The sequence below is a fragment of the Lygodium microphyllum genome, unplaced genomic scaffold, assembly GCF_053477565.2.
Source record: "Lygodium microphyllum isolate KBCC unplaced genomic scaffold, Lygodium_microphyllum_v1.1.10 scaffold_73, whole genome shotgun sequence".
NCBI lineage: Eukaryota > Viridiplantae > Streptophyta > Polypodiopsida > Schizaeales > Lygodiaceae > Lygodium > Lygodium microphyllum.
The window spans coordinates 153,650-225,738 of NW_028229556.1; the positions used below are offsets into that span (position 1 = coordinate 153,650).

The following is a 72,089-nucleotide window of genomic DNA, read 5'->3' on the forward strand; positions in this document are numbered from 1 at the left end:
GGCTTCTGAGATACATTCTATGTATGCACAGTGCTGGCTTTTGGATTCGGGTGCGTCATTTCATGTGACACCCTGTAGAGATTGGTTTCATACCTATCGTACCATCTCTGGTTTTGTGCGTCTTGGTGATGACAGGTCTCTTGACATTGTGGGCATTGGAGATGTTAGGCTATAGTTTCCTTCTAGCAGTTCTTTTGTTTTGCATGATGTACGCCATGTACTTGCGTTGACTCGCAACCTTATGTCAGTTGGATAGCTTGATGATGCAAGGTATTTTGTGTCTTTTGGAGACTTTGCATGGAAGATTACTCATGGCAGGCTTGTGCTTGCAAGAGGTGCCAAGTCTGGAAGCCTCTATCCCTTACTTGTATCTGGAGCTACCTTGGATCATGTTTTGTCTATGGGTTCTATCCCCCATGTATCCCTCTGGCATGCTTGTTTGGGGCATATGTCCCTTAAAGGAATGAAAATGCTCTGTGCTTTGCATTATCTTCCCCCTTTTGACTCTTCACATTTTGATTCTTGTGATCATTGTTTGTATGGCAGGCAGACTAGAAATACACATAAAAAGTCAGGTAAGAAACGCATAGGCGAGCCCTTGGCTCTTGTGCACTCAGATGTATGTGGGCCCATGCCCTATCAGTCACTCGGCAGGGCAAAATACTTTGTTACTTTCATAGATGATTACTCATGTAAGGTTTGGGCTTATCCCATAAAGAGAAAATCAGATGTCTTAGACACATTTCAGCGTTGACTTGCATTAGCAGAGAAACAGTTTGGGAAAAGGCTAAAATGCCTAAGGTTAGATAATGGGGATGAGTATGTATCACGTGCTTTTGAGCAGTTTTGTGATGAGCGTAGTATTAAGCATCAGTTGACCACCCCTTACACCCCACCCCAGAATGGTATGGTTGAACGCATGAATAGGACCATTCAGGAAAGGGTCAGTAGCATGCTTAGCCAGACTGGCTTATCGTAGCACTTTCGGGCTGAGGCAGTTACTATTGTAGTGCATCTCATTAACAGGTCGCCTAGCAGTGGCATTGACTTTCATGTTGCAGAGGAGCTATGGGTAGGCAAGCCCCCCTCTTATGATCATTTGCGTGTCTTTGGATGTGAGGTGTTCTGCCATGTGCCCAAGGACAAACGCAATAAGCTAGATCCTAAAAGTGTTAAATGCATTTTCATTGGCTATGGAGATGCAGGAGAGATGGGTTACCGTCTATGGGATCCGCAAGCGTGGAAAGTGATCCACAGCCATGATGTCATCTTTCATGAGGGCAAAATGCATATGCATCTTGAGAAAGTGGTTGAGGTACGCAGAGTTATCTTTCAGGAGGAGCCACTTGCTCCCGTTCAGCTCGCTCCATGGCTAGCTAGACATCGCACAGTATCACCTGATGCTCATTGCCCAGATGTTAGACATGCTGATGTTAGATAGGATGTCAGTCAGGCAACCAAGCCTGGGTTGAGGCGTTCTACTAGAGATAGACGATCTCCTAACCGTTTTGCACTCTCTATGGATTATGTATTGGTTACAAATGTAGGAGAGCTTATGATGAGGCTATGCACAGGGGTGATTGTCACTCTTGGGAGAGGGCTATGTAGTCTGAGTTTGACTCATTGCATAAGAATCAGACATGGGATTTGGTTTCCTTGTCTCAGGGTAAGAAGGCTTTGCCATGCAAGTGGGTGTACAGTGAAGGTTTCACAGGCCGATTGTCCGCAGACAGATGAGCATAGGGCCGAGATGGCCAAGATTCCCTATGCATCAGCCGTGGGCAGTCTTATGTGTGCCATGATAGCCACCCATCCAGATATTACTTTTACAGTTGGGGTTGTGGCACGTTATATGGCTACACATGGCAAGAAACATTGGGATGCCGTGAAGGGTATCATGAGGTACTTGAAGGGCACATCAGATATGTCTCTTTGCTATGGCAACTAGTATACATGAGTCATGCGGTACACTGACTCTGATTATGCAGGACATGCAGATAGTAGGAAGTCCACTTCTGGCTATGTGTTCACTTATGCTAGAGGGGCTATCTCTTGGATGTCCAGGGCACAGAAGTGTACGGCCCTTTCTACTATAGAGGCCGAGTATATTACAACCACAAAGGCTTGCAAGGAGGCTATCTAGTTAGGCCGTTTGATTGTAGACCTTGGTATGACAGATGCTATGCCTACACTGCATTCGGATTCTATGAGTGCCATTTAGTTGGCCAAGAATTCGGTCTTCCATGCGAAGATGAAACATATTGAGGTGAGGTATCACTTCATTTGCGAGATCGTTGAGGACAGGATTGTTGACCTTGTCAAGAATCTGATCGAGTAGAATCCAGTAGACTTGCTCATGAAGAGCCTCACTACAGAGTCTTTACCTTCCTTAGGAGATTGATGGGCGTTGGATGAGATGACATCTTTTTCCTCATCCTGTTGTACATGTGTACATGTTGTAATGTCTTTTCTTTTTTGTCTCTCACTGGGGAAGATTCGCCTTTAACTGGGAGGTTGTTGGGGGTAACGACGCCTCCGCCTAGCCGTCTGTGTGTTACTACACTTTACTACACTGACAGTACTCGCACTGCACACTGCAGGTAGCGGGCGCCCATCACAGTCACTTATTCTTTATTCTTTTAGTGACAGTTTGAATAAAGGAAGGCCCGGTCACACATTGTGGTTGTTGGAGTTCTCACCTCGAGTTTCACTCTCTCTCTTGCTCTTGCTCTCCATCCGCCATAGCTCTCACTGCCAAGCTTCTTCCTCCTGGGTTCCACTTCCCTTCCACTTGCTTATTTTGTGAAGCAGCCCCTGTGCTCTGAATCAAGCTATCTGTATGCTTATTTTCCACAAGCAGCCCCCTTGGTTAAGGAGGCCTTGAACTTAAGCAGCCCTAATCTTTCGGTATCCAATATATAGCTCAATTTGAGATCAAAATCGACCAAACCATTTTTGTAAACACTACCTTCAATGGGTTCCCAAATGCATCAAATATGGCAATAATGCCCCAAAATTTGAGCTTCCATAGCTCTACCAATTTGTAATGATGTTTTGAGTAGATTGGTTGAAACTTGATTTAATGGCGGATAGCAAGCTTGGAATCTAATGCAAACCTCGATTTGTTGCACTCCCCAATTCAATTCTTCACTTCTACACTGCCACTCTGATACCAATTAAAAGGAATTGATTTAGATGCACAATGAAAGGGAGATAATACAAGATATGGAGGCTTGATCCATCTTCTTCATCTTCATCTTTATTCTCTTCATATACACAATGAGGATCTCCTGAAGTGGATAGATACTTTGACTCTATGACACTTTATATACAGCCCCTTTTTCATTTCATCTATGTGAGAGAGAGAGAGAGAGAGAGAGAGAGAGAGAGAGAGAGAGAGAGAGAGAGAGAGAGAGAGCTTGCAATATTGGTTGATGAGTTGGATGCCAAAGTATTGATGTCGACATATTCATGTATCACATCGTAGAAGGAGGGAGAGAGAGGACGATGTAGATATCCACAATCAACATGTTCATGAATCACCTAAGAGAGAGGCACCTCTCATTAACTAATTTAATGAGAAGTGGCTAATTTGAAACGACTAACTGCAGAGGCAACTCAGGTTCAGAAATCTCTTAAGTTTTGTGGAGGCTTGGAAAAGCATCGCGGAGCTCGAAAATTTCCAAATGTGTAGCTAAAATTATCTACTATGGATGGATGGATATGAGTGACCTAATCGATTTACTATTGAGCAAGTTGTTAGGTTGGGAGAAGGTTTTCCAATCTTATAAACTAGGGTGTTTTTAGTTATCAAATGACTAAAAAACTTACAAAATCTAAGGAGAAACCTACAAATCATCAATGTTCAAGGTTTTGTATTGGCATCAAAAAACTCTTTTTATTAGTACTACCATAAGATGACTATTTTATAAGTGTATCCTGACTTTGACTTGTTTGGAAAAAGGTTTTTTGTGATCATCTCAATGTGTAATTGGCATAACAATGCGGGTTTGATTACTATGCATCTTGGTGTGGGTTAATACCAAAAGGGTAAATAGGAGGCTTCAAATTTGAAGGGTTTTCTAATAAATCGTTATTTGGAAAGCCTTAGAGGAGAGCTCCCCTCCCCTTTTCTTTTCTAAGGGATTTGAGACACATCAGCTATTTTTCTAAAATTTCTACCATTCATCCGAAGGGCAATGTGTTCAAATATTGGGCTTGGCATTGTTGAACTAAACAGGAAGTGGACACAATATTAAGGCTACACGTGGACAATTTGTACAGAAAAGTAAACGTCCAACAGCATCTGTATATAAACGCAGAGAAGAATTTCGGAAAAGCTGCTGATAGGTCCCTCTCTCTACACTCCTCCAAGCTCGAACATCCCATCTGGGGTTGCTGAAAGCAACGCAAGGCAAGTGATTGATCGAACAAGGCAAGTGATTGATCGAGCCCGGCAAGGTCTCTCCTGGAGGGAGCGCGCTCCACGAGGCCCCTGGTTTTAGGGTTTTCTCTTATCCTCTCAGGTCGGATCCGCCTGCTTCTGCCTTAGGTATGATGATTTCTGCTTTACCACACCAGCTGATCATCAGTAACAAGAGGATATCATCTGGTCTGGTTTTTCCTTTTGTTGACAACATCATCACGCTAGCGTGCACAGCGCCTTTGTATCCACGTTGCTGTATAGCTGGATCAGCTTTTATTGCCCTCGGCGTTTTTCTTTTTGATCTGACTAGAATCGATTTTTTCCCAGTTTCCTTTATTGAGTGATTCGATTTCATTTATTCTTACGAACATAGACTTTTCTATCTATTTCCTCCTCTAATCTGTTGTTTGTGAAACAGTCTAGTGCATCCGATTGCATTTCAAGTAGGTGTATGTCAACTCATCCTCTTGGCAATGGACAACTTCTATTGCACTCAGCTTTCAAATTAGTTTTAATATGTCGAGTTGATGGAGACTTTAGTGATTGCTTTTGGGCCTTGTCATTACTGGTACAGGTTCAGATCATCATGTATAACAGATGTGTTGAGAGAATCAACTTGCGGCTCATTGTAAGTGAGTGTCGGGTCTGATATGATTTTGGTTGGCTGTGAGAGATCATTGAGAGATATCTCTTTCATGTAATGTTGGTGCAAATGCCCCACAATTATTGAGTGAAGTGTGAATGCCTCTTTGGTAATCTAACATAAAACAAACAGGATGTTGATTAGTACACAAACAAATATCAATGCAGTTGATGACCATGTCATGTTCATGCCTAGGAAAATAGCCAGGGATGGGCTAAATTATGGGTTACACTTGTGAGATAGATAACTTCTTGTTTATATGTTTGCTTTTGGTGGATGGGCATGAGAGCAAGCAAGAGATGGAGTGCTAAGCTTGAGTAGTAAGGATTGCCATTAGCGTGCTGTCAATTGGTGGTATGGAACATCAATAGGATATTGGCTGAGGCACACTTCAAAGTTTGATGCTCTAGCTCATGTCCTAGTGGGGATGGTTAAGTCCATCTCATCATGATTGGGTAGTGAGTTTGCTTGCATACATAATATATTCCTCTAATTTACATTGAGGAGGACTATACTTTCATATACAACATGGAAATTAGTGGTCGACGTGTTGTACATGGATACATGAATAGTCCATGCCATCTTGATCACACTGTGATTCTTCCACTCCAATATGTGATTCTCTTGAGGGGTATTTGTGTTGGCAAACTCCTGATGAATTCTGCAATCTACACAAAAACGAGTTAGCTTTTGGGAGATAAGCTTCTCTCCCTTGTCAAGACTCAAAATGCATCGTACGACAAAGTACAGACCGATAAAAGAACACTGTTAGGGTTAGGGTAACTCAGAGACAATGAACACAGAAAATAACTGAAGTGATATAACTGTTGAATATACAATGCTCATGCAGCAAACACAAGCTTCAAGGGCTCCTTCGCTCGTTGTGAAGCCTTGTTTAATAGCATCCCTATGCCTTGCCATGAATGCAAGATACACATGGCAGGTGACTTGTCAAAAATAATCGGTATGCTTTGAGACCATGTCAAAATAGGCGATTGTAGAGAGACACTAGGATCTGCAGGGAGTAACATACTGTGTACGGCAAACACTGAGAGAGAAGAGAAACTCAGAGACACAAGAACACAGTGATGATGCATTGAATCATGTTATGAGAAGAAGCGCTGATATAGCGGAGCCAAAGCTCAAAAGATAACTGCACTGTCTTATTTGAATCAGGCAGCAGGAAATCTGCACAGTGAAGGGAGCAAAATATAGTCCTCAAGGCAGTGGGCTATCAAAGTAATCACTGGAAGGTGAAGGACAACTATCGAGGGAGCGGGACCACATTCTTTTGATGCTGTTGAAGATGTGGAAGATGATCACTGGTTATCGAGGGAGCGGACCACAGTCCTTGGATGCTAGGGAGTGACTTGGGCAGCAAAACGTAAATCCCAAAGTGTTGGAGTTGTCAAACGTAGGGAGAGCAGTCTAGATGCTGACGCTAGGTGGATAATGATGACACCAGATGATGGAGGATGAACTGGGTTGCAAAAGCGCAGGTCCTATCCTGCGTTTTTAGTCTTTCTCTCTCCTCACTGCCATTTACATCAAATCCAGCTTCTCACTGCTGCGTTTGCTGGTGTTCGACATCCTAATCTCGTTTTTGCTGATTTCAGGTATTTCAGCTTGCTGCCCACACCTTGGATGCAGAGGACATCCCGGTCCAAGCTGGCTATTGCTGTCTGCAACAGTCTGGCGCTTGTTTCCAGCCTACCACACACTGTTCGGAGCTGATTTCAACAATTCCATGCTAGCCCAAGGCCTGCAGATTAGTCTCCATACAGGAGAGGTGTAGATTTATGCGTATTAGTATAAAGACCAAATGCCAAAGCAAAAAGATTTCACGCCAACATTGCCCGATTAACATTAGTGTGATCAGTCTTAAGGAACATAAAAGAATCATTTGCTAAAGATTGATCTGCAAGTTGAGTACCGCTGGGAAGAGTCAAGCCAACTATCTCGCCTTGATCAGCCAACTTATCTAACAATGAGAGCATCAGGTGAGTGACCAAAGCAAACAACAAAGGGCTGAGAGGGCAGCCTTGCCTAAGAGATCAAGATAAGGCAATTTTTTCCGTGATCCCTCCATTAAGAGCAATACGAGCCACAACTCCCTAACCAATAGTGTCAATAAGAGAAACCATGCGAGGGCCAAATCCCATTGTAGACAATAATTGCCACAAAAAAGGCCAGCTAACATGATCAAGTGCCTTCTCAATATCGAGTTGAAGCATAACTACTTACTGTCCTGAAGCTTTAGCATAGTCAATTTCCAGTTGAACATTCAAGATGTTATGCATTATGTTTCGAACTTTAATGAAACCATATTGACGTGGATAAACCAGGTGCGGAAAAACTTTCTACAATGTGTTGGCAATGATTTTGGAGAAAATTTTATATAAAGAGCCCATAACGGAAATAGGTCTCCATTGTTTCAAAGAGGTTGGGGAGGGAAACTTGGGCAACAACCGAATGACAACAATCTTCCAATCAAATGGCATGATACCAAAGTTCCACACTTGCTGACAGAGGCAAGTCAATGGGTCTTTAAGTTGCTAGCAGCTGCACATTAGCTGAAAACATCTCATTAGGAAGCCCATCCCAGCCAAGGCTTTTCCTTCGGGGTAGATGGAATAGCACTTCTTTCACTTCATCTTCTGAAATATCTGCCTCCATTAAGTCTACCCATTCTGGTAAGACCTGGTTGCTTACCAAGTCGTAAATATATGGGCGAGCAGAGAGGACAGTATTGTTTATCCATTAAGCGCACAATATTCTCCTGGACATATTTCTAGTGCAAGCGAGCAAAGAATTGATGGGATTGACTATTATGATTGTATAAAGCTTCAGCTCTGGCCAACAGTTTGTATCTTGCATATTCTTGTTCTTGAAGAGAATGAACCCTGCCTTTCAACCATTCAATGCATGTGAGCAAGTTATCATTAGAATCCCTTGATTGACTTAGAGACAAGGAGTGGGCGAATAAAGATTGGGCATTCTGCAATTCAGCTCATAAAGAGGAAGCATGCTGAATACCATACTAACAGGATAACTCTCGGGCATTATCTCTAAAAACAACCCATTCGTTCCTTCCTCCAGATAGGACCTTCAAGCTAAAAGAAGCGATCGGTTGCTGAACATATTCCAAAAACTGATTCTGTTGTAGAAAAGATTGATTAAAACGAGGTGGCAATGCTTGCCGACTTCGATCTGCTTCCCACCCCCCTCGGAGTATATGTGTCTTCGGATGAATCCTCAGAATTAAATGTTCATACTCAAAAGGATTCATATTCTAGAAAGTCTCGCAATAGTATCTCGACAAGTAACCTTGAAAATCCAGCTGCGCACAAATATAAATATTTTGATGAACGTATAAAGATCTGTGGAGAATGGTGGGGGCTTACCAAATCATTTAAAAAATTAACTAGAAATGCACCAAGCACTCCTTGTGCCACCTCTCCTTTTTGGGCCACAGAGATCGTTCTGCATCGGCTATCAGAGTACTATGCTCAAGGCAATAAGACGCATCTGATGCGCACTAAGTCCTTTCGAGCACATGGAGGATCAATTGGCGCTACAACCTCCTGGAGATCGTCGTAATGCCAACGACAGACTTCTCCCACCTATTTTCGGGTACAATGGCTATCACGGTCCGTGGTTCTGCAGTCCGCTCCATTGAGAGACAGTGATTGTTTGATACTGTCTCCTCATCAGTCCGCTCCTTTGAGAGACACTGGCTGCTCGACTCCTTCCTCTTCTTCGGCTTCTCGGTTTGCTACATTGAGAAGTAGCGGCTGTTGCCCACTCATTGCTCAGTTTGAGCCCCACCCTTTACCCTCACCTACTCAGGTTCGAGAGGCCACCTCTGGGAGTTCTTCACCACCCGATATACCTTCGTCGGCACAATCGGTGGCACTTCCTTCGTCATCGACATTTCGGAGTCCGTGATCCATGAGTTTTTGGATTCCCTATCTACTTCAGAGGGGGATTCAGAGGGGGATGTTATTGCTTTGCCCTCAGAGGGGGCATCTACTTCTTTTTCGACTTCAGTGGGGGCCCCTCCACCTCCCACCTCAAAGGGGGAACCTACTCCACATGAAGTTCTTCACCCATCCTCTACTTTCTTGGGGTGGCTGTCTTCGACCAGTCATCTCTTCTACTGATATCTAGGATCTTCAGGTACCACCTAGATCGGGACCTTGGAGGTTACTTGGTGACGAGGCCTTCGTATTCCTTCTAGCATGGATGCACGGAGCTAGTGGCTTCTCTCGCGAGGTTAAGTTTCGGGTTTTCAAGTTCACTCTGTCTATTGTTCTTTACTGTAGGTTCCTTTTTCGGTGGAAATCTTGGATCTTAGGGATCCTCTGCATCTTCTTCCTCCTCTTCTCCTCTTGCCTTGGTCGCTTGGTGAGCATGGAGCCACCTCCCAAGATTGAGTACGGGCATATCCTTATGGTTCTCGACACCACACAAAGTCCGACATTCCTCCTATGCATTGCATGTTTTCATCATCTTTGTACTAGGGCGCTTGGGCAAGTGAATAATTTTTCCAGGAGGGACCTGTCCAAGTGGCACTTGTTGCATGAGCATTCTTTAGTATGTAGCATTGCATCTCCACCTCACTCTTCTCTTGTTCCTCTTTTTGGGCTTGAGAGGGGGTGTTGAGAAACCATTCACCCTTCACCCGCAGTTTACGTTTTGCATTTTTGCCTTTTGCGTTTAGGGTTTGCAGCCCCAAAAAGGGGTGCCATCCTAGAATGACTGTGCCTATTTATAGGCCACTCTCTCATTCATTCCTTGCGGTTGATTCATTCAGTCTGTCATCTCCTCTCTCCAGCCTCTCCACTACCCTCACACCCCTTTAGGAGGACATTGCGGTTCGTGGTTGGTGGTTGTCATCATCATCTTCCTTGTGCTACGGTACCCTTGTTCCCTTGTATCACATTCACTCTATGATTTAGAACTTCATCATTCCATTCATCAGAGTTTCTTCTCTCTTCTCTTCTCTTCTCCATGTTTGCCAAGTTCACTTCATGTTCCTCCCTGCAAACCCTACTGTCTCGCTGGTACGTCATCTTTTGACAGACGGTATCCAACAACCACCGTCTCTCGGTGGAGCGGATTGCAGAATTGCGGGTTGTCAAGGTGGTATTCTTGAAACCCTAGAAGAAGTAGGAGCAATCTCAGTAGCGCATTGTGGCGGTTGCAAGGAGGCCATGGTACTAGTCGATTCTCTTGTGGCTCGAAGGGGCTTAGTACGCTTGGGATGCGTCTTATTGCCTTGAGCATAAAAATCTGAAAGCCGGTGTAGAATAAGCTTTGTGGCCCAGAAGGGAGAGGTGGCACATCGAGTGCCTGGGGATACACACACATACTCTGACGAGGTAGGGAGTAAAGGTCCATTGTGGCAAGCATCAGTGGGGGTTCTAGTGATGCTTGAAGAAGAGCACCCAGTGATCTATCCATTTTCCTGTGGAGAAGTCATAGCACTAGAGTGTCAATATATAAAAGCATAGTTACCTGGAACGGGGAACGGGAGCGAGACCCCCTGGAACGGGGGGAACGCCCAAGGTGGGGGAACGGGAATGGGGGGGAACGGCAAATATCTTAAGTGCCCCAAATATGCCCTGCATGATCAAGTTGCCCCAAAGAATGTCCCTCTAATTGCCCCAATATCCCTCAATGCTCCAAATTGACCCAAATGTCCCAAAATTGACTCGATTACCCCCGCAGCTTCAAATTGCTCATGAATTGCCCCAATTATTCTAGTTTCCCTTGAAATTAGACAATATAAATGGATGATTACCTTGGAATTGAGAATAGGCTGAAATTTGATTGTGATTTGCAAGAGTTCATATGCATCAAATTTGAGCTTTGCATGGACTCCTAATTGGCTTGTGGGTTGTCTTGACACTTTGAATATTCAAGAGAGAGAGAGAGAGAGAGAGAGAGAGAGAGAGGCTGTCAATGCGAAACCCTTAATGAAGTGTGTGAATTGAAGAAGCTCTTTCTCAACATCACTCACCCCAATCTTTGGCAACCCACGTATCAGCCGATCACGAGCTACCTTTTGAAGGTACTCATAGTTGAGGTGGCCAAACCGAGCATGCCAAAGCTTGGTTTGAGTCTGTGAAGAAAGAAAAATAGAAGAAAATGCAGAAGAAGATTGCATCTTGTAGACTCCATTCTCCTTATGTCGTGCACAAAGAACTTGTCGAGATACACCATCAAGAACTTGGAAGTAGTCCTCATCAAACTTGACTGTCAAACGAAGAGCATAGATCTTACTCACTGAAAGGAGATAATACCCTAGATCCGGCACATAGAACATCTATGATGCATGGGCATTGCCTTGCCCATCCAGAATCAATTGCATATCACCCTTGCCTTTGATGGGCACCAGAGAACTGTTACCTATAAGGATTTTCCCATGCATTGGATGTATATGGGCAATCCCATTTGAAGGAGTTATGTGGCGGGAAGTGTCACTGTCCACAATACACGTAAGATTGTGGGGTCATCATTGTTGCATCAATGGCCGTCGGAGGAACATCCTCTTATCACCTCCAGATGGAGGAAGGTAGAGCCACCACCGCTCTGGAGTCCTTTGCAGTCTTCTTTGTCTTGGTGTCCTTCTTGTCCTTGTTGGGGCAATCTTTCTTCCATGACTTGTCTTGCCACATATGTGACAAGTAGACTCCTTGGCTTTGTTATGTTTGGACTTCTCGTCCTTGTTGTTGTTCTTCTTCCTTTTTTGTTGGGAAGACTCACCTGTCAAAGCCTTCGACTTGGGAGAGTTTTGACCTTTGAGTTGTTCCTCTTGGTCCAAGACCATAGGAACCAACTCCTTCCACTTAAGGGTCTTTGTTCACCTTGAAGCAATCAAGGCGGAGTAGAATGCATCGAATTGGGGCTGTAACTGAGAAAGAAGAGTTATTGCCATGTCCTCCAAGGTAATTGCTTTCCCCGCATTTTGGACTTGCATGTGCAATTGCCAAAGCTTATTGACATGCTCTTGCATAGAAGAAGACTTATGAGGATCCAAAAGTCCTCATTTGAGCCTCTAGAGACAATCGCTTCATCATGGTCATTTGATCATACATTTGATCTACCTTAAGCCATATCTTTTGAGCCACGGTCAAGCGCCTGATGTGAGCAATGACGATTGGAGTGCAAGAGAGAAAGAGGAAAGAATGGATGCGGGCATTCAATTCGTCCCAATGTGCCTCTACCTTCATCAACTCACCTCTCATTTGCAAAAAGCTAAGCTTGGAGGTGTCATGGTCTATAGGATGGTCTCTAGCCTCAATTATAAGCTTTGCCAAATCTTAAAGACTCCAATATGGCAAGCATCATCACGTGTCAAATGTGCTAATCCTCCCCATCAAGCTTTTAACCTAAAGGAGGTCTTAGGCAACACCGGGACCTGACGGTCCATAATAGCTTGAAACTCCACATAAATTTCGATCAACATTGTAAATGGAATGACCTGCACAAAAACAAGGTTAGCCCCTTTGACTCTGTGCATGGTGCCGGTGCCTGCCAGGGCTTCCTCCACTTGTCCTTGAAGAATTTCACTTGCTGGAGGTGATGAAAATTCAAATTTTGCTTCAAAAGACTGAAAACTTAGTGTTTCCTCAACAAGAACCTGCGAAAAACAGCAACTTCGCTCCTTCTCTGTGCTGTACTTGATCACCTAAGCCTCCAAAGCTTGAAAATGAAAACTTTTGTCACGAAGAATCCTCTTGATTAGGTCTGCCCACAATCAATCAGCCCTTCTACATTGCTTTGATACGATGTTGTGCAGCGAATGGAAGTGTATGGACAAGATTGAAAGGCAATGAACATGAGAGAGGAGGGAGAGAGAAAAGAGAGAGAAGAACACAGAAATTTGCAGTCAATGAATGCTGGAATGAAGAGGGTAGATGTATAAGGGCTGTTGATGTATCTCCTCAAGCTGGATCTCTCTCACCAACACCTGAAACACAAGTGACGGAGGGCAGGCTGCAAAGTGCCTATATATAGCACAAAAAGAATGCAATAAAATATGCAATTCGACCTACAAAACTGGACAACCAGCAGATGGCCATCATAATTGTAGCCGATTGGCTGCACGCAGCCCAAGAAATCAACAAACTGCTGTTAGACTGCCATGTGGCAATGCCCTTGCCTGTAATCAAGTGCCCATACACTGTGACTGCTGAAAATGTCCAAATAATTGACATGAAAATGTTAGAGTCATCACCTGGACCGGCAAGCAAAGCCACGTAGGTAGGCACCACATGGCAGGTAGTCGGTCAGCTGCCACATGGTAGCAATCGGCTGCATTAATTGCAGCCGACCTGATTATTTTCGGGCATTATTTTCAGCCCATAAATAGGTTGTGTATTCAGCAGGACAGTTGTGTCTCACAGATTTCAGGCTGCAGATTGCGGAGATTGCCCTCACGGCTGACGGAGATCGAGATCTTTGACGTGGACACATACACATATATTCTCTTTGCACCCGTGTATAATTCTGCATGCTTATACAGCATTCTTCACTGTAGATTTTCTGCGTTTCACTGTCTCTCTCTCTGTTCACTCGTTGTCATGGACATTCGCTTCCGCATTGCTTCACTTTGTCATGGTATCAGAGCATTGAAGTATTGACTTGGGGTGGACCCATTTGAAGAGGAGATTTCAGCGCGACACAAGGTTGCATTTTCAGCGTTCAAGTGCGAGTAGGTGAACTGTGCATTAGAACAAGGTTGAGGCGAGCGTGGGCGTGCGAGAAAAGAGAAGATTGCTGAAGTTGCTGTTGTTTCTTTTGCCTTGAAAGAAGGAAGAAGGCTAAGCTTCAAGTGCAGATTTTACCTTTACATCGCCTCCGGCGGGTGAAGAAGGAGTGGGATGATTGAACCATAACCCTAGCAGGCTGTATTTTCACAGTTAGAGGGGGCTACTCTTTGTGTGTTGTGCAGACATTGTAGGTGAAGATGCCTTCTGAGGCCGAGACAGATTTTTAGGCGATCATGGATCGGAAGGTGCCCGCCGTCCTACCGGCTCTTTCTTTAGATTAAAAGCTCGATGGTGAGAACTACTGCATCTGGTGGGTCATGATGCTTACCATATTGGAGTCGTATGATTTGGTGGAGCTTGTTACGGAGGCTATTAATCGTCCTTCGCGAGACGAGTCTAGACTCTCTTCTAGTTAAGAAGGTGGAGTTAGCAAAGGCTCAGGCACATTGGGATAAACTCAATGCTCTCATTCGCTCGCTTTTCTCTCTCATGTACTACAACTGTTATCTCTCATATAGAGCATTTGACGGTGGCTAGGGAGATATGGTTGGAGTTTGATCAAATGTATAATTGGATGACCGTCATGAAAGAGTCTCTTTGGAAGTGCAAATGAGGACCATGAGTGTCAACAAGTTATCATCCATGTGGGAGCATATCAACAAGCTAAGGCAGCTTCAAATGCAGGTTCAAAACGCAGGGAAGGCCATCACTTCTCAAGACATGGCGAATCGCAATAACTCTCATTTCACAGTTACCACCTCGCTTTAGTGGTTTTTATTCTACCTTGATTGCTTCATGGGCAATCTGAGACTCTTTGGTGGGAAGAGTTGGTTCCTATGGTTTTGGACCAAGAGGAGCAACTGAAAGGAACCAATGCTTCAAAATTTGAGGCTTTGGTTGGCCAATCCTCTCAGAAGAAGGGGAAGGACCCAACAAAGGAGGAGGACAAATCTAAGAGGGACAAAGACAAGGAGTCTACTTGTCACATTTGTAGCAAAACAGGTCACTGAAAGAAGGATTGCCCTGATAAGGAGAAGAAGGAGGAGAAGAAATCTTCAAAGGATTTTGGAGTGGTAGTTGCTCCCTCATCAATTGCTTTCCTTCATTTGGAGCTGGTTGAGGATTCGACCCCCTGACGGCTTTTGATGTTGCGTCGACGGCCCCATTCACTCGGGAGTGGATTGTTGATAGTGGTGTCTCTCGGCACACGACTCCTTCCACATGTGTTACTCATTTGCAGCCTTCTCATGGTCAAATTCTCATTAGAGATAGTTTGTCTATTCCTATTCAGGGACAGGGCAACATGCATCTTATTCCAGATGGGTTTGGTGGTGCCCATGCATCTGAGATACTTTATGTGCCGGCTTTGGGGTATCATCTTCTCTCGGTGCACAAGATTTGTGCCCTTGGCCTTTTGGTCGAATTTGATGGGGATTCTTGATCGAGGATCGAGACAAGTTCTTTCTTCAAGTTATGAGGAGAATGGAGTCTACAAGTTGCGGTCTTCTTCTGTCTTGACTTCTCTTCCTCTTACCTCTGAAAATTAGTCCGAAAGAACCAGTTTCAACCCATAGTAGCTAATCTTGGCAATTTCAACCCATAGTAACTATTCCAAGATTATCTACATCACAAGTCCAATCACACATCAAAACAATACCCACAATCGCATTATATTGCCCATACTATTGCTTGCATTCTTGCCCTCAACCATAAAATACAAATCATGATTGTTTGGATAGCCATCTAATTGTACCATGCAAAGAGGCGTTTACCAATACAAACACCCCTCAGGAGAATGGCATCTTGGAGCAGAAGAATCGCAGTGTGATCGAGATGGCCCGTACCATGATGGAGCATTGTTAGACACCTCAGTATTCCATGGGTTGAGGCTGTGGCTACTGCAGTTCACATCCTTAATCATTCCCCTACTTCCGCTATTGTTGGTATAACTCCTTATGAGGCGTACTTTTGGTCAGAGCCAGATGTTTCTTATTTTAGGGTTTTTGGGTGTAATGCTTATGTTCGCATCCCGAAGACACAGTGTGACAAATTTGAAGCGGCTTCCAGAAGACAGGTGTTTATGGGCTATAGCTTGCAATCTCAAAGCTACCGATTGTATGATCCTGTAAAGCGGAGTGTCTACACGAGCCGTGACGTTTGGTTTGTGGAGGTTCTAGCCCTATAGGGGGGGTGAGGACCGCCCTGTTCGTGGAGATCCCGGTGATAGCTGGGCCCTAGCGACTATTTCTCTCGAGCTTGTGTCTCTTGAGGACTCTTCTTTGGATGAGGAGCCTACTTCCCAGCCACTGGATTCACTGATTGGTCCTTTGTTGTCGTTGGACCTTTCAGAAACTTCAGCAGATGGAGAGCTTCTCTTAGGCTAGTCTCTTAGGAGTCCTAGGCCATTCTTATTAACCTTAGACTAGTTTCCATAGTCAGTGCCTCATAGCATCTCTGATTGGTTCGGTCATTACCTTCTCTTAGGCTAGTCTCATAGGAGTCCTAGGTCATCCTTATTAACCCTAGACTAGTTTCCTTTAGAGCTTAGACTTACCTTTTCAAGTCTTTTATTGCACACTTCCTTCTTTCATTTACTTCTGTTGCATGCCACTCTTGCAACATCTAAATTATCTCAATATGAAACATCTAGTATGTTGATTCCTTTATTGATATTTTCATGGTGGATTTTGTATTTTAGTTAGGACTAACATTGCAGGTCCTACATGGTCTTAAGATTTGGTTTTGGGTTCTTGCCTTGGTAAGTATTGTCTCCATCAACATGGAGATGAAGATAGTTTCTTCTCTCCCAAGATCTGGTCTTAGGTATCCTTTTTCTCTTGGCAGTCATCTTTCTTTCCTTTAAGTTGAGGCTTTTTTAATCATTTAACCATTATTTTCTATAGTTCTAGTTTGTTTCCTTTTCATGATAGGTGGATTGCTACTTTGGTGGTTGTGTCTTCGCATTCTTGGTTGGCATTGGAGCCATCTCTTGAGGTGAAGTTTAAGGCATGCCTATGACACTTGGTTAGCATTGGAGCCCCCTCTTATGATCGAGTACGGGTAAATCTTAACTACCTTGGTGGTTGACTTTTCCTTGCTCTTTAAATTGTAGAGAGTCAATCTTCCTTCTTCATCCATTAGATCCATTTGCATGGTGGACTGCTGTCCTGATGCTTCTCAACTAACATGGAGTCCTCTCCCAAGGTTGAGATTCGGGCTTGCCTACACCACTCGGTTAGCATAGGAACCCTCTCTTGAGATTAAGTGCATGTTCCACATATCAGATGACTGATTCTCCTTTGGCCATTTCGGCTAAGGGGGGTCAGGTCTATCGTCATCATTAGATTTTTTATGGTTATCGGCACCACACAAAGATTGACATCAGGTTCCTCTTCCTCCTTCCGATATTGACATCCATGGTTGAAATGGGGTTTCCACCCTTTCTTGGAAGTTGGTATTCTATAGGTTTTGACATTTTCCCTTGACATTGACCTTTCAACCTTGTTGTACCTTTCTTTTGCATTGCATGATCATCATCATCTTTGTAAAGGGGCACCTGGGCAATTGAATAATTTCTACACAAGGGATACTATCCATGTGGCACTTGTTGCATGCACATTCTCATCATGTAGCATTACTCTATGCATGTGATTGTGCAGAGCACCCTTGAGTGGATCCTAAGTAGTTTTCACTAGCGGTTCTTCTACCACCTTGCCACCACGCCTTACATATTTTTTCTTCTTTTCCTGGGCTTCAAGGATGAAGATGAGAAACTATTTAAGAAAATTTTGAAGGTTGAGAAAAGAGGTAGATCAGAAAATAGGGTTGGGAAGAGCCAAAAACAGCAAGGAAAGGAAGATTAGAGGTAAGGTTTGCAAGAGATACTTGGTGAAGTTTCAAGACTATCACTAATGGATATCAAGTGGATGGAAAAGGGTGACTTGCTAGACCACTCTTAGTTGTAGTAGCTTTACCTAGAGTCATTTCAGTCAGAGTGGACTTTAGTTTGGGCTCTTTAAGGTTCAGCAAAGCAAGAGGTCTAGAGCACTCCTCTAGTGATGGTCAGCTCATGTATATAGTGGATCTTAGATGTATTTGGCTTGCATCCAAGGTACTGTTTGCTAATAGTATGTTGCGATGAGGTCACCATTCAGTGTACTAGTCATGGTAGTTGGTATGCACATTGTTATGGTTCTCATTGCAGCTTTGAAACTGTACATTTGCATTAGATTATGATCATCGGAGATTGATTATTAGATGTTGGTTTTCAATGGATGATCATCAATAATTAGTAGTATTCAATTGGTTTTTATGGACAATAGAGTCTTATTGGATTCCATAGTTCACTTATGGTTTATGCTTAATCTATGCTTTGAAGGGCGAGCAGAAATGCATAGGTAGTGTGTGAGACAAAGGAGGTGTATTCAGCAGTAGAGTGTGTAGTGAGAGTGGAGACTCGAGATGGGTGTATACCACTGTGGTATACACAAAGAATAAAAGAATGTTTATACTTCGGGTACGGTACACTTACACCCACAAGGGTGCGGTCCCATGCACAAGTAAATTTATAAACGGGAGCGGGAGTAAAATGGCCTTTACACCCAGCAACCTCCCACTTAAAGGTCCTTAGCGAACCTTTAACTAACTCCCACTAGCCGAATGCAATGCTTATGTTGAGCCTTGCAAGACTTTTAGTGAGAACATCTGCAAGGTTATCTTGTGTTCTAATCTTAGTCAGTGTGACTAGACCATCATCTAGAATGTGTTTGATAAAGTGATACCGCACATCAATATGTTTGGCATGTGCATGAAACATGGCATTCTTAGCTCGGCATACAACACTTTGGCTATTACATCCAAGTACAGGTGTTTTGGTGGTCGGCCCAAAATCCGTGACCGAATGACCAAGCCAAACAGCTTCTTTTGAAGCTTCAATGGTTGAAATATATTCAGCCTTAGTGGTAGAAAGTGCTATTATTTTTTGAAATCTAGAGCACCAAGAAATGGCCCCATCAGTTAAGGTAAATATGTACCGGCTAGTAAACTTGCGAGTATCCAAGTCACTTGCCATGCGAGTATCACAATATCTGTACAAATCTAATATACCCTTTCCATAGCAAATACATTTTCTTTGTGTGCCTTTAAGGTACCGGAAGATACATTTCACTGCCTCCCAATGTGCTTTGCCAAGATTTGACATAAACTTGCTCACAACTCCCACTGCATGAGAAATGTTAGGTCTAGTGGCAACCATAGCATACAGGAGTGACTCACAGGCTGAAGCATAAGGAACACCCTTCACAGAGCTGGTTGTCTATACCTAGCTCCCACTTTTTCTTTAACTCACATGATAACACCTCTTTATATGTGAGAGGCTCATTCTCATCTGTGAGTAAAATGTAGTACAAAGAGGGATCAAACCTCTGTATAGGTCTCCTGACATGTGTAGACCTTCTCACCAAATGATCTATGTCATTAGGCAATGGATCCACATCCAAAGGAATGTCAATGGCCTCATTATTCGGCTGTTGAACTGCATTTTCAGGTTGCTGTAATTGATTTTCAGCATGCTGATTTTGTTGCCCAAGCTGATTTTCAGCATCCCTTTGCTGCCCATTGCCATTTGGCTCAATAATGATACACTAATTATCAAACCAGCATAAAATGAAGTTGAATTTTCAGCAGCTGATGGCAATCCAAGTGGCTGATTATGCTAAAATCTTACTTTCTTTTTGTCTAAATCACTAGATGTGGCATTTTCAGCAGCTTTGACTCATTAAATACCACATCTCGACTGCGTAGTACCTTTTTCATGCCTTGGAACCCAAACTCTGTAGCCCATTTCACTTTTATCTCCATAACCCATGAAGATGCCTATGTGGGATTTCCTGTCAAGTTTGGTTCTACTATCAATAGGTACATGTACATAGCATTCGCAGTCAAAGACCCTTAAGTGGTCATATGAAGTAGGTTTGCTAGACCAAACCTCTTCAGGGATGCCACTTTTAAGTGCAGTGGAGATCGGCTGCAAATATGCACCGCGGTTTTAAGTGCCTCCCCCCAAAATGATTGCGGGAGATAAGCTATGGACAGTATGCACCGAATCTTCTCACATAAAGTGCGATTCATTCACTCAGCCACACCATTAGATAACGGATTATAAAGAGATATAAGCTCCCGTTCAATCCCATTGTCATCACAAAACTTATTGAATTCTTTAGATACATACTCTCCCCCATTGTCTGTTCTTATGCATTTTAATTTTAAACCCTTTGGAGTACTAACAAGTGCGTAAAACCGTTTAAAGGCATCCGATGTCTCACTTTTTTGCTTAAGCAAGTAAAACCATAGCTTTATAGAATGGTCATCAATACAAAACACAAAATCCATGAGAGTGTGAACTCTTTACATGTTTTCCCAAAACACAGTCATTACAAAAGTCAAGCTTTGAGTTTTTCACATAAACTCTTCCAAGTGAAGAAAGTGCATGTAAACACGTTTGGCATGACTCACGTACGACTGCACTTCTGCAATTGTAAAAACTTTCCAAGAAGTGCCTTGCAGTGAAGATAATATAGAGTACCCTTTTTACCGCCTCTAGTGACTAGCATAGATTCTTTCTGTATCTTCCACATTCCACCACCAAAGGTAGTGAAGTAACCCCTACTATCTAATTGTCCAATAGGAAACAAGCTCTTCTTAATGCCAGGTACATACTTAACATCATGAAGAATCAATTCTTGACTATTTTCAAGAGCTAGGTGTATGGTGCCCATTTCTTCAATATCACATGCATGGTTATTCCCTAGGTAGACTTTCCCAAGGTTACCTACTGCATAAGAAGAAAAACACTCCAAAGATGGAGTTACATGAAATGAAGCACCACTGTCAACAATCCACAATTGTGACAAACCATCATGAGCAGACAACAAGGCATTTATCACATCCCTTTTAGTGATATACATGTCTTCCACTGTCATAGTATGTGGATTTGAAGATGCAACTAGCAAATCAACATCTTTATCTTCTTCTATCTCCTCAATAACAACATTAGATACCATGTTTGCTTTCTCTGTTTCTTTAGGGGTAGAGCTGCCATCCTTCTCATTCTTTTTGCCTTTTGCATTAGCTTGCTTCTTGCGTTCTTGCTTCTTTTTATAGTACTTGCAATTGGGTTTTTTGTGCCCTTTGCGTCCACACTGATAGCAAGTAACATTTTGCTGTTTTTCCTTGCTTTTGCTGCGATTCTTGTGTTTATTTACAACATTTGACCTCTTTTTAGTTCATCCTTTGACATTGTAGGCTGATCCAATGTTTTCGCCACTTGCCTTGTGTCTAATCTCCTCATTGAGAATAGAACCACAGACACCATCAAATTTCAAGTTGGGGTTGTTGCTCAATGACACAACCAATGCTTCCAATGAATCTGACAAAGTCATGAGCATGAAGATAGCCCTTAGCTTAGGATCAGAAACCGGCAAGCAAGCTTGCATCCTATTAACTGACTCAATATACCAGTGAAAGCATTAAAATGCTTTGAGGTGGGCTTAGACTCATCAAGCTTCAAGTTGACCAACTTTCACATGAGATGTACTTGATTGATAGGAGTCATATTCTCATACGTATCCTTGAGTTTCTTCCAAACTGCAGAAGTAGTGGTGAGTCCCTTGATATCAACCAAGATATCATCTATGACTGCCATTTTGATATAAGTAATGGCTTTCTTATTCATTTTAGCCTAATCCCCATTTGACAAAGCAAGAGGCTTATGTTTTGCCAAAGCATTATCACAATCATTCAAAAAAGTATACCTTGCATATGATCTTTCCAAAGATCAAAGCTATTGCCATCAAATTTACAAATCTCAAAAAATATTCTTTGTGTCAGATGTAGATGCACTGCCAGCCATTTACAGCAACAAAAAACTACAATAACGTGCTGAATACTTTCAGCCAATAACAAGGTTGCTGAATATAACAGCAAGTATTCAAACTTGCACTTCCAAAAGTGCCCAAGAAGCAGATATTTTACTGCAATTTCAGTTCCAAGGGTTGATTACAGCATATACATGAACCGAATCTGATACATATGCATAAAAGATAGCTCCCACTTCAATAATACATCACCGTAATCCCCAAATGCAATAACCCAAGTGCTGTATGTACCACTGCTTCACTGCACAATGAGCATTTAGCAAGACATGTACCAAGAGAAGCTGCCCTTTTACAACATTTAATACATCCCAAGTCCAAAATTTCTCCCACTCAGCAGTGAATCTGCTGTAATTTCACTGTCAAAGCACAAATAAGCTCAAAATGCATCACCGATGCAAAAAGCCCCAAATTCGCACAATAAATCTGCCCCAATTGCATTAATATATCATCCCGAGTGTCAAATACGGGCAAATGTTGCAGAAATTTCACAAATTTTGCAAAAACCCCAAACTTTGGGGTCCAAATGTGCACAAATTTCAGTGAAATTGGCTCAGCTGAGCAAAATTTCACTTGTACATGAAAAGCCTGAAATTTCTGAGGCAAATGCACACAATGTTTGCAATTTTTGGGTCAAATGTCATTGTTTTACATAAACAACATCAAATTTGGGAAAAGCGGCAAATTTTCTAGCACAAATCTGCACAGATCTGAACACTGTGCTTACGTGTGCGAATACCCATCAGTGAGAAAGGGGACAGACTGCAGAAAATAATAATAAAAAAATGGATGAATAAAAATGGCGAACATGCTGCCGTTGACCTGCAACCGTCGCCTGCTGGTCTCCGCCAGTCCTCGCCTGCAGTTGAAAGCGTGACGAAAACTGTCTGAAATGACATTGCTGCCTGCTCATGACCTGTGCCTGCTGCTGCTGGTGAAATTGACCGCTGACTGGTCTCACTTGCCTATCACTTGTAGATGACACTATCGCAGCTGACCTGCGCCTCATGCCAGTTGCCGTCTGCAATTGACTAACTACAGATTGGTCGAAACAAACACCTCCTGAATAGAGTGAACAATGACGAGCTGACTCCTTCGTACAAGCACTCTGGCCGCAACTCTGATACCAGTTTGAAGGGCGAGCAGAAGTGCACAGGTAGTGTGTGAGACAAAGGAGGTGCATTCAACAGTAGAGAGTGTGCAGAGAGAGCGGAGACTCGAGATGGGTGTGTACTAGTGTGGTACACACAAAGAATAAAAGAATGTATTTATACTTAGGGTATGGTACACTTACACCCACAAGGGTGCGGTTACATGTACAAGTAAATTAATACACGGGAGCGGGAGTAAAAGGGCTTGCTTTATCACAGTTGCTTGGTTGGAACACTTCCGATTTACAGTTAGTGGAAGCATCCCATGTGGTTTTAACAACAGTTATGATTCATTTTTGGTCAATTATGTCTTAGTTATGTTGGCTGGAAATTTTAGCACGTGTTTGGCAGTAGCATGGTATGAACAACAATGGCGGTTGTGATTTGACTATGATGCCTATGCTTTTTCTAGTTTAGTATTGCTTTGCTTTTGTTACATTGTAGTATAATTGGGGATGATCGCAAGGATTTCAAGGGTTGAGGTCTATCATGAGGACGTGTATGTTAGAAGTGATGTAGCAATGGAAGCATAAACAAGTGCTAAATTAAAGTGTTGAACACAAGACAGAAGAGAAAGAAAACAGAAGAACACTTTAAAAGAAGAGAGCTTAGGATGTGCTCGGAAAATGAAATCCATATATTTGGTCGTGTACAACAATGAGTAACTGGTCGCATGGGCACTGGCACCGACTTCTCTCTCTAGTAGGAAGTCCACTTGGTGAACAATGGTGATCAGTGAGAAGGAGGAGGCTCAACAAATAGGTAATAAATATGCCAAAAACAACAGCTTTAATGCTGGCCGATTGGCATAAAATGCTTAAAATGCTACAAATCAATCATTAAAAAAATGCATAAAATAAAGACAATGTGTCTAGCGCTAAATGGCATGCATAGACTCACATATGAACTGACAATCCTACCAACACACCCTCTCATTGTCAGAGATCATAGCCTGTCCAGCTGCAGCAGTCGGACCAGCAGCACTGCTGCACAGTCGGACTGTGCAGTCGGACTGCCACGTGGCAGTCCGACTGCCTGCAGCCACTTTTACCAGGCTGCGCCCCAGTTTTGAGCCCCATTCCAGGCAGTTTTTCGCCTATTTATTGCTGACGTTTTTCAGCAGTCTCCCGATCATTCTCTGTCGCAGATTACAGACCGGTGCCGTGCAGATCTCTGTCTCTGTTCGCAGATTTCAGACAGCAGACAGTGCAGACTGCAGCAGACTTCGAGGTGGACAGCAGGTCGCATCGTCGAGGTGGAGACACGCAGTCCAGCGCACTGCGCCCGTGTATATCTTTGTATTCAGCATTCTTTATACAGCAGATCTTTAGTGTACACTGTCTCTTTCTCTCCCTTTTCTCTCTGCGTTCTCTCTCTCTCAGTCCTACGCTTCCGCACCGCTGCACTCTGACATGGTATCAGAGCAGTGTTTGAGGGCTGACTGAGCGCAGAATCAACCTGAAGAGGAGTTTCCATCGCGACACAAATTTGCGTTTTTTGCGTTTAAGGGCAGACAGGAGGGCTGCGCCTTGGAACAATGCTGAAACGAGTGTGGGCGCACAGGAAAGGAGTACAGGTGGTGGATTTGCTGCTGTTTACTGCTGTTTGACGCGGAGAAAGTTTGAGTTTTCAACCTAAAAGTGCAGGTTTTGCTTTTTCATCGCCTTCGGCGGGTGAAGAAGCTTCGGGACGCAGAAGAGCCTTTGCAGGCTGAGTTTACCCAGTCAGAGGGGGCTGCTTTTGCGTTTGAGAAGGCATTGCAGGTGAAGATGTCTACAGAGATGGACTTGGAGTTCCAGGCGATTATGGACCGGAAGGTGCCTGTCCTACCGGCTCTTCCTACAGATCAGAAGCTCGACGGCGACAACTACCGCATTTGGCGCGTTATGATGTTGGCCATTCTGGAGTCCTATGATTTGGCGGAGTTGGTACAGGAAGATATTGACCGGCCTTCGGTAAGAGATGAGTCTAAACTCTCTTCCGATGCTCGTGCGGAGTTGGCCAGGGCCCAGTCTCATTGGGACAAACTGAATGCCAGGATTCGATCCTTTCTCTTTCTATCATGCACTACAGCCGTGATCGCTCACATCGAGCACTTGACGGTGGCTCGTGAGATATGGCTGGAGCTTGATCAAATGTACAATCGGATGACCCTGATGAAGAGGGTTTCTTTGGAGGTACAGATGCGGACCTTGTCCGTCAATAAGTCTTCTTCGCTAAGGGAACACATTAACAAGCTAAGGCAGCTACAGATGCAGGTTCAGAATGCGGGGAAGCCGATCTCCTCCGAAGACATGGCGATTACACTCTTGTCCCAGTTGCCGCCACGATTCGGTACATTTTACTCTGCCCTTATTGCTTCGGGGCGAGAGTCTACTCTTCAGTGGGAGGAGTTGGTTCCTATGGTCTTGGACCAAGAGGAACAGTTAAAGGGACAGAATGCTTCCAAGACGGAGGCGTTGACAGGTCAAGCCTCTCAGAAGAAGGGGAAGGACCAAAAGAAGAAGAAGGGGGATAACAAGTCCAAGAAGGACAAGGAGAAGGACAAGGACAAAGACTCCACATGCCATATTTGTGGAAAGACTGGCCATTGGAAGAAGGATTGCCCTGACAAAGACTCGAAGGACACCAAGAAGAAGGAAACCAAGGATTCTGGAGCGGTGGCTGCACCCTCATCAGCTGCATTTCTACATCTAGTTGTCATTGAGGACGCTTCACCGAATGCTTCTGATGCTGCGATGGCGGCTTCCCAATCTCGAGAGTGGATTATTGATAGTGGTGCCTCACGGCACATGACTCCTTCATCAGATGGTGTTGCCCAGCTGCGACCTTCGCGTGGGCAGGTTCTCATTGGAGACAGCTCTTCAGTTTCTATTGCAGGTCGGGGTAAGATGGAGCTTATTCCGGATGGACGAGGTGGCACCCATACTTCAGAGGTTTTGCATGTACCAGGATTGGGGTACCATCTCCTTTCAGTCCATAAGATTTGCTCTCTTGGTCTTCTGGTGGAGTTTGACAGTTCTACAGTGCGAGTCCTTGATCGTGAATCGAGGAAGGTTCTATCATTTGGATATGAGGAGAACGGCATTTACAAACTGAAGTCTTCCACTGCCCTCTCTACTCTTCTTCTTACCTCACAGTCACAGTCTGAATTATGGCATGCTAGGTTTGGTCACCTGAACTATGACTATCTTCGGAAGGCGTCACGGGGACAGCTTGTTCGAGGGTTGCCGGATATAGTGGTGAGCCAGCAGCCATGTGTCTCCTGCATACGGGGGAAGCAGCATAGAGATGCCATTCCCCACACCGCTTCTAGGCGGTCTACTTCACCGATGGAGTTAGTATCTACGGATCTATGTGGCCCTATGAGGAATGAGTCCCTGCGTGGGAGCTCGTACTTCATGCTGATCGTGGATGACTATAGCAGGATGACATGGGCCTACTTTTTGGAACTAAAATCAGAAGCTTTCTCGCACTTCAAGGATTGGCTTCTCTTTGAGGAGAACCGATCAGGCCGGAAGTTAAAGACCTTGCGATCCGACAAGGGAGGTGAATTTGTCTCTAATGAATTTGCTCGGTTTTGTGCAGATAGAGGAATTCACCAGGAGTTTGCCAATACGAATACTCCACAAGAAAATGGTATTCTCGAACGGAAGAACCGTAGTGTGATCGAGATGGCGCGCACCATAATGGAGCACCGACAGACCCCCCAGGTTCTGTGGGCCGAGGCTGTGGCTACTGCAGTCCACATTCTTAATCGATCTCCTACTTCGGCCGTGGAAGGGATGACTCCATTTGAGGCGTATTTTGGGTCGAAGCCAGATGTTTCTTATTTTCGGGTCTTTGGGTTTGATGCCTATGTTCACATTCCCAAAGCTCACCGTGACAAATTCGAAGCGGCTTCCCGCAAACAGGTATTTGTTGGCTACAGCTCCCAGTCCCAAGGCTACCGACTCTATGATCCCGTCAAGCGGGATGTATATACTAGCCTTGATGTGCGGTTTGTGGAGGTTCCGGCTTCTTCAACGGGTGAGGAGCATCCCGTTCTTGGAGATCCAGGGGAGAGTTTGGCTCCTTCTACAGTTCCACTGGAGCCTGTGCCGTTTGATTATGATTCTGTTTCTGACACAGAGTCTACTGTTCCACCGGATCCTTCTGAGGAGTTACCACCGGTGGACATTCCAGAGTCTTCTACTGATGGAGAACGACGAGGGGAGGTTCGGCCTCCTCCTCGCTGGGCCCGTGACACACTCCGTGATTCAGGGATCGAGGGGGTTCCTGAGGAGTGGGGACCGCAGGATGGTCCGCGGCGGTCACGGAGGCACCAGGCGCATTCTTCGGAGCTTGTGTGCTCCAATTATTGTGTGATGTCCCGAGTTATGCAGGATCGAGAGCCCACCTCCGTGAAGGAGGCTTTACAGTCCGCCCCATGGAAGAAAGCTATGGAAGCTGAGTTGGAGGCTATTGAGAGGAATGGCACTTGGTCACTTGTGCCACGCCCCCCGAAGAAGAAGGTGATTGGAGTCAAGTGGGTCTTCAAGACCAAATATCTCAGTGATGGTACTTTGGATAAGCACAAGGCTCGCCTTGTTGCTAAGGGTTTTGCCCAGCGCCCAGGGATTGACTGTCATGACACCTTTACCCCTACAGCTCGTATGGCAACCATTAGAGCTGTCCTTGCTTTGGCTGGCCATAGGAGATGGCCTGTTTATCAGCTGGATGTGAAGTCGGCCTTCCTCAATGGTGATTTGAAGGAGGAGATCTACGTTGAGCAGCCTCCTGGCTTTGGTTCTTCGGACGGGAAAGTCTACAGGTTGAAGAAGGCCCTGTATGGTCTCAAGCAGGCCCCGCGAGCTTGGAACGAGAAGATTGATTCGTTCCTCCAGACTCAGTTGGAATATCGGCGGTCCAAGGCCGATCCGCAGCTGTATGTTCACACTTCCGAGGATGGTTGTGTGCTGTTTGTATTATATGTTGATGATTTGATTGTCACAGGTGATGATGCACAGCAAGTCCAGGAGACAAAGTCAGCTTTACATCGGACGTTCGAGATGACGGATTTGGGGCTACTCCATTTCTTTTTAGGCCATGAGATTTATCAGTCTCAGAGGGGGATCTTTCTCTCCCAACAGAGATATGTACAGGAGCTCTTGGTGTCTTTTGAGATGGACGATTGTCGGGCCCTCTCTACTCCTATGGATCCGAACTGGAAGGCCACTTCCCACTCAGCTTCTCCTTTGGCGGATGCTTCCCGCTATCGACAGTTGATAGGGTCTTTGATTTGGCTTCTCAACACCAGGGTTGATCTATGTTTTGCTGTTGGGCTCTTGGCAGGGTTCATGAGTGAACCTAAGACGGTGCATTGGCAGGCTGCTCAGAGGATACTTCGGTATCTGAGGGGGACGTCTGATTTGGGGATTCATTACCCCGCAGGGACAGATGGGTCAGATCTTGTACTTGCAGGTTTGAGCGACTCGGATTGGGCCGGTGACGTGGACCACAGGCGGTCTACAACAGGTTACTGTTTTACTTTGGGTGCAGGTGTTATTTCTTGGAGTAGCAAGAAGCAGCCCACGGTAGCCCTTTCATCTACTGAGGCGGAGTATCGGGCCGCGTCTTCCACCACATGCGAGGTTGTGTGGCTTCGGAGACTGTTGGAGGAGCTTGGATGCCCCCAGACTCGTCCTACATTGCTGCGATGTGACAATGAGAGTTGCATTGCCTTGGCAAGGAACCCTGTTTTTCATGCCCGGACGAAGCACATTGAGATCCAGTACCAGCAGCACTGCTGCACAGTCGGACTGTGCAGTCGGACTGCCACGTGGCAGTCCGACTGCCTGCAGCCACTTTTACCAGGCTGCGCCCCAGTTTTGAGCCCCATTCCAGGCAGTTTTTCGCCTATTTATTGCTGACGTTTTTCAGCAGTCTCCCGATCATTCTCTGTCGCAGATTACAGACCGGTGCCGTGCAGATCTCTGTCTCTGTTCGCAGATTTCAGACAGCAGACAGTGCAGACTGCAGCAGACTTCGAGGTGGACAGCAGGTCGCATCGTTGAGGTGGAGACACGCAGTCCAGCGCACTGCGCCCGTGTATATCTTTGTATTCAGCATTCTTTATACAGCAGATCTTCAGTGTACACTGTCTCTTTCTCTCCCTTTTCTCTCTGCGTTCTCTCTCTCTCAGTCCTACGCTTCTGCACCGCTGCACTCTGACACTCATATCATGGGTAAGCTGATACAATGATACAAGGAGAACAATGCATCATAGTTCATACAACATAAAACCTCCAGAGTAGAACCATGGATACCCAAGTAGTGGGTGATTAAGCCACCACCAAGGTGTCTTGGAGAGAACCTGATGTCAATGTCGATTGTATTAGCTCTCGGGGAATAGAGAAGAACCATAGCATGTTTTTGTGTCCATCATCAATGTCTCGCAGCAACATACAAGATCTTCCTATAAAAAATGCCTCTGAACATACATAACCATGGATTTTCTAGCCGCCAAAGTGTCCCCTCATGTGGGCACAAGACTAGGAGCCAAGGCTGCTCTTTGTCAAATACCTACTCATCATGAATTTGGATGTCAAGCCTAACTCTAGGATTTTAACTTGCCAAACTTTGGTTGATGTGTCAAGGATGTCACTCTTTGGAACTTGTGCATTTGTATACAAGTATAGATGAGGTTCACTGACCCCATCTCACCACCCTCTTACACTCCCTCACTGGCATCAGAGAGTCGTGAGGGATGACCACATTACTTGGACTGAAAGAGGTAGAGGAAGGGGCCACCAAGCCCTTCCCTTGATCTAAAAAAGTGGATCTCGTCCGCGCCTTGGGCTTTGTCTTGGTCGGAGGATTGAAATCAAAGTGTGAGGAAGAGGATGACTTGTTGGAGGAGTCCACATTCTGCTTCTTCTTCTTCATCTTTTTCTTTCGTGAAGTTGCTAACTCCTTGTAGTCCTTTTGCAAATGGCCCTTCTTACAATAGTGATAACATTGGCCTTCGACTTCTTCTTGTCCCCCCTCTCTGAAGTGATAAAGGTCTCACTAGAACCTCCACAATAAGATGGAAGCCTTCCTTGTAAACGCAAAGATGCCTCATGCTGACGTAGCATCAAGAACATATGTGTAAAGCTCATAGGGTTAGATGACGTTTGTGCCCTCAAAGCATTCACTACTCCATCAAACTTCAGGGGGAGCTTGTAGAGTACCATTCCCATGAGATGTGCCTTTGGAAGGGCAGATTGCATGCGTCGAAGCTAGTCATGTACCTGTGTAATATGGAGAAAAAATGACTAAATAGTGTCCTAAGATTCAAACTTCATTTGCTGAAGCTGGCCAAAGGGTCATTGACGCATGGTGGAAGGTGCCTCGTACAACATCTAAAGCTTCAGCCATACTTCGGGAGATGTTGTGTAGGAGGTAACCGCGGGTAGAACTTCTTCAGAAATATATCGAAGAAGAGCAGAATAGGCACACGTATCATTTGCATCCCATGTAAGCATAGCTTTCTCATGGTGTCCTCATCAAAATCTTTACGAAGTGCAAAGGGACGCTGAGGATGGAGAATAGCTCCACAAACAATGTACCGTAGTTGCTTTTGCACAAACTAGGCTTTCATGATAGCACTCCATGTTAAATAGTCAAGTCCATGTAACTTATCAATTGTAGAAGTGCACAGAAGAGCCATATGGAGAGAATAAGAAGAGAAGATAGAGGAGTGAAGGGATGGAGAGAGAATACAGCCAAACCGATAGCAAAGACATCACAAAATGAGAGTTCACATGTAGTGTAACCAAAAATCTGATCAGAAACAAAGGGTAGTTGTTGCAAAATGAGCAGTCCAAAATTGCCCAAAATAGCAAAAACGGCTTGTAGAAACAATTGCCCAGCCATGGTTAGGGGCAGAAAACCAAAAACGTAGGCTGAGTGAGCAGTTAAGGCAGCAAACTGACGAATATAGGTTGAAACATTGTTGCAGGCTTAAAATGCAGGGTGCTGGGCTGAAAATGCAGGCAGCAACTGACCACACACAGGCTGAAAATGATCAGCAATAGGTCACTTGATGAGCAAATGGAAAAAAGACCTGTAATCGGTAGAAAAACCAGTAGAAAGAACCTAGATCCTGCAATCTGATACCATGTTAGAAGTGATGCAGCAATGGAAGCACAAACAAGTGGTGAAATAAACTATTGAACACAAGACAAAAGAGAGAAAAAGCAGAACACTGCAAAAGAAGAGAACACAAAGATGTGATTGGGAAATGGAATCCATATACCAAACATGAGACAATTGCGCAATAGTGAGTCACTGGCCAGTGGGCATTGGCACTGGCTCCTCCCTCCAACAGAAAGTCCACTTGTGAATGATGATGATCACTGAGGAGGAGGAGGAGCCTCAGGGAATAGGCAATAAATACACCAAAAATAACAGCTGCTTGGCCAACTAGCATAAAATGCCTAAAATGTTACAAATAAATCACAATAAAAGTGCCTAAAATAAAGACAATGTGCCCATCCCTAAATGGCACGCACAAACTCACATATGAGCTAACAATCGTGCTAATAGTGTATTCTTAATACTTAACTTTAGCATTATTAACTTGTGCACATGTGAGGTGTACATGTGCAAGTTAGTTAAATCATTGTGATGGGGCCTAAGTAACCCAACTGAACTGTGTGAGACATTCCCAAAAGCTGTATAAAGGTATGCCGGGCAGGTACTTGGTGTTAATTTGGTTCTAAGAGTATAATTGGGCCATTAAATGTCTAGTGGTGACATTGGGGGAGTATACATTAATTAATAAGCTAATGCTAGTCCTAGGCCAATTAATGTTGGGACAACAAAATGCCTTATGGGGGTTCATTAGTTTTCAAAAATGAAAATTTGAAAATTAATTAATAAAAGTTGGAAATTACATTTGGAAATGTGCGAAATGGCAATACAGTCTACCACTTGTCAAAATTACCCATGCAAGGCTGGGAGAGGGCTGTTGGGGCTGGTTGAGGGTCATTCTAGTTAGTTAGTTCAAATTGTTTTTTTTGGGGGGGGGGGAGGGGGAGAGAGAAAGAGAGAGAGAGAGCGAACTATTACCGCAGGCGCAAACAGTTTGAGATCATTTCCAGCCAGCCATGGAGGTTCGAGCAGCAGATGAGTGCTTCCTGAAGTTGACTAGCAGCAGATGATTGTTTACAGGGGCTGGCGACATTATCAAAAGCTTTGAGATCAATAGGTGACAGATTTTTGCTGTCCCAAATCAGGGCAGCAGCTGGTAGAGGCACTTTTTGATGACAAAATTGGGAAATTTGAGAAGATTAAAATCTGGTTGAGGAAGATGAGGAAAAATGATGGCTGGAGCAAGGTGCATAATGGAGGCAGGTGCATAGCTATGCTTATAAATTAGGGCATGAAACAGACCTGATGTTGCCAAAGGTTGGTGCCTACACAAATTGGCTGTTCATGTGAAAGAGATGCTCCCCAGGCTGCCATGTGCCTAAAATCTGAAATGCACTCCAGAAGGTGGACTTTATGCAGTGTGATTGGGCTTAAAGTGATAGTGGCTAAAATGATCAATACCTAGAAACCCTAATCTCTACTTGATGTGCTTGTAGTAGAGGAAGTTCACACCCAATATAGACTCATAGAGTATGTCATTGATAGAGCTCCCAATGACCTCTGACTCGGACTAGGGCTCCCAAGCAGGAGATGTACATAGAACAAGCACAAAGAATAACATGTCTGCTAACTTAGGCACTGTTTTTAGTGGGCATATTGGGTGGCACATTAGTGAGCTGGGTGGTTGCATTTATGGCCAACCCAATCTTCTTGGGCCTCTCCCACTGTCACCTATATATGCCTAATCCTCCACTCTTGTATTGTATCATATTGTTTGGAGAGAGGAAGATCAGGGACATTGCCGGTCACACACACTGCTGGTATCCTGGTGGTATTGTACTGTTCTTCTCATGTTTTCATTTATTGATTCCAGTGGCCATTTATGATTCATGGGTGAGTTCTTGTGTTCTCCTTCATTGTGTCAGTGTTGTGCTTTGTGTTTTCTCATTTTCTCTTCATTTGCACATTCTCACACAAACATGATGAATATGGAAGCACGATTAAGCTTAACATCATGTAAGAAAAATAAGGGGGTGTGAAACTGAACGTGTACACTATTAACTAATGCATCCTTTTGCTCTCCTGAACATTCTATTATAGTCATTCAGTGTCATCGTTACTCCTATAATGCCACTTTGACCATTGCCTACAAGTTGTACTCTCTTGGCACTTGCAAATGTTTACTCTTGTGTTATTTGCAAAGAAAAGAGTCACCAGACCAGCTTCTGCCCACCTAGAACAAGCTTTCCCTCATAAATATCTCTTATTAAGCAAAGGGCCTGTAAACAATTAAAAACTTTTGCATTTGGATGCCAAATACCAGTTCTATATATACGTTTAATGGGTTGATGGTCTTGTGAAGCATATTTCTGTTGGACAGTGAGGTCCTCTTTTTTTGTATAATTAATCTATATCTACCACTTATGAACTACAGAGGCAAATTTAACTCAATTGGGGCTGGAAGTGAAAGGCGTTTTCTTTCCATGGCATCACCTCCTGGTCAAACAGAGTTTGACCACCTTTTCAAATTACTTCTGATTGGAGATTCAGGTGTAGGGAAAAGCAGCCTACTCTTACGGTTCACATCAGACACATTTGATGACCTTTCTCCCACCATAGGTGAAGCTTGAGCTCCAGCTCCAGAATTTCTTGTGCATTGCAACATTTAGATGCAGCTTGCTGTATTTCTTCGGATGCCTCTCATTCTTGATGAAGTCACCTTGTTATATGAGATAACTTGGTTCAATTGGCGCATATTGCAGGTGTTGATTTCAAGTTGAAGTTGATGACATTGCGCGGGAAGAGGTTAAAATTAACAATTTGGGATACAGGTGTTTTCTTTTGTGTTGTAATCTGATAGTTGTAATAGTCAGATTGTGCATGTTATTAGTTTCAGCCTAGCTGAAGTAGCTTTTGTGTCTGCAGATTCACTAGTCAATAAAAGCTTCTTATTGGTGTCTTGACATGATTGTCTAACTGATCTTGTTGGCAAAGTATAATAAGTAGATTACTTTCTTATTTATGGGCTGGTTGGATGAAATGAACTGCAGCTGGACAAGAGCGGTTTCGGACACTGACAAGTTCATATTATAGAGGAGCTCAAGGAATAATTCTTGGCAAGTTTATTTCTTTTACCTCTTTTAAAGGAAATATTTCATCTTGTAAAGTAGCTAGGTTTGTGTGATGTGTTGAATGTGGTACTGGTGAACCTGCATTTTACATAATGCTCAACTGATACAGTAAATTTAGGTTTAATCCTAGATATGTTTCAGTGGCTGTTTATTGCTTGTGCTCATTATCTAAATAAAAACATATTAAGTTCAAAAGTGTTTTTAAAGGGATTTAAGCGTCAATTTGGGAGACTCACACACGCAGGGTCTTTCTCTTTATATAATGCAGCTGATAGAAATAAGGAAATCTGTATGCTGTATGTGGCCATGCACTTGAGCAGCCAGATGAGGCACACCTTTTTCCTCAAGAGGTCGACTTCAGCATGTTCGTGTGCAAAGCATGTTTCATTTCTGTCAGTTCAGAGCATGTGGATTGTGTGCCACCTAGGCAAATACATGTCATATTTAAAACTTAGTTACTTCTTACATCTCAGCAGTGATTTGCAGGAGGTCTGAATCACAATCTTTTGTGACTTATAGAACTTGTCTGATGTGTCTGACTACTGTGATAGACAGAACTATTGTTGCTACTGTGATCAACAGAACTGTGCGACTAGCAGAACTCTTGCGACAGGTGTACTTGTGTAGCATAATTCATCTGAAATCCAGACACCAATCTGAAAGCACGAAAGATGTCTCAGATTCATCTATGTATGGTCCATACATCTTGGTTTGCACTGATGTTGATGGAAAAAACTGGAATGAAAAACTGGACAGCAAAACAATGTGAGAGCACACAGGCACATGGGTGTGAAACTGTGAATGAATTGTATATATGTGCTGCCAACATACACTCTGCCACTTTAATTATACATTTCTGGCTCTTAAAACAGTTCCAAGAAGCATTAAATCAATTAAAAATGTTCAATAGAACAATTGGCTCAGAAAGTTCTTTAAAAGGGGACTTGTGTGCGCTACCACTTTCATCCCTTTATCCCAGGTTATACTCTTCCAGTGCCCGCTCTTCTCCATCATTCTGCCTATCATTATCTTGATCATCATCATCATCGTCATCTCCTTGTTGAACTAAAAAAGACGCTTTATACATTAAATCTTCATTAGCTCATTATAATAGCCCCAAAACTCAAAGATTACCAAAGTTTCTATGTCCCGTATGCAACACACAAACTTTGGGAGGATCCACATATATAAATAGGAGGCTGCTCATTCTACTCCCTTGTTTGTAGGTTTTCAGCCATCAGCTCTCTACTGCTCCTTGCTGTTGGCGATTACTCGTACAGCTCCTAGACAGCTGCATTTGCAATTTATGTAGGCTGCCCTCCTGATCAGCCTCCTTCAGAGCATTTTCCAGCTGGTGTTTTCTGCAGTGCGGAACCATTCGGGATTAGATTCACCTTCCTTTGCTATCGCCCAGCTTCCTACAGCCTCCATGGATCAGCTGCCATCACTTTTGGGTGGTTACAATCCTACATTTACCAGTTCCAGCTCAGAGACTATGGCATCTTGGTTTCCAACTTGCTGCCCTTCCACTTACAGCCTCACCTCAGCTTCAACTGGTGGTTATAGCACTTGGGATTTGTTTCTAGTGGACGTCACCATAGTTGCCAAGGGTTTTAGAAATGGGAGGTATGAAACGGGCTTCTAAGATTTCATACGAATTTCCTAAAATGTTAAAAACGGGTCTCAGTCAAGATGAAAATTATTTAAAATTTTTATACATATAAATGTACTTTAAGTCCCATGGGTCACAACAAAACACATATTGTACATGATTGAGCATTGTATAAAAAATCTAAGCAAACAATCAGTAGACCAACAATTTACATACATGGCATACCATATTTCAGGATTCATCTTCTAGATTTCATAAGTATAATGCATAGATTAAAAATTGTGTGAACATACTAATTGCAATCTATCAATAACAATCCATGTCTCTGTAGCATTTCAAATAAATCCATGGACCATGCAACATGTCGCATGAATAATAAAAGTTGCTATTAAACATGTTCAAACTTCAAATTTCTCTCTCTATAGGCTGGCTTTGATTAGGCAAACAAGGACAATTTGATTCCATGTGCAAAATTAGGCCAACTCTAATCTTCAAGGACCAAAATATCAATTCAGCCATGTCCTACGTTTCAGAAACCCTTGGATGTTTCTAACATTTCCTACTTAGTGGTTGTCCAACCCACGTGATTGTTGCCATGTCATTACCATCCTCTCCAGTACTTGGTGTCTCCATCCTTGCTGTTGCCTTATTACATGGAGATCTCATATTGTTGCATTTTCAGTTGCTAGCTGTTGCTTGCAGTTTTCTCATCATCAACACCCAGATCATCTTGCATCTATAGTTCGAGACTTGGTGACGAGCTGATCTCCTCAACCTATGTTTTTGTAGCTAGTTTGACAGTTTGCATCATCCTCTACTTCCTCTGTTGTCACCTGGGTCTTCTATTGCCTTGGTGATTAGTGTTTTGTAGTTTCACACTCCGACATTTCCAAATGGTCGTTACGTTACTCAGGATCCATCTCTGGTGGACATCACATTTCAGCACTCTTTAGCTTTTCCCTTGAGCATTCTGCACACTCTTACATTCATTTATAGCATTCATTCACTTCAAAGTTATTCTTTTCTCTCTTTCTTTATTTGTGTTTGTTTCTATGTTTGCGTTTTGTGTTTTGCACATTGTTGTTTGAGTCCTTTGTGTTTCAATTGTGGTCGTACTTTGTGTGTTTCCTTAGTGTAAACCCTAGCATATCTTCACAATAGCAACAAACACATGCTAAACAACAACTTGATTTTCAACCATTGATCAAGGCATTGCTGATGATGAAGTGCTAGATGAGAGGGCTGCTATTCCGGAAGCTAAAACAACCTCTAGATGGCTGTTGGATACATTACGAGACAGTAACAATTCGTTCTTTTTTCCAGTAGAACTAGAGCAACTACTTACCTTGCGCAAGGTAACTTGGTTGGGGGGGGCACTTGTAGCTACTACAAGCAATGAGGTGTTAACAGGTTTGTCAGCTCATGTGTGGATCCATCTGATGAGGAGTTCTCAGCGCGACACAAGGCTGTGTTTTCAGTGTTTAAGTGTGAGCAGGTGGGCTGTGCATCAGAATAAGGCTGAGGTGAGTGTGGGCATGCAAGAAAAGAGAAGATTTGCTGAAGCTGCTGCTGCTTTTTGTTGTCAGAGAAGGAAGGAGGCTAAGTATTAGGCCTTCAAGTGCAGATTTTACCTTTTCATTGCCTTCGGCGGGTAAAGAAGGAGCGGGATGAGCGAACCATAGTCCTAGCAGGCTGTATTTTCATAGTCATAGGAAACTCCTCTTTGTGTTTTGTGCAGGCGTTGTAGGTGAAGATGTCTTCTAAGGTTGAGATAGAGTTTTAGGCGATCATGGACCGGAAGATGCGCATCCTACCGGCTCTTCCTTCAGATCAAAAGCTCGATGGTGAGAACTACCGCATCTGGCGGGTCATGATGCTTGCCATACTGGAGTCCTATGATTTGGTGAAGCTTCTTACGGAGGCTATCAATCGTCCTTCTTCACGAGACGAGTCTAGCTCTCGTCCAGTTGAGAAGGTGGAGTTGGCAAAGGTTTAGACACATTGGGATAAACTCAATTCTCGCATTCGCTTCTTTTTATTTTTCTCATGTACTACAACTATTATCTACCATATTGAGCATTTGATGGTGGCTAGGGAGATATGGTCGGAGTTGGATCAGATGTATAATCAGATGACTGTCATGAAGCAAAGTCTCTTTGGAAGTGCAAATGAGGACCATGAGTGTCAACAAGTCATCATCCATGCGGCAGTATATCAACAAGCTAAGGAAGCTTCAGATGCAGGTTTAAAATGCAGGGAAGGTGATCACTTCTGAAGACATGGTTATAACTCTCATTTCACAATTATCACCTTGCTTCATTGGTTTTTATTCGGCCTTGATTACTTCAGGGCGGTTTGAGACTCTTTGGTGGAAAGAATTGGTTCTTATAGTCTTGGACCAAGAGGAGCTAAAAAGGAACCAATGCTTTGACATTTGAGGTTTTGGTTGGTTAATCCTCTCATAAGATGGGGAAGGACCCAACAAAGGAGGACAAATCTAAGGGGGACAAAGACAAGGAGTCTACTTGTCACATTTGTGGCAAAACGGTTCACTGAAAGAAGGATTGCCCCGACAAGGAGAAGAAGGAGAAGAAGAAATCTTCAAAGGATTCTAGAGCGGTGGCTACTCCCTCATCAGTTGCTTTCCTTCTTTTGGAGCTGGTTGAGGATTCGACCGTGACGGCTTTTGATGTTGCGTCGACGGCCCCATTTACTCGGGAATGGATTGTTGACAGTGGTGCCTCTCGCCACATGGCTCCTTCCATATGTGTTACTCATTGGCAGCCTTTTCATGGTCAAATTCTCATTGGAGATAGTTCGTCTATTCCTATTCAGGGATGGGGCAACATGCATCTTATTCCAAATGGGCGTGGTGGTGCCCATGCATCTGAGATACTTTATGTGCCAGCTTTGGGGTATCATCTTTTCTCGGTGCACAAGATTTGTGCCCTTGGCCTTTTGGTCGAATTTGATGTGGATACTTGATCGAGGATTGAGACAGGTTCTTTCTTTAAGTTATGAGGAGAATGGAGTCTACAAGTTGCGGTCTTCTTCTGCCTTGACTTCTCTTCCTCTTACCTCTGAAACTTAGTCTGAGCTTTGGTATGCTTGGTTTGGCCACCTCAATTATGATTACCTTCAGAAGGCGTCTAAGGACCAGTTTGTTCGAGGATATTGTGGTGAGTCAGCAACCTTGTGTATCTTGTATCCATGGGAAGCAACTCAGTCTGAGCTTTGGTATGCTTGGTTTGGCCATCTCAATTATGATTACCTTTGGAAGGCGTCTAAGGACCAGTTTGTTCGAGGTTTGCCGGATATTGTGGTGAGTCAGCAGCCTTGTGTATCTTGCATCCATGGGAAGCAGACTCGTGATGTTGTTCCCAACAAGGCTTTGAGGTGGTCTTCAGCACCCTTGGAGCTTGTTTTTATCGATCTTTGTGGACCGATGAGGACGAAATCCCTTCGAGGGAGCTTGTATTTCATGCTCATTGTAGATGATTACAATAGGATGACATGGGCCTATTTCTTGAAGTTGAAGTCGGAGGCTTTCTCCAACTTTAAGGATTGGTTGCTTTTTGAGGAGAACTGATCGGGACGGAAGTTGAAGACCTTATGTTCGGATAAGGGCGGATAATTGATTTCTAATGAGTTTACTCGGTTTTTTGCAGATCGTGGTATTCACCAAGAGTTTACAAATATAAACACCCCTTAGGAGAATGGCATCTTGGGGGGAAGAATCACAGTGTGATCGAGATGGCCCGTACCATGATGGAGCATTGTCAGACATCTCAGTGTCTATGGACTGAGGCTGTGGCTACTGCAGTTCACATCCTTAATCATTCCCTTACTTCCGCTGTTTGTTGGTATGACTCCTTATGAGACGTACTTTGGATCAAAGCCAGATGTTTCTTATTTTAGGGTTTTTGGGTGTGATGCTTATGTTCACATCGCGAAGACACAGCGTGACAAATTTGAAGTGGCTTCTAGAAGATAGGTGTTTGTGGGCTATAGCTCGCAATCTCAAGGCTATCAATTGTATGATCCTGTAAAGCAGGATGTCTATGCGAGCCGTGACGTTCGGTTATGGAGGTTCCAGCCCTAGAGGGTGGTGAGGACCACCCTGTTCTTGGAGATCCCGGTGATAGTTGGGCCCTGGCGACTGTTCCTCTCGAGCCTATGTTGCTTGAGGACTCTTCTTCGGATGAGCAGTCTACCTCCCAGCCACCAAATTCACGGATTGGTCCTCTGTTGTCGGTGGACCTTTTAGAAACTTCAGCAGATGGAGATTGTCGAGGTGAGATCCGGGCTCCTCCTCATTGGGCCCGTGACGCACTTCGAGATTCAAGGATTGAGGGGATCCCTAAGGAGTGGCAATCGCAGGATGGACGGCGGAGGTCACCGAGGCACCACGCACATACTATGGAGCTTGTTTGCTCTAACTACTGTTTGATATCCCATGTTATGCAGGATAGAGAGCCTACCTATGTGAAGGAGACTTTACAGTTTGATCATTGGCGGAAAGCGATGGAAGTCGAGTTGGAGGCTATTGAGCGGAATGGCACTTGGTACCTTGTGTCTCGTCCTTCTCATAAGAAGGTGATTGGTGTCAAATGGGTCTTCAAGACCAAGTACCATAGTGATGGCTCTTTGGACAAGCACAAGGCACGCATTGTTGCTAAAGATTTTGCTCAGCGCCTAGGAGTTGATTTCCATGATACTTTTGCCCCTATTGCTTGTATGGCGACTATCCGTGTTGTTCTTGCCTTGGATGGTCATTGGAGATGGTTGGCCTTTGAGTTGGATGTGAAGTCGGCCTTCTTGAACGGTGATTTGAAGGAGGAGATCCATATAGAGCAGCCTCCTGGCTTTGGTTCCTCAGATGGGAAGGTTTACAGGTTGAAGAAGGCCTTGTATGGCTTGAAGTAGGCTTTGCGTGCTTGGAACGAGAAGATTGACTCATTTCTCTAGGCAAAGTTGGGCTATTGGCGCTCTAGGGCCGATCCGCAGCTTTATGTGCACACTTCCGAGGGTAGTCGTGTATTGTTTGTTTTGTATGTTGATGACTTGATTGTTACAAGTGATCATGCCTAGAAGGTCAAAGAGACGAAGGTAACCCTACATTAGAAGTTCTAGATGACAGATTTTAGACTTCTCCATTTCTTTTTGGGCCATGAGATTTATCAGACTTAGAGGGGGATTTTCATCTCTTAGCAGAGATATGTATAGGAGCTCTTGGTGATGTTTGAGATGGAGGATTGTCGGTCCATTTCTACTCCTATGGATCTGAACTAGAAGGCCACTTCACACGCAGATTCTCCTTTGGCGGATGCTACCCGCTATCGTTAGCTGATTGGATCATTGATTTGGCTCCTCAACACACAGGTTGATCTATGTTTTGCGGTAGGTCTATTGGCTGGGTTCATGAGTGCACCTCAGCAGGTGCATTGGCAGGCTGCTTAGAGGGTACTACGGTTTTTGAGGGGAACCTTCAACCTAGGGATTTCCTATCCACCAGGTACAGGTGCTTCCACTCTTGTTCTTGCAGGTTGGAGTGATTCGGATTGGGCTAGCAATGTGGATGAAAGGTGGTCTACTACATGTTATTGTTTTACCTTGGATGCTGGTGCTATTTGTTGGAGTACCAAGAAGCAGCCCATAGTAGTCGTAACTTCGACTGAGGTGGAGTATTGGGCCGCGTCTTCTACCACATGTGAGACTGTGTGACTACGGCGATTGTTGGCAGAGTTTGGCTGCCACTAGACTCGTCCTACTATTTTGCGGTGTGACAATGAGAGTTGCATTGCCTTGGCACAAAATTTTGTACTCCATGCCCGGACGAAGCACATAGAGATCCAGTACCACTTCATCATGGAGAAGCTTTTGGATGCGACCATCGATGTGGAATATTGCAAGATGGAAGACAGTCTTGCTAACTTTTTTACCAAGGCGCTTCCCCAAGCTTTACTTCGACAACACTCTAGATCCCTTAATCTTGTGCTGTGTCCTTGATCCGAGAGGGGGTGTTTCAGCTGGACATTTCCTGGAGTGGCAGGGGGAATAGGAGCAGTTGTGCAGCATGCGACAGGGGTAGGATGTGTGCCAGATGGTAGTCGGAGTTGGACAGCTGGTGTCCAGTTGGCTGCATTAATTGCAGCCGACCTGCATATTTTGGCCATTATTTTCAGCCTATAAATAGGCTTTTTATTCAGGAGCCTCTGCCAGTTGTATCTCATAGATTTCGGCTTGTAGACTGCGGAGGTTGCTCTTGGTGCCATAGTTGCACTAGTACCATGCATGAAAGGTTTCATACTATACCATACTTTAGGTACTGTACCTTATGTATTAGTACCTGAAGGTACCAACTTAATGGATACATCTTTCCCATTCAAACTGCACTTTGGGACTAGCTAAATGTCCTTGTATCAATATGATTTTCCCATGAGATTAGGTTATTTGAGATTCAAACAATTTCTCTCAACCTTCTCTCTCTCAAGCCCACACTTCTCTTATTTGTATGATCATGCATGTATGATGTATCCACTCCCATCTATGTAGTTATAAGTTGTAGATAGCAGTAGCGCATGTTGCGTATGCGGCATTAGGTTTTGGCATATTACCCTCAAGTACTCATCTTATATACTCTAATAGCATTGCTATTTAGACTAAAAATATCTATCCTATTATCTTTAGTCCCAAATAATCAAGTTATTTTTTTTCCGTACTAATATCGTACCGTACCTTATAAAATCTTAAGGTATCATTTAGTACCGTATTTTATCGTACCGTACCGTATCGTACCTTTCGTACCTGACAACTATACTCGGTGCTGAAGGAGATCAAGATCCTCAAGGTGAAGACATACGTAGATATTCTCTCTGTACCTGTGTATAATTCTACATCCTTATGCATCATTCTTCACTGCAGATTTTCTGCGTTTCACTGTCTCTTTCTCTCTCTCTTCTCTCTCTGTTCACTCTTTGTCATGGTCATTCACTTCCGCATTGCTTTACTCTGACAGTTACACCTCATATGTGCAACATTTACTTAACCATATGGTTAAAAATTAATCCACATGTTAAGTGAGGTTTCAAAAATAACAACTCTCCCCCTTAAAATCCTTGCAATCGTCCTTGATTACACTGCCAAATGCATCAAAAGAAAAATAGTGGATTGGAATTTCCACAAGGCATAATAGTTAACACAACATTGCGCATTGTTGCTCAACCATTCCATATGCCCAATACATGCTGAAAATTACCAGCCAATCATAACATTTAAAAACATTGCCAGATTATCATGTAACATGTCTACTTTTCATGAGCTCAACTCATTTGGCAAAAGCAAACCATAGCATAGCATAACCAAGCATAAACCATGGCCAAAACATCAATGGCATCATAATATATGCTGTCCATGGAACCAGATGCAAACCATTGAAAATGAGCATAATCTGATCATAAACTGATCACTTGCTGATCTGAGAACTGATCACAAACTGATGCAAATGTGATTGCAAACTGCTGCAAATGTGACCCTAAACTGATCACAAAATCATTGCAAAAAATTGACCAACAATCAATGCAAAAACTGATGCAAAACTGATCCCAAAAGTGACCATAAACGGTTCTTAAGCTGATGAAAAACTGAGCTTAAACTGATCATAAATTTTATCTCAAAATTGAGACAAAATTCATACCAAATTGATCATAAGCTGATGCAAAAGTATAGTTTCAGTGCTTGGATGAAACTCATACTCATTTGTATACATCTCACAGTGACTAGTACACTAAGTAATAACCTCATAGCAAACATATTGTCAGTGTAGTACCTTGGATGCATACTAAATACATCCAAGATCCACTACATACAAGAGCTGTCCATAACTGGAGGAGTGGAAGTGCTACCTCCCCCTTGAGCATCAGGCAATACTCCGGATCCTTGCTCTGTTGAACCTGACCGAGCCCGAACTAAGGTCGCTCTAATTGAAAGGCATCTATGTAAAGTTGCAATAACTGAGGATGGTTTGCCAAGTCATCCTCTTCCATGCATTTGGCATCCATTGGTGAATAATCCTGAAATTTCTCTTGGAAACTTTACCTTTGATCTTTCTTTCTTTATGTGCCAAAATCTGCTCAGGTATCAAAATCTCATTCAGCTCCTCAATCTTAGGTTGAATTTCAGCAGATATATCCTCTGACACATCACCATGAAAAGGCCTCAATAAACTGACATGAAAGGCATTGTGTATCCGCCAATGTGGAGGTAATTTCAGCCGATATGCCACATTGCTGATCTTCTCCAACACCTGGAAGGGCCCATAGTATCTCATACTCTACTTCAGATACAATCTTTCTCTTTCTTTCATTTTTTTCAGCTTTGCCTTTTCAAAAACATAGCAAAACATAATCACCCTTTGCAAACTGCAAAGCACATCTGTGGCAATCTTTCTCTTTCTTTCATACTCTACTTCAGATACAATCTTTCTCTTTCTTTCATTTTTTTCAGCTTTGCCTTTTCAAAAACATAGCAAAACATAATCACGCTTTGCAAACTGCAAAGCACATCTGTGGCAATCAGCTGCTCTCTTTTGCTTTTCTTGTGATCTCTGAAGTGTATATTTTATGTTTGCATAGGCTACATCCAAGTTTTTCACATAACGATTAGTCTCAAAGATCTTATCATTAGTTTGTAGAATAGGTGATACCTTCTTGCCACCCTCAACCACCTCAAATGGAGCTTTGCTCATAGAACTATGCATTGTGTTGTTGTAAGCAAGGCAAATACTACTCCCACTGTGTCTTGTGGTCTGAAACATAGCATCTCAAAAGATCTAACATTGTGGAATTTGCTTTCTCAGACTGACCATTTGTCTGCGGATGGAAGGACGATGAGAATTTCAGCATGGTACCCATATTCTCAAACAACCCCTTTCAAAATAAATTGGTCATCCGAGGGTCTTGATCACTAATGATTGACTTTGGCATACCATGATGCTTAAAGATGTGCTACAAAAACAATTGTGCCATATGATGAGCTTTTATTTTCTTTCTCACCGGAATGAAATGGGATTGTTTGCCAAACCTACAAATGATAGTCCCTATCCCATCATTCCCTGTAGGTGTCTTAGGAAACTCAAAAATAAAGTCCATTGCAATGCTCTGCCAAGGTCTATCTAGAATAGGTAAGGGTTGCAACAAACCTGGCATTTGCTATGTTCGAGGTATACTGATTTTGACCATTGTGATCATTGTATTTTTGGCAAGTATGCTTAAACATCACATAAAAAGTCTTTCATTAAAATCTTTACTCTTAGAGTTGGTACATTCAGATGTACATGAGATGGTAGGGTTTTCTCTAGGGGGAAAGAATTATTTTATCACTTTTGTTGATGATGCTACACACAAAGTATGGGTTTATCAGATCCATTGTAAAGATGAGACTTTGGATAAGTTTATAAAATTCATGGCACTTGCTGAAAATATGACCAGCAAGACATTAAAGTGTCTTCACTTTGACAATGGTAGAGAATATATGTTCAAATCCTTTCAGGCCTTTTGTGATAGCAATGGGATAAAAAGGAAGCTCATTGCCTCTTATAGAGTATATGAATAGGACTATTCAAGAGAAGGTCTGTACCATGCTGTCTCATGTTGCATTATCTCATGGATTTTGGGCAAAGGTTGTTATGATAGTCGTACACTTGATAAATCGGTTACCAAATAGATCTTTGGAGGGGAGAGTCTCTCAAGAAGTATGGTCGGGCAAGCCACCCTTGTATACACACTTGAGAGTGTTTGGTTGCGAGGCATTTGTGCACACACAAGGAATAATGCAGCAAATTGGAGCCAAAGTCTTGTAAATGTATTTTCCTAGGATATGGTGACGAGGGGGAAATGGGCTATAAGTTATGGGGTCTTGAAAAAAGGAAAATTATACATAACAATGATGTAATCTTTCGGGAAGATCGAATGCGTAAATAGTCCGAAAAGACAAAGGAAGTGAGAAGGGTTGCGTTTCGAGAAGAAATACGAGTAGGACAGCAAAGAGTGTCCATTGTACAACAGCAAATACTTGCTATAAATGACCCTATAAATGTAGGGAATGATGCTGAAATTGATCAGCAAGAAGTTACCCATGGTATACCATAGTTTCAACAAGAAAATGTGCCATTGGAATAGCTGGAACAGGCAGGACAACATGCTAAACCTTTTGAACGGCAAACTGTTAATACAGATTTGCAAGTTGAACAACCAGGAAACATTGATCATTGGGTCTGGAGGTGGACCAAAAATACCAAATAGCCAGATCGGTTTGTTCCTAGTGCGAATTATGTTGCTGATCATGACATGTTGACAAATTGTGGTGAATCATCATGCTTTAAGGAAGCAATGGATAGAGAGGACAACAAAAAATGTCATAAAACTATCCTATTAGAGATGAAATCTCTAAAGAAAAATAATACTCGAGATTTAGTACATTTACCTAAGGCAGAAAATCCTACCATGTTAATGGGTTTACAAGATGAAGGTCACCTTTGGTTCCTCACCAAAGTACAAAGCACGGCTTGTTGCCAAAGGTACAAGAAAGAACATGGGATTGACGTTGATGAGATCTTTTCTCCTGTTGTCAAAATGACTGCTTTGCGAACCATATTGGGCTTGGTTGCATGTGAGGATATGAAGCTCATATAGATGGATATAAAGACTGCTTTCTTACATGGTGATCTGCATGAAGACATATATATGCAACAGCCACAAGGTTTTCTGGCTAAGGGACAAGAAAAGATGGTACGTAAACTCAACAAAAGCTTGTATGGGCTGAAATAGGCATCTCGTGAATGGTATCATAAGTTTGATACATTCATGCAATCTCATGAAGTGAAGTGGATCATTGCTTGTATATCAAGAAGGTAGCAGATGGCTGCCTTATTATACTAATTTTGTATGTGGATGGCATGTTGATTGGTGGTAGGAATGTTCATGCGTTAGACACATTGAAGAAGAATCTACATAGAAGCTTTGATATGGAGAATCTTGGTGAAGCAAATCATATTCTTGGCACGTATCTTAGGGACATATCGAAAGGTCTTTTTAATCTATCACAGTAGAAGTATGTATCCAAGATTTTGCAGTGTTTCAATATGGAGGGAGGGAAGCACTTGGTCTACCATTGCCTTCATATGTGAAACTTAGTGCAGAGGATATCCCTACATTTGATGATGAAAAGGCTGAAATGGCCAAAATCTCGTATGCTTCGGCTGTGGGTAGCTTGATGTATGCTATGGTTGCTACACATCCTGACATAGCATTTGCAGTGAGAGTGGCTAGTAGGTACATGGCGCATCCTAGTAGAAAGCATTGAGAAGCATTGAAAGGTATCATGAGATATCTTAAGGGCACAAAGGATTTGTGCATCTACTTCGGAAAGAAGAAGGCATTTGTCGTTGGTTTTATGGATGCAGACTATGTTGGTCATGCTTACTGCAGGAAATCTACTTTAGGGTATGTATTCACCTTCATAGCAGGAGCAATTTCTTGGATCTCCAGGCTACAAAAGTGTGTTGCATTGTCTACTAAGAGGTAGAGTATGTGGCTGCCACTGAGGTATGCAAGGAGACTTTATGGCTTTCATGTTTGGTGGGAGAGCTTAGTATTATTAAGACTCTTGTCCTCCATTGTGATAGTTAGAGTGCTTTGATGCTAGCATGAAATCCCATCTTTCATGCAAAGATGAAGCACATACAAGTGAAGTATCACTTTATCAGGGATGTGCTTGGTAACAAAAGCATTGAGCTTGTCAAGGTATATATAGATGATAACCGTGTAGATCTTCTCACAAAAGGGCTTCCAGCAGAGTGGTTTGCTCATTACCAACAGAAGAGTGGAGGATGATACCAGATAGGGTGGATGCTGACACCAAGAGAGTGTGGACTTTAAACGCAAGGTGTAGGAGCATAGAAGATGCTGTTGCCAACAATGGAGGATGGATGCTAGTTGAAGAGGAGCACACTGCCACCATAAATGTAGCCAACTGGAGATGAAGGTTGGTGCCAGGAGAGTGGAGATGGTGGTAGGAGAGGAGAGAGAGATGATGGAAGAGAGAGAGTGTCAGAAGATTGACGAAGAGAGAGTGGGAGTGATGGATTGAAGGATTAGCTGTAAGGAATGAATGAGAGAGTGGTCTATAAATAGGCACAGTTAGTCTAGGGTGGTGCCCCTTTTTGGGGCTGCAAACCCTAAACGCAAAATGCAGAAACACAAAAAACACAAACTTTGGGTTGCTAGGTACGAAAGGTACGATACGGTATGGTACGATAAAATACGGTACTAATTGGTATCTTATGATTTTATAAGGTACGGTACGATATTAGTATGAAAAAAAAAACAAAAACTTGGTTATTTTGGATTATAGATAATAGAACACATGTTTAGAGCTAAATTAGCAATGTCACTTGAGTTAATAGGATGAATACATGAGGATAACAAGGAAAAACCTCATGCACAACATGCACAATGCGCTACTAGAAGAAAAATGGGAGTGTATATGTAATACATCAAAGAACAAAGCAAAGTTTAGGGTGCATGGACAAACAGGCTCTTCATTCTTTTGTGTGTGTGTGTGTGTGTGTGTGTGAGAGAGAGAGAGAGAGAGAGAGAGAGGGGGGGGAGGGATGCTCTTGGAATTGGATACTCATCTTGGAAGTTGGGAGAGAGACAGAGAGTGTGTGTGTGTGTGAGAGACTTGGAATTATGATAATAAACATAAGGCTTAGGAGTTGGAAGATATTGTATGGTCTAGTCTTCAGAGGCCAAAAATAGCGTGTTTTTTGGTATGAAATGGTACGGATACGTACGGTACGGTACGGTATGAACTGTACGGAACGAACTAGTCTGTACGTAGTACAAATGTAACTATGGGCAAATTGTAGGTGAAGGGTTTCTCAACAACTTTGAGGCTGAATATAGGGCAGCATCTACAGCTACATTGGAATGTGTGGCTTAGACGCCTTTTGGTCGATCTTAGTGCGAGATAGTAGTCATCCACTTCTATCTACATTGACAGTCAGAGTGCCATGCAATTGTGAGAAATCTAGTTTTTCATGCTCGTACTTGTTAGAATTTGGTAATTCTGGGCAATGCCCAATGTATTTTGTGTGGTGTGGACATTTATTCAAGTGTCAATGTAGTGTTATCGAGTGTCTTTAGACATTTAGTGACACTAGGAACTAGAGTAAGTTAGCCTAACTCTATCTAGTTAGTGGAAGGCTAGTTAGATCAACTCATGACCTAAACTAGGTTGTACTTTCACTCTTTCTGTTCAGTTCAGCAAGTACACTCTACTTGCTTGCTATAGCTCACTCATTGTCACTGTCTCGTTTCTCTCTCCTCCATTGCTGGTCTTGTTTTCTCATAGTTGGTATGAGAGCAACTCCTACGCGCGGATCTTGAATAGCCACCATCAGCTGGTGCTGCTGCGCTAAGGTTGTACTGCAACTAGTCAATGCTCAACTCGAGGAAGAGGAGGCACTGCTGGCAACTGATTCTTCAGCCTGTACAGCTGATTGGCCAGGGTGCTGCCAACACCACCAGCTAGGCTTTAGGCTGCTGCCTGCCAGCTCTGTCGATACTAAGTTGCCTCTGCTCCCTGCACTACTCTGGCCGCGGCCATTCCTAGTTAGCAGCAACCACTGCCACCTTTTGCATCTTTCGCATTGCTTGCTTTGTCTCACATCGCCAGTGCCACCTGGTTTGTTTCACCTTTGTCTTTGTGCTACTTGCTGCCCGTTACACCAACCATTGGTACCTCTGCTGTGCTCTAAGCATTAGCTCAGCCAGCACAACTGCCGTTGCCACTGAATCGCCCAAAGTCTGCGCATGCATCTAGAGGTATCCAACATTTGGGGCTTTTGACCAAATCAGCCTTTTCTGCACAATTTGACACTGGGGAAGCTGACATTGCATGCTTTCCACTAGATTCGTGCAACAAATTTGGGGCTTTTAGGCGTGGAAGCTTTGGCACGTATCTTGAAGCAGATTCCAGCTCTTGCTCCTTGTTGGCACACACCTTGAGGTGCAATTCTGTAGAAATTCGAGCTATAAGGTAAAAATTTCTTCAATTTCTTTGAAATTTCAGGAGGAAATTTGGGGGTTTTTCCCTTATTGCATCCCAAGGCAAGAAATCAGTGATATAGAAGCATTTAATTGCTGCTATAGTCAGATAGAGCAGCAAATTTTGGGAAAATTCAGAAATCTTGGCGAGAATCAGCATTAAATTGCTGGAAATTGTAATTTTGTAGGCACACATTATGAGGTAGGTGTATTACAGCAGTATATAGTAGTGCATTGCTGATATTATTGTGGCTGAGTGCTATTTTGGGTGACATTGTGCACACTTTGGCATTTTTGTGACAGTTTGGTACTTGTTTGATAATTCCGAGGGATTTTTGGTACTTTGAGGAGTACACACACTATACTTCAATATTGAAGTATTTGGCTGCAGATTTTTGCTCATTCTTGACAGCATGGCGCGTCAGGGAAACAGTGATTAGAGTAGAATCCTTGGTATCCTCACTCAAAAGGACAAGCTTTATGGCTCTAACTACTTGTTGTGGAGTTTTATGGTTTGCAACCTTCTTGTTGTGAAGGACTTGTGGGACTATGTTACAGGTGACTTGCAGTGGCCAGGAGGTCTCGCACCTTAGACACCTCAAAGTCATGCTTGAGGACAAATTGCTAGTGTTGTTGTGATGCCCCTCCTCCCTCTTCTTTGGAGGATCAGAGGAAACGGGATTTGAAGGATGTTCAGGCATTTTCTTTAATAGCAATATTAGTAAAAAAGGGCCATCATTCTGCACATTTGGTCTTGGAAGACCTCAAAATCAACATGGGACATACTTGAGCGTATGTTTGCTGTCCGCAATGAGGCTAGGATCTCCTATCTTCACAAAGAGTTGGGATTTAAAGGATGCTTAGGCACTTTCTTTGATAGCGTTGTCAGTAAAAATGGCCATCGTTCCACACACTCGGTCTTGCAAGACCTCAAAATTAGCATGGGATATATTTGAGCATATGTTTGTTGCTTGCAATGAGGCCAGGATCTCCTATCTTCGTAGAGAGTTGGCAAATGTAAACCTGGATGAGAGTGATAGCATGATGGATCACCTTACTATATACAGGATTTGTGTGACCAGTTGCTCAATGTTGATGAGATTATTGAGGATGCTGAATTGGTGAACATCATTTTGAACTCTCTTTCAGAGTCATATCTTGGTTTTTACACCTTTTTCATATTGTCATCGAGGGGGGGGGGGGTGGGGGGGCCAGCTGCCCTTTACTTTTGTGGAGTTGGAAGGCCTCTTGTTGCAAGAGGAGCAGACTCGAAAGAATGTTGCATTGCGTTTAGGTGATGTGGCTATGCTTTCCAAATTTAAAGGCAAGGGTAAAGCTAGGCGAAATGCAAAAAATTAGCAAAAGAGTGATGTTGGATAGCCATTAAACAAGGCTGTCCAAGACTCAGATGAGGTTAAAAAGAAGGGAAAATGCCATTATTGCAAGAAGCCACCTGGTCACTATATTGATGAGTGTCGAAAGAGATTGGGCAAGGAGAAGGAGAAAGACTCTGGTTTGGTTGTCCAAGAGGCATCGGCCATCAAATTAGCAAATGGTGATGCTTCAACCAACTTGGTAGAGGAGGATTATGCATTTCTCACATGCAGTTATGATTCTTCTATGGCTGTTTGAGGATTTAATGCTGCTGAAATGTAGCAAACATGATATTTTGACAGTGGTGCTCCAAAGCACATCACTTCCAGGAAGCACTTGTTTACTTCTTTGCATTCGGCCCCTATTGGAAAGTGTGTCACATGTGCGAACAACAATAAATATGATGTTTGTGGCATTGGAATAGTCACTATTACTATTGCAAATGGTTCAAATTTCATGCTTCTAGATGTATTGTTTGTGCTTGGCATTACAAAGAACTTGTCGTCTATTTCTACCTTCAATAAGCATGGCTTTCAGGTCATCTTTGAGGATGACAAATGTATTGTCAAAAATAGAGAAATGGACTATGTACTTAGGATGTTAAGCACCCTATATAAGGGTTTATTCTTGTTAGACACTTATGACTGACATTCTCATGATGCTATGGCGGTCACTAGTCTTACATTTGCTATGCAAAATGCAGAGGTTTGGTATGCTGGCTATGGATATACGAGCTTTTGGAGTTTGATGACTCGCCAGAGGTGTCATATGGTAGATGCATTGCTTCCAGTGGAGACTCCACCTCCTCATGTATACGAGGGATGTATTTTGGGCAAGATGCACATGTTTGCCTTCAAAAAGGATAGTACAGTGCGTGTAATATGAAAAATGTAACTTACTCACTTTGATGTTTGTGGTCCCATGAGGACACGTGCACTTGGAGGTCATCTTTACTTTGTTACGTCTATTGATGACTAGAGGTATATATGGGTGCATGGGCTAAAGGCTAAATTTGGTGTACTCATGTATTTTAAACATCTTGTGGCAAAGCTTGAGTCTAAAATTGGTTTAAAAGTACATGCATTTTGCATGGATAGAGGGGGGGAGTATATGTCTCTTACTTTTGAGACATATTTGTTGGATTGTGGCATTATGCATTAAGCCACTGTGCAAAATGAAGTTGCTGAAAGGAAGAATCGCACTCTTATGGAAATGCTTGTTGTATGTTAAAAAGCAAGGGGCTCCACATAAATTTTGGTTAGAAGGGCTTTAGTGTGCCAATCATGTATTGAATTGTGCATCTACAAAGGCTTTGAAGATGATCACACCATTTGAAGCTTCGCATGTCAAGAAACCCAAATTTGACTACTTTTAGGTGTTTGGTTGTATAGGCTACATGCTTGTTCCGAAAGAGCTTCATGGGAAGCTTGATGATAAGGCTATAAAATGTAGTTTTACTAGCTACAGTTTGGAAAGCAAAGGCTATTGCATGTATGACCCACGTACGAAGAAGGTGTTTGTTAGTAGGGATGTTATGTTTGCTGAAAATGCAACATTTTCACATGACTAGTTTCAAATGCTAACCACACATGACATTGGTGATGTTTTTGAAGGCCTTTAATGTCTTTCTTTGGAGTTTGTGCTTGCTGTAAATGGCAGGACAGACCTATTACAGCAAGCTATTGTTGCTCCATATGCTCCCGAATAGGAGGGCATTGATGAGGGTTTGCCACATGCAATGACGGCAAGAGTTTAGAATGAAAGGGATGCTATAAATGCAGCAAAAACGGTCCAAGATGATTGTTATAAATTCTCTAGGAGAGTGAAATGGATGCCCCATTGCCTCGGTGTACTAGAAGGGCTGCTCGACATGTAACATGTAGGGGGGGGGCACATTTGGCCAATATCATGGAAGAAGATGATTGTGATAAGCATGTGTTTATGAGCTCAATGTTGGATGATGATGAGCCTACTTCCTTGGATGAAGCTTAGCAGGATGTATGTTGGATGTAGGCCATGTAGGAGGAGTTAGACTCCATTGCCACTAACTCTACATGGGATCTTGTGAATCTACTACCTGGCAAGAAGGCCATAGACACTAAGTGGGTTTTTGAACTCAAATGTAAAGCTGATGGTACAATTGATAGGTACAAGGTACGGTTGGTAGCAAAAGGCTATGCGCGCAGAAGAAGGTCATAGATTATGAGGAAACATTTGCTTCTACATCCCTTATGAGTACGATGAGATGTGTGATTGCTGTGGTTGTAAATTATGGTTGAAAAGTACATTAGTTGGACATTAAGACAACATTCTTTAATGGGGGTTTGCATGAGGATGTTTATGTGTCACAACCTTCAAGGTTTGTAATTAAAGGGAGAGAGCACGTGGTATGCAAGCCGCATAAAGCTCTTTATGGTCTTAAAAAAGCTCCTTATGCATGGTACTAAAAAATTGATGCATATTTGGCCAGCAAAGGGTTCAAAAATAGTCCAACTACTCCCACTCTATACATTAAGAATAAAGGGGGGACTTGTTGATTATCATTCTTTATATGGATGACATGCTGCTCATTGGAGCTACAGAGGAATAAATTGCCGATTTGAAGACTCAATTAAAACATGCATTTGCTATGTCAAACATGGGTTGTCCATACCACCACTATTTGGGGATTTAGTTCACCCAAAATTAGCATGGTATCATCATGTCATAGTCATAGTATGTGGATAAGTTGTTACATACATATAATATGCAAGATTGCAAACCTATGTGCACTCATATGGATCCATGCTTAAAGCTGTCTATGCAATGATGGTGAAGAGATGCATGATATTGCAATTTACAGCCAGGCTGTTGATTGTCTCATTTACCTTTGCAACACGTCTTGACGTTTAGTATGCAGTATCTTAGGTGAGCAAATATATGCATAGGCCATGGACCATACATTGGCAAGCTGTTAAGTGGATCTTGAGATACTTGCAAGGTACTCAATTACATGCATTATTATTTTTGGGAAAGGGGAGGGGAGACTTGCATTTACAGGCTTATACTGATTCAGATTGGGTTGGTGATGTAGACACTAGGCAGTCTACTAGTGGAATTGTTTCTTTCTAGTCTGTTTATGCATTTCATGGCTGTTGCGCAGATTGTTGGCTGATCTATATCTACCATTGGAGGGGTCTTCACCCATTCCTTGTGAAAGTTAGAGTACTATTGCAGAAGTACGTAATTCTGCATTTCATGCTCGCAAGAAACACATTGAGGTGTATTGCCATTATGTCAGAGAGAGATGTTATGCAGGAGAGATTAGTTTGATGGATGTATCCACATAGGAAAATGTTGTTGACATTTTCAGCAAAGCATTACCATGTGAGAATTTTGGGGCTTTTCGAAAGTCCTTAAACTTAGGATGCTTTGGTGATTGATCATCCTTGTACTTCATGACATTGGCATTTTAGGGTATTAGAATTTGGTAATTTTGGGAGTGTCCAATGTATTTCGTGTGGTGTGGACACTTATTTAAGTGTCAATGTAGTGTGTATACCTAGTGTCTTTAGACAATAAGTTAGTGATACTAGGAACTAGAGTAAGTTAGTCTAACTCTAGCTAGTCGATGGAAGGCTGGTTAGCTCAACTCATGACTTAAAACTAGATTGTACTTTCACTCTTTCTATCCAATTCAGAAAGTACACTCTACTCTCTTGTTGCAACTCACTCACTATCACTGTCTCATTTCTCTCCTCCGTTGTTGGTCCTGTTTTCTCATAGCACTAAGCATATTGAGGTGCATGATCATTATGTCAGAGAGAGGCTACATATAAGGGAGATTCACTTAGTTTATGTCCCTATACAGGATACAATTACATTGTTCACTCAAGGGGGGTTTGTTACACTTATCGTGTCCCTCCGAAGTTCTGGTGTAAACGTCTCCGTATCCACGGGCACTTTTTATCTTCTTGTTATGGAAGGTTTTTTCCCCATGTGAATACCCTTTAGTGGGTGTGATACTTAGTACCTTAGGGATTGTAGTTTCATTATCATTCTCACATAGTGGATTCGACCTTCTAGCACTCTCCTCTCTCTTGGTGTTCACTTGTTCACTATGAGCATGTGTGAGTATGTGCATGCTATTGAATCCTAATCTAACAAATAATTTGCACAAAAACAAGGGTAGCCCCTTCTAACTTAAAAATAGTGTACTGGGACTTTGTTCATCTCGAACATAAATAGGCAAGAGAAAAACAATTAAATTATCAGGTTAGCCAATTTAAAGTAGTTGATGTGAGAGTGTGCAATAGAAAGGAACGGAAACACAGAGACAAAGGAACAGAGAAAGACGGCAAGAAAAGAAGAACGAAATTTGCACTAAACAAGAAAGAATGCTAATACAAATGGGAAAGTGGAAGGAGATTGATCAATCCTTGCTTGAGTCCATAGTGTTAGTGAGGGCACTAGATTGAGCTGATGACGATGGCAGCATTGGAGAGGGAGGAAGATGACAGAGTCAGAGTGTGCACCTACCAAGGAAGGAGGAAGATGAATGGATGATGGGAGGGGAGGACTATATATAGGCCAAAATTGCCCAAATCTGGATGACTTGCATTAGGGGAGGCCATAAATGCTGGCCGATCAGCAATAATGCTGGTCAATGACGAATAAAGTACTAGAAAAATAGGGGTGACCTTGGAAAAGTCCCAGATGACAATGACAATGTTTGGCAGGTGTAGGATAAATGCTGGCCTATCAGCAATAAATGCTGGTCAATGACGAATAAAGTGCTAGAAAAATAGGGGTGACCCTGGAAAAATCCCAGATGACAATGATAATGTTTGGTAGGTGTAGGCAGGCAAATTGTGGAAAGTAGTAATTGCTTGAGAAATGCACACAAAATCTCGACCGGAGGAGAAAATGCACTAAAAGGCAATAAACTGAGTGCTCTACAATCAGCTACCTCCTCCGTCAAAACAAGTGACATATAGGTTAGAGCTCCTAAATTTTGAAGTCCTTTTTTGAGTCATACTAAGGCTCCCAGGCAAGAGATGACAAGGCATGACAAACATGACTGCTAACAGTTGACTGCTCCAAATAAAAAATCACAGCAGTAAATAATGATAAAAAATGCTGCATACTAATACCTATGCCACATGGCATCCTACACAACATGCATGGCCAGCCTGACTGCCCTGAACTGCTGGCAAACACTAAACGATTGCATAAAACTGCCCGATCTATATCCAAGAAATGTGTAATTGTGCCTGAGAGTGCTAACCGTACAACATTATACTGCCAATGCCTACCTAGGGGATGAATAAATCTCTGACAAAGGAATAGGGCAGAGATAATGAGCTAGAGTGTATCGTACTTTGACAGATTGTGAAATGCAGCAGGCAGCCCCTGAATGCATTTGGCAGCAGCAAACACAGTAGTAGGATGCAGGATCAGTGTGATTGATGGACAATCCGATGCAGGAAACTAGCAAATACAGGCAGCAGTGATGATTTGGCAGCTGAACGGATTAGTCTGGCAGCAAGACACAAATGTGCAGTAGTTGAAAACAGGTTGTATGCCAGCAATCAGGGCAAAATGCAGCAGTAGACTGCCACGTGGCAGTTGGGCAATGTCAGAGTAGGCTGTACAGCAGCATGGGGAGCTTTGGGTGAGGTGTCCTCTACGAAGGGGGTGTGGACAGCAAAGATATGGCACCTGCAAACTGCACAAATGAGATTGAGGCTGGATGGAGGGTAGCATCCCTATTTATGGAAAGTTTGGGTCCTCCCAATAGGGTTTGTGTTTATGGGACACAAACAGTCTCCAGGAAAAGATTTCTTTTTAATTAATAAAAAGGTTTAATTTATTAATCAGTCATGTTCTGGGGCTGTTTTAAAGAAGTTAATGTATTTTTAGTTCAATAGGGGATGCATGGGCTGAGTGAAAGACATGAACACAGAACAAGTTCCACCAAAAAGGTGTACGACAAGATGTGAAGTGGTCTTTAAAAAATAATACCTTGTACTTACTGCATTTATGGTGGTGGATGGTTGGTGCGAGTGTTTCCAATTGTGAAGTTTGAATTCATAAGTGTTTAAATCCTTGAATGTTTAGTGCAAGCGTTTGCAGTTGTCAAGTTTGAAGTTTGTAAGGGTTCGAATCCTGGAATGCCTTAAGGCAACTTGGGATTATTCCTATGCCTATTAGACTTCTTAACATATGCTAGTGATGTAAAAATGAAGGTGAGCAAATATTCTGTGTAAATTGATATTACCAGAGGAAACTGTCTGCATTTTTGTATGTCTCCATCTTATGGTTCTTAGTTTAGTGATGATGTTACTGAGGTTTATGATGATGATCGATTGTGATATAAATTAATTTCTTGCAGTATATGATGTTACAAGGCGTGACACTTTTACAAATTTGTCTGATATTTGGCTGAAAGAGGTGGATTCATATTCTACGAACCAAGACTGCATCAAGATGCTTGTTGGAAATAAGGTTGATAAGGCAAGTCATCACAATTCTTTTCTTCCTGATTTGGCACAACCCAAAGCTGTGAAAAGAGTGCAAGGGGTTTCTTAGGCTTTCCCATAAATAAAAAAATATCATGCTGCAGGATTCTGAACGAGTGGTTACAAAACAGGAGGGCATTGCATTTGCAAGGCAGTATGGCTGTTTGTTTCTAGAATGCAGTGCAAAAACACGAGTTAATGTTCAGCATTGCTTTGAGGAGCTTGTGCTGAAGGTCAGAGGATAATCTTTGGGAACAATTTTCAACTTCCCCTTTGCAGCCCTTCTGTTTAGTTGTTGATTTTAAATAATCTGTTTTCCACAGATACTGGATACACCAAGCTTACTGACTGACACAAGTTCATCAAGAAAGAATATTTTGAGGCCTGGACAACCTAGTGACAACACAGGGGAAACCAGTACTTGCTGCTAGGGTGCTTCAGTGTCAGACATAAATTTGATGTTTTGCCATGTTTGACACAGATTAAATGATCTCAAACAGTCTACATGTGGTTATTAAACATTTTTTGGTTGTAATTTAATTTTACTTATGATTAGACTGTAAATCAACTCATCATGCACTTTGTAATCTGTCCTGGAGGTGGTACAAACTTAATAGCATGTTCTATGGAATGGATTAACTTTTATGTGGTAGATCATACAACAATCAAGCAGCCTATCGATCATACCAAACCAAGGTGGAATATGGATGAACTGTGCTAGCAATGTGGTCTTGAATTAAGTTATACACTCTGCATTACAAAAATCCAAGTGTGGCTCCGTACTTCAGTTGTCAGGACAGACTCATGAGATGAGGTTGTCAATTCAAGTCTCTTTGATGCAATGGATAGATAGAATTACCTTTCCTGCTGTGCTAACTATGGTATATATGATGGTCTCTCTCTTTAAGACCCCCTTGCAGATACTTTTTATCTTGGCCTGGTAGTGTAGGCTGTTTTTAACGTGCTCTTGGAGGCTGCAGCTTAATTGCTTTCATTATAAAGTGGTGGGGTCATGTTGGCAAACCTTTAAATAAATATACACTATTCATGCTGGCTGATAGAGGGTTCTATCTGCAGCTTCTGAAATTCATTCACAAGTTATGGTACTGATTAATAAGTACTGGTTTTTATGGTCATTGACAGTAGTGCGTGCTGGCTTCTATATTTCATCCGTTAGTACTAGTCTTCTGGTTCTTCATGGTAATTGCATACCGGCTGATTGAAGGTCTTATCTGCAGGCTGTGTGCAAAAGCACTTACACGGATGTAGTCATCTTTTTCATGGTTCAGCTTTGATGCCCTTGATGGTGTGGAGTTCAAGCAATCGGTGACATCAATCAGCCTAGCTATCGATTGTTTTATGTGTTGAGCGCAAACAATGAAGTAGAAGTGTTCTTTTCTCTTTCTCTTCTTTTTTGGTTTGTGGTGTGGTGGTTTTTGGGGTCGCAATGGGGGATGCTACCTCGCTTGTGTAGAAAAGCTGTAGGCCGAGTAACCTCTCTATTGGCAGTGTGAGAACACGGTAAGACACTTAATAATAAGGCTTATGAGCATTGTAAAAATGTGCTCGTGGTTGTCAACCATAGTTTCTTATTCTTACTAGCCATCTTATTTCCGTGTGAATCACTTGAATTGATTAATCAATCAATTGGCCTCCTTTGTTTGGAATTCAACGAAATATTTTGAACCCAAATAATGAAGTCTTAATGTAAAGCATAGTACATTTGCACCTGTGCATCTAACCAAGAAAGATTGAAGAAGAAAGAAACCATCAGTGTAATGGTGAAGGCACTACCCATGAGAGGAGGAAGAATGATTCGACGGACAAGGCTAGGCCTAGCAAGCTTGATCAACTTGCTAAGGAGGCTAGGAAAGATGTGCAGACTAGAGATCAGCAAGACAGACCTATCCTAAAGAAGGTTGATGCTAACAATTGCAGCTAAAGACTAGCAAAAATGCACCAAATTTTTAGGTAAGGTCTCTCTCAAGAAACTGGCTCGCATACCTTTGGTGGATAGGAACTTTTATGTAGCTCTTGATGATGAGGAAGCCCACTACGGAGTTGTAGATGCAGTTTCAATTAGTCTAAGCAATGTGCAAGGCTCAAAATGGTTTCATGGAGTGTGCATGGGCTTGGGATGAGTGCCCCCAATGAAGTATGTTATCACATAATCAAAAGAAGGAACTCAGTCATGATTGCCTTACAGGGAACTAAGCTAGCTGAGAAGGAATCTTTGAAGCTCAAGTTTCGAGGATATGACATTTTTTTGAATGTTTGTAGGAAAGGGAAAGGAGGCACCTTGTTGGCAATTAGAATAAGTCTCTCAAGCTTGTCTTGGCATCTTGTGTAGCAATTAAAATCTAGGTCGGGGAGGAGAAGCTACAAGTGGTCTTTGTTTATGCACTAAATAATCCCTTAGCTTGAGTTGCATCGTGGAGCTAGATTTGTGTGATGGCTATGAATGAGATGAGCATCTTTAGTGGAGATCAGAATATGACTAAATAGTCCCTTAGCTCGAGTTGCATCGTGGAGCTAGCTTTGTGTGAAGGCAAGGGATGAGATGAGCATCTTTATTGGAGATCAAAATATGACTATTGGAGTAGGTGATAGGTCACATGGGGGTGGATGCATATTGATGGAAGAAAGGGCTGTTTGGGACAACTTTGCTCCACTCACACGAGCTACAAGACCTTGGCTTAGTCATGAGGGATGGATTGGATATCTTCTTTATTTGGGCACACTAGGTATTCTCGGGATACATGGTGGGTCGCTAGACTTAATTGTATGCACAAAAACCATAATACATGGTGGCTCAATTGGCATACTAAGATAAGTAGAGTGCATGAAATCTGTTCACCTCATTACGCTTCTCTAATGTGGACCTTTAGGGTAGTGCTATCTAGTGGGAAAGGGTTTGCCCCCCTTATGTTTTAATACTTTTTTCTTGGAAGATAAGCAATTCCAATCTGTCCTCAAAAATACTTGGAGTGGAGCTAGGGATACTAGTCTATCGATTGATTGTTATTGGTGGCTGGAATTCTCTAAATCCATCACAACTCTGGCTAAACAGTATGGAAAGAGCAGGGTTGCTTGTGGCAGGGAATTGAAGTTCATTTACACTAGAGAGAAGTATGTGTTCAAGCTACCAAGGTCCAATTGAAAGGTGATTGGGATTTCCTTGGAGATGCTCCAACGCCCTTTTATCATAATGCATTAAATATGAAGTAGAAAAGGGAGACTCATGATCGTGGAGAATGTTGATGGGTAGCTTGTGATGGATGATAGTGGTATCTTGCAAGTTTTCAAAGGGCATTTAGCTCAGATTGTTGGGAGTAAGCATGTGGCTCCTCCAGACTATGAGGTTAAACTGGAAGCTTTCTTTGGTGGTGATGTGGTGCCATTACCCCTAGGAGGGGTGCTTGGCCTTGAAAGGCCTTTCACTAACGATGAAGTTAGGACAACAATGGGATGCATGGAACCCAGTAAATCACTTGGAGTAGATGGTTATTAGTGGAAGTATTTGTGGAGCTATGTGATGTATCTAGTAGAGATTTAATTGACTTGGTCAACTATTGCAAAATGTTAGGCTACATTCTTCGTGAGTTCAACTTGGGACTTATTCAACTCATTGCAAAGTCTATGGCAAGGAGGTTACCCAGTCATTGGGGTCCATTGACAATGTCAAGTTTTGCATACAAAATTTTTGCAAAGTTGCTTCCCTAAGAATCAAGTTTATTCTTACCAAGGCCATCTATCCTATGCAGAATGGTTTTATTTATGGGAGAAGGATTTAGGATACCATTTTAAACCTTGTGTTTTCAATGGATTTAGCCCTTAATTCTGGAGCAAGATTTGTCTTTCTTAACATGGATTTGAATAGAACTAGGATTGGGTTAGCTGGTCCTCCATTCTAGCAATTCTTAAGGCAATTGGTTTTGGACCAATATTTTTGAAGATGGTGGATGTACGATTTACTAATGTTTAAGCATGTGTTAGCATTAATAGTGCTATGTCAACACCCTTTGAGCTAAGGAGACTGGTGAGACAAGGTGTCCTTTGGCATCCTTGTTATTTTCTTTAATAATCAGACCACTACTCTGCAAAGTCGATAAAAGAGTGCAATAGGGTGCAATCAAGGGCCTTCCTTTTCCTATGGATAAGATGTCGTGGCTCCAATTTTTAGCCTAAGAAAGATTCGATGGAAGCTTTGTTTAACACGTGTAGGATGCTGAACTTTCTATTCAATCGTTAGTTGGAATATTTAGGCTACCCTATGGGAGTTGGCATCACGCTGTATTAGAGATTTCAATGGTCCTACACCTGGATCAAAGCTAAAGTCGACAAGTGGCAGATGTTCCTCGAGACAATGGCTGGAAGGATCCTTACAGTAAGAACTGTTATTGCTGCTATAACTATTTATATTGTCATTGTGCTGCACTCTTATCAAAATCATCTGGTTAAAAATTGAGTAAATATTTAGTGACTTGTTTTGGAAGGTTGATGGGAGGAGAGGCTGTCATTCTATTCCATGGCACATATTTACGACTAGCAAGGCAGAGCGAGAGTTGGGTCTCGTCTCCTTGGATGAAAAATGGAAGACTCTTCAACATAGGTTTATTGAAAAGAATGCAAAGAGACCGTCCATGGATTGTTATCCTCAAATTTTGGATTGCAAATTCTTGAGTCGGGGGTGGCTTGTGGCATGATATCAATCGGGAAGATGTTATGTGCTTTACCCAAATCCCCCTTTTGTTGCCAAAGTCACAAGTGGCACAAGCATTGATTAAAGAATGGAGATGTTTATTGGAAGAGATGTAATGGGAAGGAGTTGAGGATAGAAGAGGGGATTCTACTTTGCTTCATAATGTTTGGATTTCTCACTAGGCTTACGACATCCCGTTTGTTTCTAAAGCAGTAAATCCTATACTCTCAAGGAGAGTCTACATGAAGGGGGCTCACCTATGGGCAGACATGTGAAATCATGAGCAGTATGTCTTGTGCATCATTGAAGAGATTCAAGAAATATTTCAGCTCAACGATAAGGAACTTCAGTGGGCTAGAACAAGTCTTGGGGGAAAAAAGGTGTTTTGGCCAACCAACTCATTGGTTGTTAGGAAGCCATGCATCAATTTTTTGCACTTACTAGGGGGTTAGAGGATATTTGGTAAGGTCAAGGTCAATTGCCTTAGAAGCTCAAATCTAAAAATCCCTTTAAGGAATGCTAGAAGAATCCTTTTCCCTACACCTTGTGGACTTGAACATGGAAGAGGAGGCTCAAGAAGGTTTGGAGAGCAACTCTATTTCCAAGGTTGAATTTGCTAATCTGGCACACCTTAGTTAGCAAGCTCCCTACCCACCAGAGACAAGCTTGTGGGAAAGATTGCATTCTCCAATGTGTAGCCTATGTGGGTAGAAGGAAGAACTAGTAGAACATTTGTTTTGGGATTTATGTAAAGTCAAACCCTTGTGGAGGCATGCTAAGAAATGGTTGGGCAACGCTACCTTCAATACATGCATTAGTATTATGAGGGTAGCATTGTTTTGCGACCAAGGTGGTTTTGATTAAGAATCTAGTAAAGTTTATCTTGCAACTAAGAAAACAACATGCGTTTGAGTGGAATGGATTTTGTGAAGTAACGGATCTAACACCAAGCATAAAAGAAGAGTTAATTGTGTCATATAGGAAATTGCAGCACAAGGCTCATTTTTTAGGAAGCTACACTTTGGCAAATAGCTTTTGTTTGATATGTGTCTTTTTGCACACTAAGGTAGTTACCTTTACTTGTTAATATATATTTGCCACAGTATTAAAAAGAGGATAGACATTGAAAGGGCATGGATCTCACTAACAATGCACCTTCCTTTAAGATGTCCTACGAGGATAGCTTGATCCACCTTTTTGATGATGGCTTCATTATTGTATGTTTTTTGAAGGATAAGATGTGCACCTAGCTTTGAGTTAAGAAAGGGAGATGCTTTGTAGAGGCATAAGAGGACATGCTATGTTATTGATACTAGTTAGAGAAGCTGGAGTCAAAGGAGCATTACATGTGTAGGTGCCTTACCTATTGTGAGATAGGAAGCTCCTTTTGTTGCTTCTTCTAGCTTGGAGTTGAGATACAAAAATAGGGTAAATTTGGACCTTCTTACATTAGTAGATGAGGAGATGCTTTGGAGAGGCATGAGAGTTTATGCTATGTTAGAGTTATTAGATGTAGAAGACCATTACATATGCTGATATTGTGGTTACTTTGAGATTTGAGGCCACCATCACTAGCTCTTTCAATAGGAATTTGGGACATAGACTAGGTCATGTTATTTCTTGACCGAGTTTCTTGAGACTCTTACCTTCTAAAGATTCATAGATATTTAGATGCATTTATGGCACTTGAAGTGGCAACAGTAATGGGGATGTAGAATGCATGTCAATGAACATAGGTCGTTTGAGGTCATAACATCATCAACATAGGCTCAACCATCAATATTAGCTCCATCTAACAGAGGATTAATTGAGGTTACCATAGATAGAGCCACAAAGCTAGAAGGCCTTGTTCTTGAGCTTAGTTAGCTTCCACAACATTATCTGAGGATTCGAGGTATCATCTCTCGCCATAGGTGGACATTTTAAAGGAAAATTTCTTTATTTTTCTACCACGAAAGGTGAAGCCCCAAGAGAGACACCAAGAAAACGAGGAATCTACAGCAAGAAAATCTATCTTGTATCATCAACAAGCATGTTTTTCATATTTGAATTAATCAGAAGAAGAAAAACAACACCGATCTTCTCAAATCTTCACACATCATCATATAAAAATTCTCCCATCGATTTATCACAACAGAACAACACATTCTTCATATTCTTATCAAAAGAACAAGAGAACACATAGGAATGCTCCACTTTGAATGGAAATCATCACATAGTATTCATCTTCAATAGTTTCGTAGTCTTTATAGTCTCTCACTCATAGATACATTGTTTTGTATGAAAAATATGCTATCTCTCACTCTCTATCTCTCACACATATTCTCTCTCTCAATAGTACATTGGAATAATAAACAATAATCATCCATTATCTCTCTTTGGTCATGGATACCCCTCCCAAGAGATATGTTTGATATGAAAGGTTACCAGAGCCACTACAATGTCCTTTCGAAGCTCAATAGATATCTTCCAAAGATTAGAAAACATCTCCAAGCTACACATCCATCCAACAGAATACTTACAAAGGCATACATAGCAAAAACATAATAGAGATAGAGGCTCTATAGAGATAGTCAATGTAGGGTTTTACATAGAGTCATTAGAAAGCATTTACCTTAACTAAAACCATTCCAAAACCATAAAGAATCATTCAATAAGCTTCCAAAAAATCTTAAACTCCATCAATCATCATTCCATCCTCTCATATAGAAAGAAAACAGAACAAAATAGAAACTAAACAGAACCTATCAGAACCTATGAGACACTCAACAGAACCTTTCAGCACATCATATCTCCATTGAAAAACATCATGAGCTTCTCAAACCTATTCAATCTTATCCAAAACTCTCTCAAAAACTTCCAAACCAATCAATTAGCATTCAAGTAATATAGAAATCACCCAAAAATCCAACAAAAAATAACAAAAAATATAGTCATATCAACCCTCAACATATTTTCACACTTAATTAGGGACCGTCCTTGCGACCTCAGAAAAAGAGAATAAAAGTTCAAAATAAATAGCTTAGCTTGATCTTCCACATCAACTTTAGGAAACACATCCAAGCACGACCCCAACTTATAACCTGCATCTCTAATAAAGAATTGCGACAAAAGGAAAACACCTTTATCCATTAACATAGCTTAGAAACAAAAAAGCATGACAACTTTTAAAGGATATAAGAGGTTGCTTTCGCAATAAGCATTCATTTGTCAAATAGAATCATGAACCACCATCAATCAACTTTGCAATCAGCTTCATCTTCATCTTCAACTCTATGCAAAAAGGATAACACACCACATATATATCATAGAACATACACATAACTCACACATACACAAGACAATGTAGTCTAAATGGCATATGCTCCCAATACACGGAGAGAAAAAAGAAAGGTTTTCATTAAAAATATTAGTAGAACCAAGAGAGTATCCGCAGAGTATATGGGATGCATATATTTTTTCTTGAACTTCATACTCAGCTTGAGACGTTTCAGACTCTTATTCTCATCCACAAAATGTAGAGACACATTTTGGAGAAATTGTAAACAACGCATCCTTTCCAACAGAATAATAAACCTAGTAGGAAAAGCTTGTGCAAAATAATACAAGACATCCATCTGAGCAACAATCACATCCTCATTATGATTAATCCCCAAGTTTGAAATACTCTTTTGAGTATTCAGATGAGATTGTTGATGCATAAAAGCAAGAAAAAATGAGGCGTCAAGCATATCGAGGTATCCTCATGTGTGCTCACAAGATTGAAGATAAGAAGTAGAACATTGTGCATAAGTGTCCTAAGAACCATGAATGATTGGCTAATTAAACACTAGTTCTATCAAAGAATCATTCAATGTCCACAGCAGTCGACGGAGGATATCACTGTCATACCTAGGAGTATCCATGTCAGTGATTGGGAAGGATGATTAATATAGTGAGAGATGGTAAAGAAATAAGAGGGGAACAATGAAGAGATGGGTAAGATAAATTATAAAATGAAGATGTTTGAAGGCATAATGATGATGGGAAAGAAGGAAATAAAGTAAAATTTTTTGAAGGGATTTTGCTAAAAAAATAAAGGGTATTAGGTGGGATAATAGGAGTAGGTTCAATAGGAGTAGGCAAAGATATAGGATCAACAATAAATGGGCAAGTAGTAAAAACTGGAATTTGAGAAAAAAATGCAAGGGTAAAAGATAATTGAGGGATATTATCCGGATTAGAAGTGAGGATGAAAATATACAAGAGTAATTGATAAGAAATTAGGGAATAAGATAGGATATCACAAGGATCATATGGATAGATGGAACATTGAAAATCAAAAGCTGAAAATAAATCCTCAATGAATAAGGGATTTTTAGCAATATGGTTCAACACTTGGGATCGCTATAGCTAAATATCTGACTTATGAGAGACACTCCGTCGATGGTGAGGATCTAGAACATCATCCTATAAAGGAGGATGCCAAGAATATCCTCTACACCACAATGTTTGCTAATGATAAGTCTTCAGACCATCAACCAAAGTTATTTCAACAGAATGTACATACATAACTGCTTGTAAAATCACATCTCCTACATAAAGATTCATATCCTCCTCATCATGATGTGCAGATTTTCTCAAAGATACATAATAGATAATAATTGGGCTTCATGAGAGATTAACTCATCAACAAATCTATCAAACACTTCTTTGAGTAAATCTGCAGACCACATGTTCTGTCGCCTATCCTCTGGAGATTCTTAGTCCACATTACTCAAGGAAATGTACAATGCAAAGTGCTGCTGATGATACTTAATCCAAAAGGATGATGGAGGTGACACCAATTCAGCATAGTGGACAAAATCTTCCTAAACACAATTCATACGCTGCTGAAGGCACTCTACCTTGGCAAAGAACCCATCACACAATTTAGCTTTCTGCTGCAACTGATTTAGCTCTTTCTTAGAAGACAACATGGAAGACATCATTGGGCATGGAGGAGGAACAAAAAGAGTAGCAACTTTCTAGTTAAGTTCTTCAATAAACTTCTTATGCGACTCTACAATTTCTTGGAAATGTTGCAATTGGCACTCACATATACAGAGGTTACGAGTTGATTCTATCATTTTATCAAGAGCTACATTTTTCTCATTGGCTAAGGACACATTCTCTTCTTCCAAAGTGACAACTTTAACTTCTAATTCCTTGATTGTGGCTTTCTGTGAATCCATCAAAGATGTAGCTTCAATCATTTGTGTATGGATATCACTCAAAGTAGCCTTTTTAGAAGCTAAATTCTCTAGAGCTTTACTAAGTTGACTGGTCAAAGGGTCCACTTTGTCTTGCAATGAGGTGTACACTCCTGTATAGATTGCATGAAGATAGGAAGTCATCGAGGTCTCCAAAGCAGATTGAACACTAAAAACTAGATGCAAAAGCATAGATCCAGAAAGCATTGTTTGCAAGGAATGAGGAATCTGCAGATCTACTTTTCCTTCCCATTGTGTTGTAAAGAGGTTGGTGCAAGACAAGAACGACGGAAGGGAGCTACCAAGCACCTTAGGTATCAGAATTTGTATCACAAGGTTGGAATAGGGAGAGGATTAGAAGGACCTTGTGTGCGGTGCTTCTTTCGAATGATTCTGATAGGGGGTAGATCTGCTAGATCTGAATTGGCTTCCATAGGAGGAGAAGGAACAAAAGGAGGAGATTGATACACGAAAGTGGAATAGGATCAAGCACATGAATGCCACCTCGGGAGGTGCCAATTGAATTCTGTAGAAAAACCCCATAGAAAAAAATACTAAGTTGTCCTTTTGTGACATGCTCAAAATGTTGATCCATTTTAGCCAACAAAAAGGTTGTCCATTAAGCTTAACCCCCTCCATGATTCTGATAGAAGCAATGAACAATTCTCGGGACAAACACTTGGATGCAGGCTTGCCCGCCGATATAAATTGGTTTGAAGGAATTGGCATAACTACTTCCATAAGGGAGAGGAAATATGTGCCACTGATACTCATGAATTGATGATAACCTTATGTGCTATTAAAGGAGTGGAGATCTCCTTCTACAACAAGACAAGGATCTTTGCAGTAGTGGATAATAAATGATTACCACTAGGAATAGGGGAAGTTGCAAAAGGCAGGAATAAGGCCTTGTTGACAGTAGCACGGGATAAATAGAATTGATAGCCATAAACCAAGCCTGAAAGCTTCTTGTAAGTCTTTAGAAAAGAGTAGTATCCATTGGAGGGAATTTCAAGTCCACAAAGAGATGAAGACCAGCCTTGCGAATGCAGTCAGCATCCAAAAGAAGAGAATAATCAAGGATTGGTAATGGTGCATGAATCACAAGCGAGGGTGTGGATGAAGGTGCCATTTAGACCTCACTGGATCACCCACACATACACACAAAAGACCAGGAAAAGGAGAAAGTAATCTTGCAAAACCCACACATACTACCACTAAGACATATAATAGAGAAAAAAAACAAAAACAACAAAACTAACTAGACTAGACCAGACCTCCCCAAGCAATCCACATCATATGAAAAAGTTGACATGACCTATGCACATATGTAACCGAAAGCTTCATGCTATGCAGACATATAGACACCCAAAAACCCCGTAGCACTCAAAAGAAAAGAAAATGCCATGCATGCTGTATCCGAGACACATTCCAAAAATCAGGAGCGAACCATAGACTTGGATCACTAAAATAAATAAAGATGGATAAGACTGATGTCTCTTACCAAGAAAATCTCCATAAGCATATGGCGTATACCTATGGTGCGGTGAAGTGGTTGAATGAAAACTATATGACTCATTTTATTAGATGAAAAATTAATCACAATCCATTATTAAATTATTCCATTAATGCATGGTGAGTTGTATTTGCATCCCAACCCTTACTTAGACTGACTTGACTGGAATAGACTAGGGGTCTCTACAATTGCAATTCATTTTTAAAAAATTATATGATTTGTGGCACAAAGTGCATGCATGCGTGACTTTAGAGGGCTCATTATTATTTACAAATTAAATGTGTGTATAGTGCGTCTACACATACAATGTGGAGGGAGTTTAATTTACAAAATCAAGTGGGTTATGGTGCTAGGTGCTTGTGCAACAACATGGTTCCTTTTATAAATTAATGATCAGTTCCTTTTAATTAAAAATTTATGAGGTGCATTCTATTTGTTTGATGGGTGCAACATTCGATTTTTAATTACAATTATATGGGTGTTATGATGCATGTGAAAGAGGGGGAAAAAAAAACTTGGCAGTGTGTGGACACCTGCAAGGTCTGATACACCAAATTCCATGTCCAAACAAGCCAGAGAACAGAAAATCCATGTACAAAAACAACAATAGTTGGCCTCCTGTAAGGTATGAAAAAGAAACCGATTCTAATACCATGGTAGAAAATAAAAAGAAGGGAGACAAGGAAGGGTTTATCACTTGGGTGATCGTGTGTTGGGTTATTTTGTTTTTAATTTGGTTTTTTATTTTTTAATAAATTTATTTGTGTGGTTTTCTATTGTTCAATTTTATGTTGTGTGGTGTTTGAATCTTGAGAATTGTTGATTGGACTGTGTTATGTCACATTTGATATGAATGGGACTTGAAACATTTTGATTGGTCAATTTGATGATTTGTTTCTCATTGAGTTTGTTGTTTATTTTTTTGGTTATTATTATTTTTAAAGAATAAATAAATTTGAGTAACTAAATGCCTACACAAAATGTGATTTTTTTGAATTTTGTATGAATTTAACAACTATTTTTATTTTTTTCAAAATTTCCAAGCATTTTCTCACTTTATAAGTTATTTTTAATGTAAATAAATATTCTCCAATGCTTGTTTTAAAATTTTTAATGTATTTGGGCTATTTATAATCATGAATGATTTTTTTTTTGGAATTTTCCAGTTTTTAAACTTTTTTTCTTGATTTTTTTCAAAATTTTATTGAATTTATATGAAAATTTTAGGATTTTAAAAAATTAATGATTTTTTCATTTTTTTAGCAAACCCAACGCACGAGGTGGAAACATGGGCTTCATAAGGGGGGGTTTAAAGGGAGGATGGGTAGGGTCAAGGGTGTGGGGGCAGAGGGTAAAATGGGTGGGTGGGAGGGTAAGGGTAATTTGGGGGGGGGGGGGCGGGTAATGTTAATGGGGTGTTAATGATTAAGGTGGGGGGGTAAAGGGTAATTGGATGGGCGTGTTGGAGGATGGGGGTGTAGGTAGGAGGGGGTAGGGACAATGGGCGAGTGGGGTATGGGTGACGGGCGGAGGGTCAAAATGATAGGTGGATGGTTAGAGAGATATGAGGTAGTGGGGTGGAGGCCAAGGCAAAGGTGGTGGGGTGGAGGCCCAGGCAAAGGTGGCGGGGTGGAGGCAGGCGGGCGGTGGATAGAGAGATGAGAGATAGTGGGGTGGAGGCTTGACGCAAAGGCGGCATCATGAAGGCGGCAGGGTAGGGGGCCGATCGAAGAGGTGAAGGCGGTAGAGGCAAGAGGAGGAGGTGCTGCAGACGAGGGGGAGAGGAGGAGGCGAAGGCTAGGACGGGAGGAAAGGAGGAAGAGGGGAGGAAGGAAGAGGAAGAGGAGGAGGAAGGAAGGAGGGGGGAAGGAGAGGGAAGAGGTGGAAGAAATGGGGGGAGGAAAAGGAGGAGTAGGAGGAAGGAGGAAGGAGAAGGGAGAAGAAAGAGGAGGGAGAAGGTGGGAGGGAAGGGAGGAGGAAGGAGGAAGAAGGGGGGAGAAGGAGATGGTGGGAGGGGAGGGAGAGCATCGGGGGGGGTTTCAGGGAGAGAGAGAGAGAGAGAGAGAGAGAGAGAGAGAGAGAGAGAGAGAGAGAGAAGAAAGGAGGGGAGGGGGAAAAATGTTAAAAAAAAAGTGTTGTAACATTAAAAAAAAAAAGAAAGCATGCCCCCTCGTCCCATGCACCAATGCGGGCAGGGGGTAAAAAAATTTGCGTTGACGGGAACAACTAGGGATGAGGGAGAATCCAGGGTGGCCAAATGCAACACGATGAATGTTGGGGCATACGTTTCAAGGCAAAAACTGACCGAACACGTGGCATACACGGGGGATAAAAAATAAAAAATTAGACAAAAAAATAAATTTAGAGAGATTCGAGCATTGGATGAAGAGGCTATAAAAGCAAAATGGGGAGGGTGATGGGAATAATGGCATGGATAATGCATTGGGCGTTTTCGACAACCAATAAGGGGTTCATGTGGAAAAAGTGAAAACTTGACAATTAAAAATCAATTAATTTCGTAAAATCCATTAGTTGGAATGAAATGTGGAAAGAAGAAAAATTGTCTGTAAGAGTCAAACTTGGTTACCACATTAGAATGCAGTTTCGATGAGAATAAAACTCGTTGGCATGGAAAAAACAGAAAAAGAAAACCCAAAAATAGAATGAAAAATTAATAACAAAAAGTCGGAATGGAATGCAGCAAGAAGGAAAAATGTTTGGGTGGACAAGTTGAATAGCGCTATCTAGTTAAAACATGGTTCTGATGGAAAATGGGTAGTTTGCATGGAAAAAACGATAAAAAGACACCTAAACAATTCATAAGTTAGAATAAGAGGCAACAAAAACGAAAATGTCCGAGGAATGG

At 42.1% G+C, this 72,089-nt stretch overlaps 1 protein-coding gene across 4 annotated transcripts; it reads left to right on the plus strand.

The window, feature by feature from the left end:
- Positions 1-4,300: 4,300 nt before the first annotated feature.
- Positions 4,301-58,627, plus strand: LOC148008715 (ras-related protein RABC1-like). 4 transcript variants are annotated; one of them, XM_087674035.1, is made up of 8 exons: positions 4,306-4,552; positions 5,001-5,054; positions 33,484-33,668; positions 33,812-33,880; positions 34,100-34,165; positions 57,648-57,769; positions 57,879-58,007; positions 58,098-58,621. In XM_087674035.1, exons 3-8 carry the CDS (start codon positions 33,533-33,535, stop codon positions 58,203-58,205), a joined length of 630 nt encoding a protein of 209 aa, XP_087530161.1. In that variant the 5' UTR covers positions 4,306-4,552; positions 5,001-5,054; positions 33,484-33,532; the 3' UTR covers positions 58,206-58,621. The 4 variants fall into 4 exon arrangements, with proteins under 4 accessions (XP_087530163.1, XP_087530161.1, XP_087530162.1 ...); XM_087674037.1 differs by lacking the exon at positions 5,001-5,054 and having other exon boundaries at positions 4,301-4,552; positions 57,906-58,007; positions 58,098-58,627; XM_087674036.1 differs by lacking the exon at positions 5,001-5,054 and having other exon boundaries at positions 4,307-4,526.
- The last annotated feature ends 13,462 nt before the right edge of the window (positions 58,628-72,089 follow it).

What these genes read in the sequence shown, in the direction of transcription:
- LOC148008715 (XM_087674035.1), top strand. Translation starts at nt 33,533, where the DNA reads ATGGCATCACCTCCTGGTCAAACAGAGTTTGACCACCTTTTCAAATTA. An exon ending in ATTAACAATTTGGGATACAG is followed by an intron (nt 33,881 to 34,099) that starts GTGTTTTCTTTT and finishes AATGAACTGCAG; the next exon opens with CTGGACAAGAGCGGTTTCGG. An exon ending in TTGGAAATAAGGTTGATAAG is followed by an intron (nt 57,770 to 57,878) that starts GCAAGTCATCAC and finishes ATCATGCTGCAG; the next exon opens with GATTCTGAACGAGTGGTTAC.